The sequence below is a fragment of the Rutidosis leptorrhynchoides genome, chromosome 7 (genome assembly GCF_046630445.1).
Source record: "Rutidosis leptorrhynchoides isolate AG116_Rl617_1_P2 chromosome 7, CSIRO_AGI_Rlap_v1, whole genome shotgun sequence".
NCBI classification, from domain to species: Eukaryota; Viridiplantae; Streptophyta; class Magnoliopsida; order Asterales; family Asteraceae; genus Rutidosis; species Rutidosis leptorrhynchoides.
The window spans coordinates 331,376,569-331,448,657 of NC_092339.1; the positions used below are offsets into that span (position 1 = coordinate 331,376,569).

General features: G+C 34.7%; 1 protein-coding gene across 1 annotated transcript; it reads left to right on the forward strand.

The window, feature by feature from the left end:
• The first annotated feature begins 9,945 nt into the window (after nt 1-9,945).
• On the forward strand, nt 9,946-59,736 carry LOC139860302 (LEAF RUST 10 DISEASE-RESISTANCE LOCUS RECEPTOR-LIKE PROTEIN KINASE-like 2.1). The gene is made up of 3 exons (XM_071849067.1): nt 9,946-10,273; nt 58,081-58,113; nt 58,285-59,736. Exons 1-3 carry the CDS (start codon nt 9,946-9,948, stop codon nt 59,370-59,372), a joined length of 1,449 nt encoding a protein of 482 aa, XP_071705168.1. The 3' UTR covers nt 59,373-59,736.
• Nucleotides 59,737-72,089: the final 12,353 nt, after the last annotated feature.

The window sequence follows — 72,089 nt, forward strand, 5'->3', positions numbered from 1 at the left end:
ATTAGGGGAACAACATATATCCCTAGAAACTTGGCAAAACGAACCAAAACCGAAGAAGAAGAAACAAGCGAGTCGGAATAAGATAATTGTATTCGTGTGGTGTAATATATGTAATATAGTGTGCTTATGCTTTATGATATATGTAAAAATTGCTTGTATTAATAAGTATTTTTTTTATGAATCTAACTCTTGTCTATTTTACAGTATAAAAACACAAAATGGATAGACAACCCAATATTTTAAGAGACCTACCCGGAGACATGATTGATGAAATCTTGTCTAGAGTCGGTCAGAATTCTTCGGCACAACTATTTAAGGCGAGATCAGTTTGTAAGACATTCGAAGAACGTTCCAAGAATGCCTTGGTTTATAAAAGGCTTTCGTTCGAAAGATAGGGGATATCACATTGGGAAATCCATAAGTTACGATGTGTTTACTTTGACGCATATATTGCGGGGAACCCAAATGCTATTTTACGCAATGGGTTAAGAAATTATTTTGACTCAATATATCCGAATATTGGACTTCGTGATTTATAAAAAGCGGCTAACATGCAACATAAAGAAGCATGTTATGCTTACGGATTAGTAATGTTCGCTTCTCACCAAAGTGAGAACAAGAACATCGGGCTACAACTATTAAACAAAACGTTCCCACAAGTGACAGAGCCGGTAATTGGGGTAAGAAATGAGGTTTTTAGATTGTTACGGGACTGTTGGACATTACGTAACCCTCGTCCCTTTGACGACGTTACAACACGCTGTCTTATCAATGGCTATAACGGTTATGTTTCACAAGACCAAGGATGGGAAGTAATCCTAGTAAAACCAGAATGCATGACTTGTTTCTGGACGTATGAATTACGTGTCTTTATTGCCTTTGCTGAACGACTTGTGTACTGGCTAGAATTATCTTCACAATCATCTTGTATCAAATTTATTGTGTGCTATATTTCATGCTATATGTAAAATAAGCGGTATTGTAAGTTTGTAAAATATTGTGTAAAAGTTTGAACGCGAAATATTATTATAATCAGTTTTTCATATAGAATTGTAGTAGTTGAATTGTATATTAGCTACTAAGTATGAACTTAACGGGTAGGTACTACCCGAATTTAAACTTATAAAACGCTAATATGAATAAAAAGCTTTTATAAATGAGTTCATATTATGCTACGAAATACTATTAACTGCTCTTAATATTCTGTATGATTAACTTGTTCATTTGACTATTTTGAAGGAAATGGCACCGACTACTCGACACACCGTGAATATGAATGAAGAGGAATTCCGTACTTTTCTAGCTTCAAACATAGCCGCTATACAGGCTGCGCTACATACCAATAATAACCTTGGATCTAGCAGTACAGGAAATCGTGTAGGATGCACCTACAAAGAATTCACTGCCTGCAAACCTTTGGAATTTGATGGAACCGAAGGACCGATCGGATTGAAACGGTGGACCGAGAAGGTCGAATCGGTGTTTGCCATAAGTATGTGTACTGAAGAGGACAAAGTGAAGTACACTATGCATACCTTCACAGGTTCTGCGTTAACATGGTGGAATACCTATCTAGAGCAAGTGGGACAAGACGATGCGTACGCACTACCGTGGTCAGCATTCAAGCACTTGATGAACGAGAAGTACCGTCCCAGAACCGAGTTCAATAAGCTCAAGACAGAACTTAGAGGGTTACGAACCCAAGGATTTGATATTACCACGTACGAAAGACGATTCACAGAATTGTGCCTATTGTGTCTGGGAGCATTCGAAGATGAGGAAGAGAAGATCGACGCGTTTGTGAAAGGATTACCGGAAAGAATCCAAGAAGATATAAGTTCACACGAGCCCGCCTCCATACATCAGGCATGTAGAATGGCTCACAAACTAGTGAACCAGATTGAAGAAAGAATTAAAGAACAGACTGCTGAAGAGGCCAATGTAAAGTAAGTCAAAAGAAAGTGGGAGGAAAACGGTGATAAGAATCACCAATACAACAACAACAGCAATTACAACAATAATCGTAACAATTATCCCAACAATCGCAATATCAATCGCAACTACAACAAACGGCCCAACAACAACAACAACAACAACAACAACAACAACAACAACAGCAACTACAACAATCATCCCAACAACAATAATAACCACAACAACAACAACAATCAGAAGCAGCTATGCCAAAGGTGTGAAAAGTATCATTAGGGGTTCTGCACCAAATTTTGCAACAAGTGTAAAAGAAATGGTTATAGCGCGGCGAAGTGTGAGGTCTATGGACCAGGGGTTAATAGAACGAAAGGAACAAATGGTGTCGGAACGAGTAATGGCGGAGCAAGTAGTGTCGGAGCAAGTTATGCCAATGTAGTTTGTTATAAATGTGGAAAACCGGGCCACATTATTAGAAATTGCCCGAACCAGGAGAACACGAATGGACAAGGCCGCGGAAGAGTTTTCAATATTAATGCGGTAGAGGCACAGGAAGACCCGGAGCTTGTTACGGGTACCTTTCTTATTGACAATAAATCTGCTTACGTTTTATTTGATTCGGGTGCGGATAGAAGCTATATGAGTAGAGATTTTTGTGCTAAATTAAGTTGTCCATTGATGCCTTTGGATAGTAAATTTTTACTCGAATTAGCAAATGGTAAATTAATTTCAGCAGGTAATATATGTCGGAATCGAGAAATTAAACTGGTTAGCGAAACATTTAAGATTGATTTGATACCAGTAGAGTTAGGGAGTTTTGATGTGATAATCGGTATGGACTGGTTGAAAGAAGTGAAAGCAGAGATCGTTTGTTACAAAAATGCAATTCGCATTATACGAGAAAAAGGAAAACCCTTAATGGTGTACGGAGAAAAGGGCAACACGAAGCTACATCTTATTAGTAATTTGAAGGCACAAAAACTAATAAGAAAAGGTTGCTATGCTGTTCTAGCACACGTCGAGAAAATACAAACTGAAGAAAAGAGCATCAATGATGTTCCCATTGCAAAAGAATTTCCCGATGTATTTCCGAAAGAATTACCGGGATTACCCCCACATCGATCTGTTGAATTTCAAATAGATCTTGTACCAGGAGCTGCACCAATAGCTCGTGCTCCTTACAGACTCGCACCCAGCGAGATGAAAGAACTGCAAAGCCAATTACAAGAACTTTTAGAGCGTGATTTCATTCGACCAAGCACATCACCGTGGGGAGCTCCTGTTTTGTTTGTCAAGAAGAAAGATGGTACATTCAGGTTGTGTATCGACTACCGAGAGTTGAACAAACTTACCATTAAGAACCGCTACCCACTACCGAGAATCGACGACTTATTTGATCAACTACAAGGCTCGTCTGTTTATTCAAAGATTGACTTACGTTCCGGGTATCATCAAATGCGGGTGAAAGAAGATGATATTCCAAAGACTGCTTTCAGAACACGTTACGGTCATTACGAGTTTATGGTCATGCCGTTTGGTTTAACTAATGCACCAGGTGTGTTCATGGACCTTATGAACCGAGTGTGTGGACCATACCTTGACAAGTTTGTCATTGTTTTCATTGATGACATACTTATTTACTCAAAGAATGACCAAGAACACGGTGAACATTTGAGAAAGGTGTTAGAAGTATTGAGGAAGAAAGAATTTTACGCTAAGTTTTCAAAGTGTGCATTTTGGTTGGAAGAAGTTCAATTCCTCGGTCACATAGTGAACAAAGAAGGTATTAAGGTGGATCCAACAAAGATAGAAACTGTTGAAAAGTGGGAAACCCCGAAAACTTCGAAACACATACGCCAGTTTTTAGGACTAGCTGGTTACTACAGAAGGTTCATCCAAGACTTTTCCAGAATAGCAAAACCCTTGACTGCATTAACGCATAAAGGGAAGAAATTTGAATGGAATGATGAACAAGAGAAAGCGTTTCAGTTATTGAAGAAAAAGCTAACTACGGCACCTATATTTTCATTGCCTAAAGGGAATGATGATTTTGTGATTTATTGTGACGCATCAAAGCGAGGTCTCGGTTGTGTATTAATGCAACGAACGAAGGTGATTGCTTATGCGTCTAGACAATTGAAGATTCACGAACAAAATTATACGACGCATGATTTGGAATTAGGCGCGGTTGTTTTTGCATTAAAGACTTGGAGGCACTACTTATATGGGGTCAAAAGTATTATATATACCGACCACAAAAGTCTTCAACACATATTTAATCAGAAACAACTGAATATGAGGCAGCGTAGGTGGATTGAATTATTGAATGATTACGACTTTGAGATTCGTTACCACCCGGGGAAGGCAAATGTGGTAGCCGATGCCTTGAGCAGGAAGGACAGAGAACCCATTCGAGTAAAATCTATGAATATAATGATTCATAATAACCTTACTACTCAAATAAAGGAGGCGCAACAAGGAGTTTTAAAAGAGGGAAATTTAAACGATGAAATACCCAAAGGATCGGAGAAGCATCTTAATATTCGGGAAGACGGAACCCGGTATAGGGCTGAAAGGATTTGGGTACCAAAATTTGGAGATATGAGAGAAATGGTACTTAGAGAAGCTCATAAAACCAGATACTCAATACATCCTGGAACTGGGAAGATGTACAAGGATCTCAAGAAACATTTTTGGTGGCCGGGTATGAAAGTCGATGTTGCTAAATACGTTGGAGAATGTTTGACGTGTTCTAAGGTCAAAGCTGAGTATCAGAAACCATCAGGTCTACTTCAACAACCCGAAATCACGGAATGGAAATGGGAAAACATTACCATGGATTTCATCACTAAATTGCCAAGGACTGCAAGTGGTTTTGATACTATTTGGGTAATAGTTGATCGTCTCACCAAATCAGCACACTTCCTGCCAATAAGAGAAGATGACAAGATGGAGAAGTTAGCACGACTGTATTTGAAGGAAGTCGTCTCCAGACATGGAATACCAATCTCTATTATCTCTGATAGGGATGGCAGATTTATTTCAAGATTCTGGCAGACATTGCAGCAAGCATTAGGAACTCGTCTAGACATGAGTACTGCCTATCATCCACAAACTGATGGGCAGAGAGAAAGGACGATACAAACGCTTGAAGACATGCTACGAGCATGTGTTATTGATTTTGGAAACAGTTGGGATCGACATCTACCGTTAGCAGAATTTTCCTACAACAACAGCTACCATTCAAGCATTGAGATGGCGCCGTTTGAAGCACTTTATGGTAGAAAGTGCAGGTCTCCGATTTGTTGGAGTGAAGTGGGGGATAGACAGATTACGGGTCCGGAGATTATACAAGAAACTACCGAGAAGATCATCCAAATTCAACAACGGTTGAAAACCGCCCAAAGTCGACAAAAGAGCTACGCTGACATTAAAAGAAAAGATATAGAATTTGAAATTGGAGAGATGGTCATGCTTAAAGTTGCACCTTGGAAAGGCGTTGTTCGATTTGGTAAACGAGGGAAATTAAATCCAAGGTATATTGGACCATTCAAGATTATTGATCGTGTCGGACCAGTAGCTTACCGACTTGAGTTACCTCAACAACTCGCAGCTATACATAACACTTTCCACGTCTCGAATTTGAAGAAATGTTTTGCTAAAGAAAATCTCACTATTCCGTTAGATAAAATCCAAATCAACGAAAAACTTCAATTCATCGAAGAACCCGTCGAAATAATGGATCGTGAGGTTAAAAGACTTAAGCAAAACAAGATACCAATTGTTAAGGTTCGATGGAATGCTCGTAGAGGACCCACGTTCACCTGGGAGCGTGAAGATCAGATGAAGAAGAAATACCCGCATCTATTTCCAGAAGATTCGTCAACACCTTCAACAGCTTAAAATTTCAGGACGAAATTTATTTAACGGGTAGGTACTGTAGTGACCCGAACTTTTTCATGTTTATATATATTAATTGAGATTGATATTTATATGATTAAATGTTTCCAACATGTTAAGCAATCAAACTTGTTAAGACTTGATTAATTGAAATATGTTTCATATAGACAATTGACCACCCAAGTTGACCGGTGATTCACGAACGTTAAAACTTGTAAAAACTATATGATGACATATATATGGATATATATATATATATATATATATATATATATATATATATATATATATATATATATATATATATATATATATATATATATATATATATATATATATATATATATATATATAGTTAACATGATACCATGATAAGTAAACATATCATTAAGTATATTAACAATGAACTACATATGTAAAAACAAGACTACTAACTTAATGATTTTTAAACGAGACATATATGTAACGATTATCGTTGTAAAGACATTTAATGTATATATATCTTATTAAGAGATATTCATACATGATAATATCATGATAATATAATAATTTAAAATCTCATTTGATATTATAAACATTGGGTTAACAACATTTAACAAGATCGTTAACCTAAAGGTTTAAAAACAACACTTACATGTAACGACTAACGATGACTTAACGACTCAGTTAAAATGTATATACATGTAGTGTTTTAATATGTATTTATACACTTTTGAAAGACTTCAATACACTTATCAAAATACTTCTACTTTACAAAAATGCTTAAAATTACATCCTCGTTCAGTTTCATCAACAATTCTACTCGTATGCACCCGTATTCGTACTCGTACAATACACAGCTTTTAGATGTATGTACTATTGGTATATACACTCCAATGATCAGCTCTTAGCAGCCCATGTGAGTCACCTAAGACATGTGGGAACCATCATTTGGCAACTAGCATGAAATATCTCATAAAATTATAAAAATATGAGTAATCATTCATGACTTATTTACATGAAAACAAAATTACATATCCTTTATATCTAATCCATACACCAACGACCAAAAACACCTACAAACACTTTCATTCTTCAATTTTCTTCATCTAATTGATCTCTCTCAAGTTCTATCTTCAAGTTCTAAGTGTTCTTCATATATTCTACAAGTTCTGGTTACATAAAATCAAGAATACTTTCAAGTTTGCTAGCTCACTTCCAATCTTGTAAGGTGATCATCCAACCTCAAAAAATCTTTGTTTCTTACAGTAGGTTATCATTCTAATACAAGGTAATAATCATATTCAAACTTTGGTTCAATTTCTATAACTATAACAATCTTATTTCAAGTGATGATCTTACTTGAACTTGTTTTTCGTGTCATGATTCTGCTTCAAGAACTTCGAGCCATCCAAGGATTCATTGAAGCTAGATCCATTTTTCTCTTTTCCAATAGGTTTATCCAAGGAACTTAAGGTAGTAATGATGTTCATAACATCATTCGATTCATACATATAAAGCTATCTTATTCGAAGTTTTAAACTTGTAATCACTAGAACATAGTTTAGTTAATTCTAAACTTGTTCGCAAAAAAAGTTAATCCTTCTAACTTGACTTTTAAAATCAACTAAACACATGTTCTATATCTATATGATATGCTAACTTAATGATTTAAAACCTGGAAACACGAAAAACACCGTAAAACCGGATTTACGCCGTCGTAGTAACACCGCGGGCTGTTTTGGGTTAGTTAATTAAAAACTATGATAAACTTTGATTTAAAAGTTGTTATTCTGAGAAAATGATTTTTATTATGAACATGAAACTATATCCAAAAATTATGGTTAAACTCAAAGTGGAAGTATGTTTTCTAAAATGGTCATCTAGACGTCATTCTTTCGACTGAAATGACTACCTTTACAAAAACGACTTGTAACTTATTTTTCCGACTATAAACCTATAATTTTTCTGTTTAGATTCATAAAATAGAGTTCAATATGAAACCATAGAAATTTGATTCACTCAAAACGGATTTAAAATGAAGAAGTTATGGGTAAAACAAGATTGGATAATTTTTCTCATTTTAGCTACGTGAAAATTGGTAACAAATCTATTCCAACCATAACTTAATCAACTTGTATTGTATATTATGTAATCTTGAGATACCATAGACACGTATACAATGTTTCGACCTATCATGTCGACACATCTATATATATTTCGGAACAACCATAGACACTCTATATGTGAATGTTGGAATTAGCTATACAGGGTTGAGGTTGATTCCAAAATATATATAGTTTGAGTTGTGATCAATACTGAGATACGTATACACTGGGTCGTTGATTGATTCAAGATAATATTTATCAATTTATTTCTGTACATCTAACTGTGGACAACTAGTTGTAGGTTACTAACGAGGACAGCTGACTTAATAAACTTAAAACATCAAAATATATTAAAAGTGTTGTAAATATATTTTGAACATACTTTGATATATATGTATATATTGTTATAGGTTCGTGAATCAACCAGTGGCCAAGTCTTACTTCCCGACGAAGTAAAAATATGTGAAAGTGAGTTATAGTCCCACTTTTAAAATCTAATATTTTTGGGATGAGAATACATGCATGTTTTATAAATGATTTACAAAATAGACACAAGTACGTGAAACTACATTCTATGGTTGAATTATCGAAATAAAATATGCCCCTTTTTATTAAGTTTGGTAATCTAAGAATTAGGGAACAAACACCCTAATTGACGCGAATCCTAAAGATAGATCTATTGGGCCTAACAAACCCCATCCAAAGTACCGGATACTTTAGTACTTCGAAATTTATATCATATCCGAAGGGTGTCCCGGAATGATGGGGATATTCTTATATATATGCATCTTGTTAATGTCGGTTACCAGGTGTTCACCATATGAATGAATTTTATCTCTATGTATGGGATGTGTATTGAAATATGAAATCTTGTGATCTATTATTATGATTTGATATATAGGTTAAACCTATAACTCACCAACATTTTTGTTGACGTTTTAAGCATGTTTATTCTCAGGTGATTATTAAGAGCTTCCGCTGTCGCATACTTAAATAAGGACGAGATTTGGAGTCCATGCTTGTATGATATTGTGTAAAAACTGCATTCAAGAAACTTATTTTGTTGTAACATATTTGTATTGTAAACCATTATGTAATGGTCGTGTGTAAACAGGATATTTTAGATTATCATTATTCGATAATCTACGTAAAGTTTTTTAAACCTTTATTGATGAAATAAAGGTTATGGTTTGTTTTAAAATGAATGCAGTCTTTGAAAAACGTCTCATATAGAGGTCAAAACCTCGCAACGAAATCAATTAATATGGAACGTTTTTAATCAATAAGAACGGGACATTTCATTGAGTGTGAAACTGAAACGTTTACCGGCGAATCTATCCGAAACACCATTTTCAGCCTCATTTCCAGAGTAGTCGACACGATTATATTCTATCCACAATTCTAAACCTTATTCATCCACTTGTTCTGACCGACAATCATCCCGGAGTAATACAAGAAGTCAACGAACTTCGCACTCGAGTAATCAATTTGGAAAATATGGTGCAAAATGTACCAGCTTCAACAACATCACCAGCGCCAATAGTACCATCAGTAATAGCACCATTACCATCAACAATCCATGCCTTAACATCTCATTCTACATTAGTTATCTTCGTTCGACATGGCGATTATGTAACCTCTAATGTTTTAGTGATTATATATTCTTATTCTAACGGTAAATCAAATGAGTTTAATATCATATTAACTCATTAAATTCATGATTACATCTGAAGAAAATATATATGTATATATGTTTTCATAAAGATTGTAATTAATAATTCTTTTGTACAAACTGTTAATGGTGAAAATATTTTAACGGGTAGGTAATACCCGAGGAGTATTCAGATTTCAGAAAGAAGGAGAGAGAGAGCTGAAAAGAGAGCAGAATCTGCTCAATAGAGTACATACTCAAGTGCTCAAAAAAAGATTTGATGGTAAAAGAAAATTATGCCCTAGAGAAGAAGCAGTGGATGAGTTAGTTAGAGAGGTTGCTGCTGCAAAAGGAATGTTTGTTGAGGATTACTTAAAAATGGTGAAAGAAAAGGAGTTAAGTTCCAAGGCTGAGAAGTTTGTACTGAAACGATTGGAAGAAGAAAGGAATCTGGCAGAAAAGTTAAATGTAAGATTTTCATACAGAGGTTTCAAAGATAATACAATAGCTGATTGTATGTTGAAAAGAAATGATGATGGAATGATACGTATTGAGATAACTTTGGATAATCAAAGCAAAAGAATAGTTAATTTGGATCAGTTATTTATTTTAGGTTTCTTTGAATGGAAGAGTATTGCAAGGAGTGTGAAGAGTCTTCAAGAGTGGGATCTCAAACAAGAAGTGCTTAGACAATCTGTGAAAGTGAGTTATAGTCCCACTTTTAAAATCTAATATTTTTGGGATGAGAATACATGCAGGTTTTATAAATGATTTACAAAATAGACACAAATACGTGAAACTACATTCTATGGTTGAATTATCGAAATCGAATATGCCCCTTTTTATTAAGTCTGGTAATCTAAGAATTAGGGAACAGACACCCTAATTGACGCGAATCCTAAAGATAGATCTATTGGGCCTAACAAACCCCATCCAAAGTACCGGATGCTTTATTACTTCGAAATTTATATCATATCTGAAGGGTGTCCCGGAATGATGGGGATATTCTTATATATGCATCTTGTTAATGTCGGTTACCAGGTGTTCACCATATGAATGATTTTTATCTCTATGTATGGGATGTGTATTGAAATATGAAATCTTGTGGTCTATTATTATGATTTGATATATATAGGTTAAACCTATAACTCACCAACATTTTTGTTGACGTTTTAAGCATGTTTATTCTCAGGTGATTATTAAGAGCTTCCGCTGTCGCATACTTAAATAAGGACGAGATTTGGAGTCCATGCTTGTATGATATTGTGTAAAAACTGCATTCAAGAAACTTATTTTGTTGTAACATATTTGTATTGTAAACCATTATGTAATGGTCGTGTGTAAACAGGATATTTTAGATTATCATTATTTGATAATCTACGTAAAGCTTTTTAAACCTTTATTGATGAAATAAAGGTTATGGTTTGTTTTAAAATGAATGCAGTCTTTGAAAAACGTCTCATATAGAGGTCAAAACCTCGCAACGAAATCAATTAATATGGAACGTTTTTAATCAATAAGAACGGGACATTTCATAATGAACAGCGGAAGATTTCTTTCAAGTCCTGAGAATAACATGCTTTAAAATGTCAACATAAAGTTTGTGAGATATAGGTTTAATGCTAGTAGCTTTATAACTATAGACCACAAGATTTCATATTCATAAACATTTTAATAAAAATATTCTAAGTTGTTGAGCACTTGGTAACCATACTTAACATTTAATCAACGTCGCATATTCCCTTTATTATGAAATCTCCCTACACCGTACCAAGTGTAGTCACCGAAACGAAGTACTGTACAACCGTTGAATACTGGTCGTCCAGTTCGGTTGGGGTTGTCAGGCCCGATAGATCTATCAACAGGATTCGCGTTTACACTACCCCATGTAAATAGTAGTTACCAAGCTCCAAGGAAATATGCCAGTGGTACAACTCAACGTAGAATATATTTTTAGTCACTTGTGCCTATAACGTAAATCATAAAATGCATGTATTCTCATCCCGAAATATTTAGAGTTTAAAGGTGGGACTATATACTCACTTTTGCCTTGAAGGTATTTAACTCGACTTGGTCTCCGATAGATATCACGAACCTAACCATATATATAATATATCAACATATTTTCTTTTCAAGTAATCGTTATATATATATATATATATATATATATATATATATATATATATATATATATATATATATATATATATATATATATATATATATATATATATATATGTATATATATATATACTTATAATACTTTTAATATTTTCTTAGTCCGTAGTTAGTAGTCCGATGTTAGTGGTCCACAATTAGTTGCTCAATAAAATAAATAGAGACCCCATCATATTCGTATTGATCAGAATTAATCTCGACCCATGGTACCATGTTGTCAAATGACGTGTTGCGTATATAAAGTACCGTGTTGTCAAATGACGTGTTGCGTACAATCATGAGGTCTTATGATTAATCTTCTCGTGTTGTTTACGGGTGGTCCTGAAATATATAAAATCAAATCATAAGTAATTATATATAAAATATCATATTAATTAGAAAAGATATGATTAATTTACTTTTTCTCCAAATATTTTCGTAGCTAAACTAGCTTCGGATACCCAATCTTGTTTTAGTCGTAGTTTCTTCATTACAACTCCGTTTTTGTTGGTTCAACTTGCCACTTCCTTGGATCGAGTCAAATTTTAAGAATATGAACTGCAAATACCTTGGTTTACATTCGGAATCACAAGTTATAGTTCAAACTTTGGTGAAACTTATGAAAGTGATCATTTTCCATCATAAAAACAACATTTAATGATCATTTTTCTAAAAATACTTACACTTTGAGTTAAACCATGAAATTTTTATGTGTTAACATATTCATAAGAAATATCATTTTTCAAGAACATAAACTTCCAATTCAATGTTCAAGATGGTTTTTAATTATCCAACCCAAAACAGCCCCCGGTTGCACTCCGACGACGTAGATTCAGTTTTTAAGATGTTCTTTGTAAAACCAAGTTATATCTTGTTAAGTTAGCATATCATTATGATATATTACAGATCTTGAAGTGTTTTAAAAGTTAAGTTAGAAGGATCTATTTAGTTTGCGAACAAGTTTGAAATCATTCAAACTATGTTCTTGTTGTTAAAATTTTACAACACAAAATAAGATAGCTATATAAATATGAATCAAATAAGGTTATGAATAAGATTACTACCTCAAGTTACTTGGATAAAGTTACTGCAAAAGATAAGAAAAATCCTAGAACCAAAAGAGTGGTGGAGTGGGATTGAAAGATTGGAAGTAAACTTGTATTCTTGGAAGGATTATTGAAGTGTTCTTGAAAGGTTTTTCTTATGATGATTATAGATTGGTTTTTGATCTAGTTTTTGATTTAAGTGTTGAAGGTTTACTGAATGGTTTGAGTATATAATTAGAGAGTGTTTTAGAGATATAAAATTGCAGTTAGAAATCAAAAACATGGAATGATATATAAATAAATATGAAATGTGCTATATGCATGCAAAAAAAAATCCTAATTTGTAATTTTGTATAATTATTGTATGCTAGAGGTCAAAAAGTATTTCCCTATCATTTAGGGCAGTAATATGGCTGATTTAGATGTTGATTTGATGTATATATACCAATAGTAAATACGTATAGAAGCTGGGTATGATACGGGTACATATACCCTTGATATACGTATAGAAATCTTGAGAAAACGGAACGAGAATTAAAATATAACTATCTTTTGTAAATATACTTATATTGTTTTATGTATAAAAGCCCTTTAAAAGTGATTAAATACATATCTATACGATACTTGTATAAGCATTATAAGTTATAAGTATTTATGTCAAAGAACGTTACGTATAGTTATCGTTTTGAAAACTTAAGTTAGTAGTTTCAAAGTATACTTTTATCTTATTGTTATTAGTACACAATGAGATGTTAAACCATCCTTAGATCATATATATAAATACATATATATATACACAAATGTATAATTATCGTATGTTATATAGTTCGTGATATCATCGGTCAAATTGGACGGTCAAACGTTGTGTAAAACTCTTTTCAAAAACATAAGTCTCAACAATTTAGATTGCTTATCATGTTGGTAAGGTTTAATTTATGTAAATATTAATCTCATAAGTATAAAATGATCGGAAAAATCCGGGTCGTTACAGTACCTACCCGTTAAAGAAATTTCGTCCCGAAATTTGATAGAGGTAGTCGTGGATAACAATAAGAATGTTTTCATGACAAATATGAGTTGATAAATAGGATTTTTTCATCATGGTAAATATGGATAAAACCATTTGATTTTGTGAAGAGTACAAGTGAAGCTATCACCAAAGAGTGAAATGAGTAGGTATAGATTCGTTATATCTTTTGACGTAGATAAGTTTGATTTCCAAGTTCAAGAGATTTGGAGAAAATCTTTGTAATAAGATTTAATTCTTCGGTAATCAAGAAAATTAGGATCCGCTTTAAATGCGATCATCTGTTTTGATTGCTCTGTCGGATATTTTACTATAAATCCACCCCCGTTGTTTCCTTAAAAACTCACACCTTCTATTCTTCCTCCCTCAACTCATACTTTAAAGCATTCATTAATATACTCCATCCAGTACTGATTCCTGATATACTCATAACTTTCATATATGTCATTCTTTTTCTTCATTTACCACCGGAGGATTTTATTTATTTTACTATTACCTTGGGGTTGTAGTAAATTTTAATTTTCCCGTGCCTGTACGTGGCAATACGTATTGATATGCAAGGTTTGTAATTTATGTGTTGTTGTCGAGCTTTATATTTTCTTTTATATTCAAGGGTTCCATACTTTTGTCTCCTCTTCCCGACTTCCACTCAAGCGAATAATGGTCCAGAATTCGTAATGATTTTGAAATGAACATAGTTAATGTTCTAAGAAAAAAATCGTAATGGCACGATCTTGATTTGTCAAATTACCAGATTATCCTGGAAAAGACCGAATTATCAAGAAATATTTTCTTGATATTTTTAGAAATTGAATAGAATGTAAGAGTCGTGTAACACGTCACATGATGATGGTACTGTGAATCACCACATTCCATTAGAAACTCAACATGACTTACTGTAATATAATCATGTTGATCAAGTGTCATTATATTATAATAACTCATGCATCAGTTCCCAACACTACTTCAAAAACATTCATATTTTAAACTCGAAGGTTTTAGACTTTAGAAACTAAAATAGTTTCTTTTATGATGTAACACAGGTAACATGAAGAGATAATAATATCAGACAAGAATATTTATGAAGATATCTTCAGAAATATTGAAGATATTAATAAAGAAAGATTTGATGATATCTTAGAATTTCAGAATCAAATTGTGATGAAGAAATTCATTCACGATGATTTAGAGCGATTAAGAAGTAAGGTATTCGATAAAGATTTTATCAGAATTAGAATCATCGAGATTCTTCATGTACAAGTTTAGTCATTGTGATTTGTTCACAGCCTCCTTCAAAATTTCGCATAATCCGCTTTTTGGTACTAAAATTTTCTATTGAGCGTTTCCAACACTCCATTCTTTATCATCAACTTTTGGCCATTAAGACTATCTACAACATGCTGCTTCGTCAGCATTTTCAAAGTTAACGGATCTAGGGCATTGGTTATCAAACCGAGGTGGTTTCAGGAGAATTGTGTTTTTAGATGATTAAACGCTGATGGTAATATGGTGGAATATAAAAGGTTCCCTAGTAACAATAAAGCGTACGCATATATATCAAGGTTATAATAAGGTTGTTTCGGATGAAAAGTCGGAGTTGACTTGCTGAAGCTGTGACAAAAATTGGCTACTTTGAAAAAAAAATCGTAAGGTTGTTTTTGCTAATAAATGATAAAGAATTCGACGCGGTACGTGTTAAACTATGACTTTGAGTTCAAGAGTTTTTCAGGTGCATAACTATATGCATAAATCTTTTCTTCCGTAGATGAAGTGCGGTTGGTTCAACCTCTCGATTGAGGTATTTTCAAGAATCATGAAAGGTTTGAACGCGGATTGTAATCATGAAGGGTTCAACCTCTCATTAGGTATTTTAACAATGAGTTATATACATAAAAATGAGACTATTAATTTAAGAAACTCGAAAACGATATATATAATGATTATCGTTATAACAATGTCTTACTAGGTACATATTGAAATGTCCCGTTCTTATTGATTAAAAACGTTCCATATTAATTGATTTCGTTGCGAGGTTTTGACCTCTATATGAGACGTTTTTCAAAGACTGCATTCATTTTAAAACAAACCATAACCTTTATTTCATCAATAAAGGTTTAAAAAGCTTTACGTAGATTATCAAATAATGATAATCTAAAATATCCTGTTTACACACGACCATTACATAATGGTTTACAATACAAATATGTTACAACAAAATAAGTTTCTTGAATGCAGTTTTTACACAATATCATACAAGCATGGACTCCAAATCTCGTCCTTATTTAAGTATGCGACAGCGGAAGCTCTTAATAATCACCTGAGAATAAACATGCTTAAAACGTCAACAAAAATGTTGGTGAGTTATAGGTTTAACCTATATATATCAAATCATAATAATAGACCACAAGATTTCATATTTCAATACACATCCCAAACATAGAGATAAAAATCATTCATATGGTGAACAACTGGTAACCGACATTAACAAGATGCATATATAAGAATATCCCCATCATTCCGGGACACCCTTCGGATATGATATAAATTTCGAAGTACTAAAGCATCTGGTACTTTGGATGGAGTTTGTTAGGCCCAATAGATCTATCTTTAGGATTCGCGTCAATTAGGGTGTCTGTTCCCTAATTCTTAGATTACCAGACTTAATAAAAAGGGGCATATTCGATTTCGATAATTCAACCATAGAATGTAGTTTCACGTACTTGTGTCTATTTTGTAAATCATTTATAAAACCTGCATGTATTCTCATCCCAAAAATATTAGATTTTAAAAGTGGGACTATAACTCACTTTCACAGATTTTTTTTACTTCGTCGGGAAGTAAGACTTGGCCACTGGTTGATTCACGAACCTATAACAATATATACATATATATCAAAGTATGTTCAAAATATATTTACTAAATTTTGATGTTTTAAATTTATTAAGTCAGCTGTCCTCGTTAGTAACCTACAACTAGTTGTCCACAGTTAGATGTACAGAAATAAATCGATAAATATTATCTTGAATCAATCCATGACCCAGTGTATACGTATCTCAGTATTGATCACAACTCAAACTATATATATTTTGGAATCAACCTCAACCCTGTATAGCTAACTCCAACATTCACATATAGAGTGTCTATGGTTGTTCCGAAATATATATAGATGTGTTGACATGATAGGTTGAAACATTGTATACGTGTCTATGGTATCTCAAGATTACATAATATACAATACAAGTTGATTAAGTTATGGTTGGAATAGATTTGTTACCAATTTTCACGTAGCTAAAATGAGAAAAATTATCCAATCTTGTTTTACCCATAACTTCTTCATTTTAAATCCGTTTTGAGTGAATCAAATTGCTATGGTTTCATATTGAACTATATTTTATGAATCTAAACAGAAAATGTATAGGTTTATAGTCAGAAAAATAAGTTACAAGTCATTTTTGTAAAGGTAGTCATTTCAGTCGAAAGAACGACGTCTAGATGACCATTTTAGAAAACATACTTCCACTTTGAGTTTAACCATAATTTTTGGATATAGTTTCATGTTCATAATAAAAATCATTTTCAAAGAATAACAACTTTTAAATCAAAGTTTATCATAGTTTTTAATTAACTAACCCAAAACAGCCCGTGGTGTTACTACGACGGCGTAAATCCGGTTTTACGGTGTTTTTCGTGTTTCCAGGTTTTAAATCATTAAGTTAGCATATCATATAGATATAGAACATGTGTTTAGTTGATTTTAAAAGTTAAGTTAGAAGGATTAACTTTTGTTTGCGAACAAGTTTAGAATTAACTAAACTATGTTCTAGTGATTACAAGTTTAAACCTTCGAATAAGATAGCTTTATATATATGAATCGAATTATGTTATGAACATCATTACTACCTTAAGTTTCTTGGATAAACCTACTGGAAAAGAGAAAAATGGATCTAGCTTCAATGGATCCTTGGATGGCTCGAAGTTCTTGAAGCAGAATCATGACACGAAAACAAGTTCAAGTAAGATCATCACTTGAAATAAGATTGTTATAGTTATAGAAATTGAACCAAAGTTTGAATATGATTATTACCTTGTATTAGAATGATAACCTACTGTAAGAAACAAAGATTTCTTGAGGTTGGATGATCACCTTACAAGATTGGAAGTGAGCTAGCAAACTTGAAAGTATTCTTGATTTTATATAACTAGAACTTGTAGAATTTATGAAGAACACTTAGAACTTGAAGATAGAACTTGAGAGAGATCAATTAGATGAATAAAATTGAATAATGAAAGTGTTTGTAGGTGTTTTTGGTCGTTGGTGTATGGATTAGATATAAAGGATATGTAATTTTGTTTTCATGTAAATAAGTCATGAATGATTACTCATATTTTTATAATTTTATGAGATATTTCATGCTAGTTGCCAAATGATGGTTCCCACATGTGTTAGGTGACTCACATGGGCTGCTAAGAGCTGATCATTGGAGTGTATATACCAATAGTACATACATCTAAAAGCTGTGTATTGTACGAGTACAAATACGGGTGCATACGAGTAGAATTGTTGATGAAACTGAACGAGGATGTAATTGTAAGCATTTTTGTTAAGTAGAAGTATTTTTATAAGTGTATTTAAGTCTTTCAAAAGTGTATAAATACATATTAAAACACTACATGTATATACATTTTAACTGAGTCGTTAAGTCATCGTTAGTCGTTATATGTAAGTGTTGTTTTGAAACCTTTAGGTTAACGATCTTGTTAAATGTTGTTAACCCAATGTTTATAATATCAAATGAGATTTTAAATTATTATATTATCATGATATTATCATGTATGAATATCTCTTAATATGATATATATACATTAAATGTCTTTACAACGATAATCGTTACATATATGTCTCGTTTAAAAATCATTAAGTTAGTAGTCTTGTTTTTACATATTTAGTTCATTGTTAATATACTTAATGATATGTTTACTTATCATAGTATCATGTTAACTATATATATATCCATATATATGTCATCATATAGTTTTTACAAGTTTTAACGTTCGTGAATCACCGGTCAACTTGGGTGGTCAATTGTCTATATGAAACATATTTCAATTAATCAAGTCTTAACAAGTTTGATTGCTTAACATGTTGGAAACATTTAATCATGTAAATATCAATCTCAATTAATATATATATACATGGAAAAGTTCGGGTCACTACAGTACCTACCCGTTAAATAAATTTCGTCCCGAAATTTTAAGCTGTTGAAGGTGTTGACGAATCTTCTGGAAATAGATGCGGGTATTTCTTCTTCATCTGATCTTCACGCTCCCATGTGAACTCAGGTCCTCTACGAGCATTCCATCGAACCTTAACAATTGGTATCTTGTTTTGCTTAAGTCTTTTAACCTCACGATCCATTATTTCGACGGGTTCTTCGATGAATTGAAGTTTTTCGTTGATTTGGATTTCATCTAACGGAATAGTGAGATATTCTTTAGCAAAACATTTCTTCAAATTCGAGACGTGGAAAGTGTTATGTACAGTCGCGAGTTGTTGAGGTAACTCAAGTCGGTAAGCTACTGGTCCGACATGATCAATAATCTTGAATGGTCCAATATACCTTGGATTTAATTTCCCTCGTTTACCAAATCGAACAACGCCTTTCCAAGGTGCAACTTTAAGCATGACCATCTCTCCAATTTCAAATTCTATATCTTTTCTTTTAATGTCAGCGTAGCTCTTTTGTCAACTTTGGGCGGCTTTCAACCGTTGTCGAATTAGGATGATCTTCTCGGTAGTTTCTTGTATAATCTCCGGACTCGTAATCTATCTATCCCCCACTTCACTCCAACAAATCAGAGACCTGCACTTTCTACCATAAAGTGCTTCAAACGGCGCCATCTCAATACTTGAATGGTAGCTGTTGTTGTAGGAAAATTCTGCTAACGGTAGATGTCGATCCCAACTGTTTCCGAAATCAATAACACATGCTCGTAGCATGTCTTCAAGCGTTTGTATCGTCCTTTCACTCTGCCCATCAGTTTGTGGATGATAGGCAGTACTCAGGTCTAGACGAGTTCCTAATGCTTGCTGTAATGTCTGCCAGAATCTTGAAATAAATCTGCCATCCCTATCAGAGATAATAGAGATTGGTATTCCATGTCTGGAGACGACTTCCTTCAAATACAGTCGTGCTAACTTCTCCATCTTGTCATCTTCTCTTATTGGCAGGAAGTGTGCTGATTTGATGAGACGATCAACTATTACCCAAATAGTATCAAAACCACTTGCAGTCCTTGGCAATTTAGTGATGAAATCCATGGTAATGTTTTTCCATTTCCATTCCGGGATTTCGGGTTGTTGAAGTAGACCTGATGGTTTCTGATGCTCAGCTTTGACCTTAGAACACGTCAAACATTCTCCTACATATTTAGCAACATCGGCTTTCATACCCGGCCACCAAAAATATTTCTTGAGATCCTTGTACATCTTCCCCGTTCCAGGATGTATTGAGTATCTGGTTTTATGAGCTTCTCTAAGTACCATTTCTCTCATATCTCCAAATTTTGGTACCCAAATCCTTTCAGCCCTATACCGGGTTCCGTCTTCCCGAATATTAAGATGCTTCTTCGATCCTTTGGGTATTTCATCCTTTAAATTTCCCTCTTTTAAAACTCCTTGTTGCACCTCCTTTATTTGAGTAGTAAGGTTATTATGAATCATTATATTCATAGATTTTACTCGAATGGGTTCTCTGTCCTTCCTGCTCAAGGCATCGGCTACCACATTTGCCTTCCCCGGGTGGTAACGAATCTCAAAGTCGTAATCATTCAACAATTCAATCCACCTACGCTGCCTCATATTCAGTTGTTTCTGATTAAATATGTGTTGAAGACTTTTGTGGTCGGTATATATAATACTTTTGACCCCATATAAGTAGTGCCTCCAAGTCTTTAATGCAAAAACAACAGCGCCTAATTCCAAATCATGCGTCGTATAATTTTGTTTGTGAATCTTCAATTGTCTAGACGCATAAGCAATCACCTTCGTTCATTGCATTAATACACAACCGAGACCTTGCTTTGATGCGTCACAATAAATCACAAAATCATCATTCCCTTCAGGCAATGACAATATAGGTACTGTAGTTAGCTTTTTCTTCAATAACTGAAACACTTTCTCTTGTTCATCATTCCATTCAAATTTCTTCCCTTTATGCGTTAATGCAGTCAAGGGTTTTGCTATTCTGGAAAAGTCTTGGATGAACCTTCTGTAGTAACCAGCTAGTCCTAAAAACTGGCGTATGTGTTTCGGAGTTTTCGGGGTTTCCCACTTTTCAACAGTTTCTATCTTTGCCGGATCCACCTTAATACCTTCTTTGTTCACTATGTGACCGAGGAATTGAACTTCTTCAAGCCAAAATGCACACTTTGAAAACTTAGCGTACAATTCTTCCTTCCTCAATACTTCTAACACCTTTCTCAAATGTTCACCGTGTTCTTGGTCATTCTTTGAGTAAATAAATATGTCATCAATGAAAACAATGACAAACTTGTCAAGGTATGGTCCACACACTCGGTTCATAAGGTCCATGAACACAGCTGGTGCATTAGTTAAACCAAACGGCATGACCATAAACTCGTAATGACCATAACGTGTTCTGAAAGCAGTCTTTGGAATATCATCTTCTTTCACCCGCATTTGATGATACCCGGAACGTAAGTCAATCTTTGAATAAACAGACGAGCCTTGTAGTTGATCAAATAAGTCATCGATTCTCGGTAGTGGGTAGCGGTTCTTGATGGTAAGTTTGTTCAACTCTCGGTAGTCGATACACAACCTGAATGTACCATCTTTCTTCTTGACAAACTAAACAGGAGCTCCCCACGGTGATGTGCTTGGTTGAATGAAACCACGCTCTAAAAGTTCTTGTAATTGGCTTTGCAGTTCTTTCATCTCGCTGGGTGCGAGTCTGTAAGGAGCACGAGCTATTGGTGCAGCTCCTGGTATAAGATCTATTTGAAATTCAACGGATCGATGTGGGGGTAATCCCGGTAATTCTTTCGGAAATACATCGGGAAATTCTTTTGCAATGGGAACATCATTGATGCTCTTTTCTTCAGTTTGTACTTTCTCGACGTGTGCTAGAACAGCATAGCAACCTTTTCTTATTAGTTTTTGTGCCTTCAAATTACTAATAAGATGTAGCTTCGTGTTGCCCTTTTCTCCGTACCCCATTAAGGGTTTTCCTTTTTCTCGTATAATGCGAATTGCATTTTTGTAACAAACGATCTCTGCTTTCACTTCTTTCAACCAGTCCATACCGATTATCACATCAAAACTCCCTAACTCTATTGGTATCAAATCAATCTTAAATGTTTCGCTAACCAGTTTAATTTCTCGATTCCGACATATATTATCTGCTGAAATTAATTTACCATTTGCTAATTCGAGTAAAAATTTACTATCCAAAGGCGTCAATGGACAACTTAATTTAGCACAAAAATCTCTACTCATATAGCTTCTATCCGCACCCGAATCAAATAAAACGTAAGCAGATTTATTGTCAATAAGAAACGTACCCGTAACAAGCTCCGGGTCTTCCTGTGCCTCTGCCGCATTAATATTGAAAACTCTTCCGCGGCCTTGTCCATTCGTGTTCTCCTGGTTCGGGCAATTTCTAATAATGTGGCCCGGTTTTCCACATTTATAACAAACTACATTGGCATAACTTGCTCCGACACTATGATAATGCTAAAAACGAACATATATTTCATAGCATTATTCCTCAAGAAAGACAAGCTTTTAGTTGCAATTGTTCTATTTACAAGTGATATTCGTTTAAATAATAAAAGGTGAAGACAAAAGACAGATTCGACGAATTGAAGACGCAAACGACCAAAAAGCTCAAAAGTACAAAAGACAATCAAAGAGGTTCCAATTATTGATAAGAAACGTCTCGAAATTACAAGAGTACAAGATTCAAAACGCAAAGTACAAGATATTAAATTGTACGCGAGGACGTTCGAAAATCCGGAACCGGGACCAGAGTCAACTCTTAACGCTCGACGCAACGGACTAAAAATTACAAGTTAACTATGTATATAAATATAATATAATATATAATTAATTATATTAATTATATATATATTATATTTATATATAAAAAACCGTCGGCAGAGAAACTCCAAGGGTGTGAGCTGTAAATACATTCTCCGCGACTCGCGGAGTTTGAAGAGGCTTTTGCCGCGAGTCGCGGAGCCCCAAATTTCAACTCTGGCTATAAAGCAAACCGAATTCTGATCAAAATTTCATATTCTATTTTTCTCTCTTCTCTATCTATACGATATATATATATATATAATTTATATTTTAATTTTAATTTTAATTATAATTCTAATAATAAGGGTATGTTAGCGAATATTGTAAGGGTGTAAGTCAAAATTCTGTCCGTGTAACGCTACGCTATTTTTAATCATTGTAAGTTATGTTCAACCTTTTTATATTAATGTCTCGTAGCTAAGTTATTATTATGCTTATTTAAAACGAAGTAATCATGATGTTGGGCTAATTACTAAAATTGGGTAATTGGGCTTTGTACCATAATTGGGGTTTGGACAAAAGAACGACACTTGTGGAAATTAGACTATGGGCTATTAATGGGCTTTATATTTGTTTAACTAAATGAAAGTTTGTTAATGTTAATATAAAGATTTACAATTGGGCGTCCCTATAAATTACCATATACACTCAATCGGACACGATGGGCGGGGTATTTATATGTACGAATAATCATTCATTTAACCGGACACGAGAATGGATTAATAGCCACTAGAATAATTAAAACAGGGGTGAAATTACATTCAAGGGTAATTGGTGTAATTGTTAACAAAGTAGTAAAACCTTGGTTTACACGCAGTCGATAACCTGGTGTATTCATTAAACAAAGTAGGAAAACCTTGTTACAATTCGAATCCCCAATTAGTTGGAATATTTAACTTCGGGTATAATAATAATTTGACGAGGACACTCGCACTTTATATTTATGACTGATGGACTGTTATGGACAAAAACCAGACGGACATATTGAATAATCCAGGACAAAGGACAATTAACCCATGGGAATAAAACTAAAATCAACACGTCAAACATCATGATTACGGAAGTTTAAATAAGCATAATTCTTTTATTTCATATTTAATTTCCTTTATTTTATATTTAATTGCACTTCTAATTATCGCACTTTTATTTATTGTTGTTTAATCGCACTTTTAATTATCGTACTTTTTAATTATCGCAATTTTATTTTATCGCATTTTTATTATTCGCATTTTCATTATCGTTATTTACTTTACGCTTTAATTTAAGTCTTGTATTTATTTTATATTTTACATTAGGTTTTAACTGCGACTAAAGTCTTAAAATCGACAAACCGGTCATTAAACGGTAAAAACCCCCCTTTATAATAATAATATTACTTATATATATATTTGTAATTTTAATAAAAGTAAACTAATATAGCGTTGAGCTTTGTTTAAAGATTTCCCTGTGAAACGAACCGGACTTACTAAAAACTACACTACTGTACGATTAGGTACACTGCCTATAAGTGTTGTAGCAAGGTTTAAGTATATCCATTCTATAAATAAATAAATATCTTGTGTAAAATTGTATCGTATTTAATAGTTTTTCCTAGTAAAATTAATAACTATTTTATATACACCTCGTACGACATCAAGTATTTTTGGCGCCGCTGCCGGGGAAAACTATCTTAAAAGCCGGAAGCGTAACGCTAATATATAAAAAAAAAAAAAGATTTTAGCTTACTTTTATTAAAATTCGTTTTTGTAAAAATACGTTTTAAAAATTCGAAAATATAAAAAGAAAAACAAAAATATATGTATTTTTAAGATTTTGTTAAATATTTAAGTTTTATAAGTTTCTTTATTTTTATTTTAGTTTATAAAAATATAAGTTTTATTTTAAAATCTTTTATTTATTTAAAAAACAGAAAACAGAAAAAAAAAAAAAAAAGAAAAACGCGTAAAAATTCAAACCTGTCAGCTGAATTCTGGAACCCCGCGACTCGCGGGGTTTGATGCAATAAATGCCGCGACTCGCGGAGGGTATATGACAGGCGACAGGAAGCCCTAATTCAGCATTAATTACGGGTTATTATTAATTATAATTATTATTTAAACCTAATTATTATTATTATTATTATTATTAGTTTTAGTTTTATTTTTACTTTTTATTTAATTTATGTATTTAGTATTAATTAGTTTTATTAAATTGTAAAATTAATAGTTTTATAAAATAAATAATATAAAAATAATATTTTTATAAAAATTGTACTTTTTACAACTTTTTGTATATTTTTATATTTTGTACCTTTTTAATCGTTGTAGCGTAATATTTGTATTTTTTAGCTCATATTTAATTCTAAACTTAGTTTTTGCTATAGTTATTTTTACTCCTAGATTTTTAGGCTTTGCCGTAGAATTCCTTAAGAGCTTTTTCTTTAGACTAAGATTTAGGTGCTTTAGAATTTTGCGACGCCTTTTTAAGTTTTAGTTTCTTTTTAAGTTATTTCCATTTGGGATTTAGTTTTTCCGTGTAAGCTTTAATATTTTTAGACCTTTTACTATGTATCAATTATCATTCCAATTAGTAATCTCAATTTGCGATTATAATTTTAAGTTAGTTGTAGTAATAAGGTTAGGTTAGTCAAGTATTTTTAAGTTTTTATAAGTTTCTTTTATTTTTCCGTCACCTTTTATTTTTCAACCATTTTTTCTTTTTCAACCTTTTGCGACGAACTCTTTTTCTCTCTTATTTCTCGCCATTCTAGTTTTTAGGACTTAGAATTTTTTCTACTTCTTATCTAAATTTCTTAAAATTACGAAAATTTATTTTAAGTGGTTAAATTAATAGACATCAAAATTTTCTGGTTCGTAGTAATAGTTGGATTTGTACGTGGACCGGGTTATTGGAGACAAACAGTCCTCAATTATATTGAGACCAAACGAATCCTGCCCCTCTGCTGCATCTTTTGGCTATTCAAAACGTGGGCAAAATCAGAAAAGTCTATTAATTGGATAACTTATTATAATTTTTCTTTCCTTTTAAAAACTAATAGGATATTCAGTGAATGCACCGAGCAAGACGTTCATCACCTTTTGTACGTTCACCACCTGTAACTAGATCAAGACATTTAGCAAATATAACCGCCGTTGATTTTTCTTTAGAATCGTCATCCAGTCAACCAAGTACTTCAGTTCAAATTTCCGATAATCCATTTTTTGAACCCAACCTCACAATTGAGAATCCGAAAAATATTCAGGAACGGTTCATAGATCCTGAACCACTAAACTTTCCTCCGGAACCACCAATCATTCAAACAGAGATTGTTGAGGAACGAACTATTAAATCAGAATCATCTAGTGATACCGATTCAACAAATTCAATTATGGAGAATCTGGAACCTTTAAGTATGGAAGACCGAATGAGAGCTAAACGCACTGGCCAAGGTCACGCAATTACTCATCCAGACATTAATGCGCCAGATTATGAAATCAAAGGACAAATTCTACACATGGTGACTAATCAATGCCAATTTAGTGGTGCGCCGAAGGAAGATCCAAATGAACATCTACGTACCTTTAATAGGATCTGCACACTATTTAAAATCCGAGAAGTGGAGGATGAACAGATATATCTCATGTTATTTCCCTGGACTTTAAAGGGAGAAGCCAAAGATTGGTTGGAATCGTTACCTGAAGGGGCGATTGATACATGGGATGTTTTAATTGACAAATTTCTTAAACAATTCTTTCCTGCATCTAAAGCCGTAAGACTTCAAGCAGAAATTGTTACGTTCACACAGAAGCCAAATGAAACTCTATATGAGGCGTGGACAAGATATGGAAAGTTGTTAAGAGGATGTCCGCAACATGGTTTAGACACCTGTCAAATAGTACAAATATTCTACCAAGGATGCGACATCACTACAAGGAAAGACATAGATATAGCAGCTGGTGGTTCTATTATGAAGAAAACCGAAACTGATGCTTACAAAATTATTGATAATACTGCTTCCCACTAACATGAGTGGCACCAAGAAAAAGATATCATTAGATCATCTAAAGCAGCTAGAGCCGATTCTAGCCATGACTTAAATTCCATTTCCGCAAAGATAGATGCTGTGGAGAGACGAATGGAAAAGATGACTAAAGATATTCACTCAATACGAATTAGTTGTGAGCAGTGTGGAGGACCACATTTGACAAAAGATTGTCTCAGTATTGAATTAACAATGGAACAAAGAGAGAATATTTCATACATAAACCAAAGGCCTGGAAATAATTATCAGAATAATTATCAACCGCCAAGACCAATTTACAATCAAAACCAGAATTATAACCGAAATATTCCATACAACAACCAACAAGGTCCTAGCAATCAACAAGTATCCAATAATACTTACAATCAGTAAAGACCGAATTTTCAAAACAAACCACCACAACAAACCGATGATAAAAAGCCGAATTTAGAAGATATGATAACAAAGCTAGTTGAAACTCAAACACAATTTTTCACATCTCAGAAACAAACCAATGAACAAAATGCTCAAGCATTTAGAAATCAACAAGCTTCTATTCAAAATCTGGAACAAGAAGTAAGTAACCTAGCAAGGTTAATAGGTGAAAGAAAACCGGGAAGTCTACCTAGCGATACAAATGCTAACCCCCGAAATGAAACAGCTAAAGCCATTACCACAAGAAGTGGTACAACACTTAAACCACCTGAAATACCTGTAACTTCTGATGAAACTATTCCTACTCCACAAGAACCACAACCTGATCAAGATAAGGAAAAAGAACCGGTAGTTGAAAAGGTTAATGAAGATAACACAGTTAAGGATAAACCTTATGTTAAACCATACCAACCACCACTTCCTTACCCGAGTAAAATGAAGAAAGAGAAACTTGAAGCCGAGCAATCCAAATTCTTGGATATGTTTAAACAGATAAATGTAAATCTTCCTTTCATTGATGTGATTTCAGGAATGCCAAGATATGCTAAATTCTTGAAAGATCTAATCTCAAATAGAAAGAAAATGGAAGAACTCTCGGCTGTTACTATGAATGCTAATTGTTCAGCAGTGCTGTTGAATAAGATACCAGAAAAATTATCTGATCCAGGAAGTTTCACAATTCCATGTTTTCTGGGTAGTCTTAGTTCAATAGAAGCATTGGCAGACTTAGGTGCTAGTATAAATCTAATGCCGTATTCACTATACGCTAAACTAGACCTTGGAGAATTGAAACCAACCAGAATAAGCATACAACTAGCCGATAGATCAATAAAATATCCTAGAGGGATAATGGAGAACATGCTAGTTAAAGTTGGTACTTTAGTATTTCCAGTAGATTTTGTTGTTTTGGACATGGAAGAAGATTCTCAAGTTCCTCTCATATTAGGAAGACCATTCTTAAACACGGCTAAAGCAATGATAGACGTGTTCGGTAAGAAACTGACCCTAAGTATAGAGGATGAGAGTGTTACCTTTTCAGTTGATAGAGCAATGCAACAGCCACAATCTGCAGATGATACATGTTATTATATTCAAACTATAGATGCACATGCAGAATTATTAGAAGAATTTCCAGAATTACAAGGAACAGGAGAATGTTCTTTAGGAGAAGGTAATGAACCAATTGATGAAGCTGAAATGTTAGCTACACTTATAGCTAATGGATATGAACCAACAACAGAAGAAATTCAAATGCTAAAAGAAGAAGACAGATATCGATATAAATCATCGATAGAAGAACCTCCGAAATTAGAGTTAAAGCCACTTCCAAACCATTTGGAATACGCTTATTTACATGGTGAATCTGAATTACCTGTAATAATATCGTCTTCTCTTACTGAAAATAAGAAATCACAACTCATTTCTGTGTTGAAAGCTCATAAACCAGCCATTGCATGGAAGATTCATGATATTAAAGGAATAAGTCCTTCGTATTGCACACATAAAATCCTTATGGAAGAAGGTCATAAAACGTATGTGCAACGCCAACGAAGACTAAATCCTAATATGCAAGATGTAGTTAAGAAAGAGATTATTAAACTGCTAGATGCAGGTTTGATATATCCAATTTCTGATAGCCCATGGGTAAGCCCAGTTCAATGCGTGCCTAAGAAGGGTGGCATGACTGTCATTACAAATGAGAAAAATGAGCTTATTCCTACTAGGACTGTAACAGGATGACGTGTATGTATTGATTATAGAAAATTAAATGACGCCACCAGAAAAGATCACTTTCCCTTACCTTTCATAGATCAAATGTTGGAAAGATTAGCCGGAAATAGTTACTATTATTTTCTAGATGGATTTTCCGGATATTTTCAAATTCCAATAGCACCCGAAGATCAAGAGAAAACCACATTTACGTGCCCTTATGGTACTTTTGCTTACAAACGCATGCCATTTGGACTTTGTAACGCCCCTGCAACCTTTCAAAGGTGTATGATGGCGATTTTTCACGACATGATAGAAGAATGCATGGAAGTATTCATGGATGACTTTTCAGTCTTCGGTGATACATTTAAATCATGTCTAGTTAATCTGGAACGAATGCTAATTAGATGCGAAAAATCAAATCTAGTACTTAATTGGGAGAAATGCCATTTCATGGTTAAAGAAGGCATCGTTCTTGGACATAAAATTTCAAAAGAAGGAATTGAAGTGGATAGAGCTAAAGTAGATGTAATTGCTAAACTTCCACATCCCACCAATGTTAGAGGAGTTAGGAGTTTTCTAGGGCATGCCGGTTTTTACCGACGTTTCATAAAAGATTTTTCTAAAATTGCCACTCCTATGAATAAACTCCTAGAAAAGGATGCGCCATTCATCTTTTCAGATGAGTGTATCAAATCTTTTAATATTCTTAAAGAAAAACTCACTAATGCGCCGATCATGATAACACCAAATTGGAATCTACCATTTGAACTAATGTGCGATGCAAGTGATTTTGCAATGGGAGCCGTTTTAGGACAAAGGATTGAAAAACGATTTCAACCTATATATTATGCTAGTAAGACGTTACAAGGAGCACAAACGAACTATACAACTACTGAAAAAGAACTCCTTGCTATTGTCTTTGCTTTTGACAAATTTCGATCATATCTCGTTCTAGCAAAAACGGTGGTCTATACAGACCATTCTGCTCTTAGATACCTATTTTCAAAACAAGATGCTAAACCAAGATTAATCCGTTGGATCTTACTCTTACAAGAGTTTGATATTGAAATCCGAGATAAAAGAGGAGCAGAAAATCTCGCCGCCGATCATCTTTCTCGTCTTGAAAATCCCGAATTAGAAGTTCTGAATGAATCGGCCATACAAGACAACTTTCCTGATGAATATCTATTGAAGATAGATTATAAAGAAATCTCATGGTTTGCAGACTATGCAAACTACTTAGTTTGTGGATTCCTTGAAAAAGGATTATCGTACCAAAGACGAAAGAAATTCTTCAGTGATATAAAACACTATTTCTGGGAAGATCCACATCTGTTTAAAAGTTGTCCCGATGGAATAATACGCCGATGTGTATTTGGAGATGAAGCTAGTAAAATATTAAACCATTGTCACACAGGACCAACAGGAGGGCATTATGGGCCTCAACTAACAGCAAGAAAAGTTTATGAAGCTGAATTCTATTGGCCTACAATTTACAAAGACGCACACCTTCTTTGCAAATCCTGTGATGCATGTCAAAGGGCCGGAAAAATAAGTCAACGTGATGAAATGCCACAAAATGTCATCCAAGTATGTGAAGTATTTGACATTTGGGGTATTGACTTTATGGGTCCATTTCCAAAATCTCATAATAATCTATATATACTCGTAGCAATTGATTATGTATCTAAATGGGCGGAAACACAAGCTCTCCCAACTAACGATGCACGAGTTGTAGTCAACTTTTTAAAACGTCTTTTTGCAAGGTTTGGAACACCGAAAGCTTTAATAAGTGATCGGGGTACTCATTTCTGTAATAATCAACTTGAGAAAGTTCTTAAAAGATATGGAGTAACTCATAAAATCTCCACCGCATATCATCCACAAACAAGTGGACAAGTTGAAAACACCAACCGAGCTTTAAAACGTATTCTAGAGAAAACCGTAGGATCAAATCCGAAGGAATGGTCCATTAAATTGGAGGATGCACTCTGGGCTTTTAGAACAGCCTACAAAACTCCAATTGGAACCACACCTTTTAGACTTGTTTATGGAAAAGCATGTCATCTTCCAGTAGAAATTGAACACAAAGCATTTTGGGCTTTGAAGACATGTAATCTTGATTTACATGAAGCCGGACGTCTACGATTAAGTCAACTAAATGAATTAGAAGAATTAAGACATGAAGCATACGAAAATTCGTTAATCTATAAAGAAAGAACGAAGAAATGGCATGATAAAAGAATCAGAAGTTCAAAAGAATTTAAAGAAGGAGACAGAGTTCTTCTTTTCAATTCACGATTCAAGCTATTTCCTGGAAAATTGAAATCAAGATGGTCTGGACCATTCATAGTCAAAAGAGTTTTCCCATACGGAACGATAGAATTAATAAATTCAAATGGGATTGAATTTAAAGTTAATGGTCACAGAGTTAAACATTACATACATGGTCCGATGGAAGTCGACAACGAAGTTAATCACAATTTCGACAACACAGCTAAGTAAGTGTGGGGAGAATCAAGTCTTTAAAGGATAATATGTATTTCTGTTAGAGTTAGATTGTCTGTTTTCGTGTAGTTCTCGAAAATGGAACACGTATGGTCTTTCCCTAGCAGACCCTAAAGAACTAGTCTTCTCCCCCCATTCTGAATTTTTATTTTTTTTTAGGTTTTTACGAAATGAAGACTGCCTGTGAACTAAACCATGGTCTAATGCTACACGCTTTGATCACTAAACGTAATAACGACATACTACCGAGTGAAATAGTATCAGTAATCAGAGAAAGAATGGACGGAGTTAGAAAAGAATCCAGATGCGAAGATAATAAGTTACAATTTGGTAAAGGAAAATCAAAATCCGCAGCGAAAAGAAGAGCACGACACCTAGAACGATGTCATAAATGCGTAAAATGGTCACATGGAGGTAAATGTTCAAATAATCAAACCTATTCAAATACCGAATTTGTTACTTTATGCAGAGACGGACCGTTCATATGTTTAGAAGAAAAGACACTGAATGCTCGAGGTTACGCCTATGTAGCCATGGAAAACCAATTAAACCGACTATCTTATGAATGGAATAGATCATATAACTAAGAAATCTATTTCACAGGTATGTCTGTACAGTTTTTATTTTTATTTTTATTTTTAACCTTTTGATAATAAACGCTAATTTGTTCGCTAAAAAGTATTAAATTGGTATTGAATAAAATTAGGTTTGGCGACCGAAATTATTGATATCATTCAAAAATTTATTACATCACTGCGAAATTTAACGTTTATTCTTAAGGTATAAATATCTTTAATCAATCAAACCAAAATATTTCAAAAATTCGTCATGGGTTAAATTAGGTTTTGGAACCGAAATTACTTTACCGAAAAGAGGGGCGCATATTTTTGATAATATTTGATTGATTAAAGTGGGATAAAAAGACAAAAAGATTTTTAATTTTATTTTTACCATATTTTTAAAAAATTAATATTTAAATCTTAAATTAATATTGTAAACTTTGTAAAAACAATATATTAAAAATTGTAAATATTTGAAAAATTAATATAAGTTTGGTGTGAATTTATAATATGAATTTTTAAATTAAGATTGGTGTGAATTTTTTTATTTTTAAAATATGAATTTTTAATTTTATGCATTTCAAATTTTAAGTTTGGTGTGAATTTTTTTTAATTTTGAATTTTATATTTATGTTGTGTGAATTTAAAAACAAAAATTTACTTTATCTCATTAAGTTAAGAATATGATTTTTAAAATTCGTCGTAAGTTGAAGACTAGGTCTTTGAACCGAAATTGCTTTACCCGAGGGAGGGACGAGAACTTTTATTATCATTATTTTTAATCTTATTGATTTAAAGTATGCCAAAAAAATTAAAAAACCCAAAAATCTTAGCTTTTAAAACAATCGCTACAAAAAAGACAAATTTTAAAATTTTGTCGAAGGACGGACTAGGACATCGATCCGAAATGACCTCGTCCTAAATAACAAGGGAAACAAAATTTTAAAATTAATTACTTAATTGTTTTAATAAGTTATTGATTATAAAAAAAAATATATATATATATATATATATAACAAACTCCGCGACTCGCGGAGTTTGGAGGGTAAATCCCCGCGACTCGCGGAGGGACCGAAAATCAGAAAAAAATATAAAGAGCTGAACGATCAGTTCACTCCCCCACACAAAAACACCCGAAAACTGCTGCGAAAAACCCCGAAAAACCACCCAAAAACACCCCAAAAATACCAATTTTTAACCGTTAATCACCAAATTTTTTGCTAAAATCATGTTGAGAAGGATGCTATCTAAGAATTACTCAAGAAAAACGGTAAATTTCTACACCTAAACACCATTTAATCCGAAATTTGGTGTTCTTGAGCTATTTTTTCCCCAATTTGATTTTGATGCTTTTTAGTGTAATTAGACTTAAATTGTTTATGTATTATGCTTGTATAACCTAGATTGATGCTGTTTAACATGATTAGAAGCCTTAAACTTCAAATTTTGAATAATCTAGGGTTTGTGTTCTTGAGCAATTTGGGGCTTTTTGATATAAACAGGTTATGGCCGATTTTTGTCATGAATTGTTGCTAAATTGAGTAGTGTAACATGTCTAGGTAGTTAAATGATCCAAACTTTGAGCCTAAACATGATTTTGAGAATTAAAGTGGACTTTTTCAAGTCTAAAATTCATGAACTTGATTTTTGAAAGATAATGCCATTTGAGACTTGTTTGATTGCTAGTAATGATTATTTTGACATGTTATTTGAGTTGAATGCTTATGAACTTGGCGAACATTTTCGTATATGCTTATATGAAAAAGTGTAGATTTGATAAAAATGTGAAAATGAGCTTAAGTTTGATATAAATTGATAATGTCATTGTAATTATTTTGATTGATGATTTTGCTGACACTAATGCATATTTGGATGCACAAAAATTGTGTTTGATGTGTTTTGCAGAATGAAAGGGGTGAATCTTCATCCCAAGCCCGCAATGCTCCTGCTGAGAATTTGGAACAACAGGAGGTGGATAACTACTACAAGCAGGATGTACCTCATCCAATCATGACCTTTTCCGATATGCATTTGGAAGAGTTGCACCCGAACCTGAGATTTGACAGACTTTGGATAGATTATCCAAAATATCAACGGGGTTTGCATACTCTTCACTCTAAGGTTGTTGAGGTACCGAGGGTCATAGAATGGGGACCCTTAGAAGCTGTAGAATTGGCCGGGCCAATTAGGGAATTACTTGTACAGAGGTATGGTAATTCTTCTTTTAATGACTGGATATGTTTATTCACCATACGCAGACCTGTATATAAAGTATGGTGTGAAGAGTTGTTATGTAGTATAGAGTTGAATGATCGGGTAGCTAGTTTAACCGATCGTTCTTTTATTAGATTTTTGTTAGGCGGTTCGATGCGCCACATGTCTTTACTGGACATGGCTCAGGCTTTACGTATATATACGCCTGAGGAGTTAGCATCTGCCGATTGTAGAGGATTGATACTAAACGGTAGAAAGATAGATGAGAATTTTGATACACACAGTGTGTGGAGTCAAATGACAAGCCATCACCGTTTCAAAGGGGGAAATTACTCTTATTTGGATATAGATAGAGCCGAATTAAGAGTGATACATAGGTTTTTAGCTAATTCGATTACACAAAGGGGTAAAAACAAGGAAAAAGTAAATGAACAGGATTTGTTTTACCATATGTGTATTCGAGACCCACAGAGCGCTGTAAGTATACCATATTGTGTGGGTTATTATTTATCAGCTATGGTTCGGGGGATGCGACCACATAGCATAATAGGAGGTGGTATTTTTATTACTTTGATTGGTGAATATCTCGGTGTGGATATAAGTCGGGGGGATTATTACTAGAAGAGCCGGAACCCCGCGATACTATAGGTTTAAATGTATACCATGGTGCGAAAGTTTTGAAGAGGCGAAATAACACCGCAGTACGATACCATGGTAGACATCCACAGGTGGAGAGAAACCAGCAGCAAGGTAATGTAGGAGGGGGGAATGAGATGCAAGAAATGCATAGGTTTATAGCTTCTCAGGAATACGAAAATGCTAGACAGAGAGCATTTGAAGATTGGCAAGTTCATCAGAACCAGATCATAGCTCATTGCCAACATATAGGTAGAAACTATATTCCTACACCGAAACCCATCTTCCCTCCTTGGTCGATAGAGATGCAGCCACCATATCCTACGTATGACCCTGCCGAAGCATTCTATAGTACTTATGGTTATGCCTGGAACCCCTATTGGTACCAATATCATCCTTAGTTTACTTATTATTTTTTTTATTTTGTAATTTGTAATTATTGATACATTTAATACTTTTGTTAATATTGTAATCATTTTTATAATTATCTAACTTTTATTCTTAGATTTTAATAATTTTTGAATGTGGGGTAATATACCAAACTTCAAAAATATGTATATATGTTTGCAGTTTATCTTATGTACACAACAGGGTAAAACAACGCATTTTCAAAGACTGGCATTAAGTTCAGCAAAAGCAACTAATTTTGACGACAAGATGCAAAATATATGTGAAATAACAACAAGACGGAATGAACAAATGATGTGCACCATTTATCATTCAGCAAACAAACGCCAATATATTTGGAAACTTTGGTAAAATTTAATCATTTTCACACAAATCACCCTCAATAATTTAAATTGTTACTGATTTCTTGCAAATGAGGGCATTGCAAGATCTTAAGTGTGGGAAGGGGTTAAATTCTTTCGGATTTTAAAAATTTTTACTTTATACATTTGGTTACCATTAAAAATACTAGTAAAGCAGTAGTTGTATTAGAATCTAGTGCTCTCTGATAAAAAAGAACAGCCCTAGTCTTATATACTGACTACCCAATTCTAGTAAAATTTTTCAATTAAATGAATTCAAATCATGTTTATACATATTTATGAACGATAAAACTAGGCTTTAACACCGAAATTATTGTTATCTCAGAAAGAACATAAATTAAGAAACAAACTAAAATGTCAAAATTCATTTAAAATGGAATAGAGGACGATAAAAAGAAAAATAAAAAGCCAAGTGTGGGAAAATTTACCAAGTTATTTTAAACATATGTCACATATATCTGTAACAAATAACTGAAAATACTTTTGCTTTGGACTAAATTAAACTGTTTTACCCGATGAAAGAAAAGAAGAGATGGATCTACATGATGAATCAATTCCATCATTAAAAGAAAGTAAAGTCTTCCGAAAAAGAAACGCGCTTCTTGATTTAGGTCATGAAGTTGTCGTCCAGACCAGCTGTAGGTTGACGAAAAATCTAGAAAAGTCATCACTAAAATCAGCAGGAAATCCACGGACCTCAGCATTAAACAGGGTCGCCAAGTGGTCAGATTTATCCTAACCATGAGAAGGATTTATCTCGTACAATGGGGGGGCACCGTGCAAATTAGCTTGATAAGACTAATGAATCAGATCCCCAGAAAGGATAATCTCCTTAAAGATTAAAAATCAGCTTTTAAGACTGATATTACTCAATCCTAGAGATTGGCCTTAAAGATTGAGAATTACAAACTCATGGAATTCAATGATATCTAAACTCGAGCTTAAACGAGAAAATATTTTGATCAAAATTACAAACCGATTTGTTTTCTGAAAACCCTATTTTCAATGAGTTCATTACCATTGAACGTAAAATCCTAGGAATTCACCTGGAATTCATTAGGTCACCTGAACTAAATCGGGTGTCAACCGTAAGAACGGTGGTTGCATAGCATGGTCAAAGACAGGACCTTATGCCAGACCGAAAAATTATAAGGGTGAGCTTTACTATTGCTCCTACCAAGGATAGTAATTGCGTCCGACACGTTATAGACCATAATCAAAAGCATGTCACGAGACATTGCCTTAACAATTGCTTGTTCAACGCTTTCCTTTACAACCGGACGGTAGTTTACCGAAAGGTAATATACGGGATAAGTAAACTGGACGTGTTGCTTTCCAAATACAAGGTTAGCAAGTGGGTGACACAAAACCGCAAGTTTTGAGCTAAAATTTTCAAATCTGAAACCCACCAAACCCACAAAAATATTTTGCAAACACCGGTAAAGGGTTATTCCGGAAAACTTATCTAGGGTAAAAACTAGATTTAATTTTCAAAAGATCAAATGTTTTCATAAAGATCCAATTTCCTTAATGGATCTAAATTTTTATAGTCATGTGGGACTGTAAACCATATCGTTACTACCATTGTTTATACTGCCGTATAGAAATCACTGATGTACAAAGTGTGAAGAATAAAGAAGTGATTCTAGTATTTCAAGACAATATTGCTTGAGGACAAGCAACGCTCAAGTGTGGGAATATTTGATAATGCTAAAAACGAACATATATTTCATAGCATTATTCCTCAAGAAAGACAAGCTTTTAGTTGCAATTGTTCTATTTACAAGTGATATTCGTTTAAATAATAAAAGGTGAAGACAAAAGACAGATTCGACGAATTGAAGACGCAAACGACCAAAAAGATCAAAAGTACAAAAGACAATCAAAGAGGTTCCAATTATTGATAAGAAACGTCTCGAAATTACAAGAGTACAAGATTCAAAACGCAAAGTACAAGATATTAAATTGTACGCGAGGACGTTCGAAAATCCGGAACCGGGACCAGAGTCAACTCTTAACGCTCGACGCAACGGACTAAAAATTACAAGTTAACTATGTATATAAATATAATATAATATATAATTAATTATATTAATTATATATATATTATATTTATATTTAAAAAACCGTCGGCAGAGAAACTCCAAGGGTGTGAGCTGTAAATACATTCTTCGCGACTCGCGGAGTTTGAAGAGGCTTTTGCCGCGAGTCGCGGAGCCCCAAATTTCAACTCTGGCTATAAAGCAAACCGAATTCTGATCAAAATTTCATATTCTATTTTTCTCTCTTCTCTATCTATACGATATATATATATATATAATTTATATTTTAATTTTAATTTTAATTATAATTCTAATAATAAGGGTATGTTAGCGAATATTGTAAGGGTGTAAGTTGAAATTCTGTCCATGTAACGCTACGCTATTTTTAATCATTGTAAGTTATGTTCAACCTTTTTATATTAATGTCTCGTAGCTAAGTTATTATTATGCTTATTTAAAACGAAGTAATCATGATGTTGGGCTAATTACTAAAATTGGGTAATTGGGCTTTGTACCATAATTGGGGTTTGGACAAAAGAACGACACTTGTGGAAATTAGACTATGGGCTATTAATGGGCTTTATATTTGTTTAACTAAATGAAAGTTTGTTAATGTTAATATAAAGATTTACAATTGGGCGTCCCTATAAATTACCATATACACTCAATCGGACACGATGGGCGGGGTATTTATATGTACGAATAATCGTTCATTTAACCGGACACGAGAATGGATTAATAGCCACTAGAATAATTAAAACAGGGGTGAAATTACATTCAAGGGTAATTGATGTAATTGTTAACAAAGTAGTAAAACCTTGGTTTACACGCAGTCGATAACATGGTGTATTCATTAAACAAAGTATGAAAACCTTGTTACAATTCGAATCCCCAATTAGTTGGAATATTTAACTTCGGGTATAATAATAATTTGACGAGGGCACTCGCACTTTATATTTATGACTGATGGACTGTTATGGACAAAAACCAGACGGACATATTGAATAATCCAGGACAAAGGACAATTAAACCATGGGAATAAAACTAAAATCAACACGTCAAACATCATGATTACGGAAGTTTAAATAAGCATAATTCTTTTATTTCATATTTAATTTCCTTTATTTTATATTTAATTGCACTTCTAATTATCGCACTTTTATTTATTGTTGTTTAATCGCACTTTTAATTATCGTACTTTTTAATTATCGCAATTTTATTTTATCGCATTTTTATTATTCGCATTTTCATTATCGTTATTTACTTTACGCTTTAATTTAAGTCTTGTATTTATTTTATATTTTACATTAGGTTTTAACTGCGACTAAAGTCTTAAAATCGACAAACCGGTCATTAAACGGTAAAAACCCCCCTTTATAATAATAATATTACTTATATATATATTTGTATTTTTAATAAAAGTAAACTAATATAGCGTTGAGCTTTGTTTAAAGATTTCCCTGTGGAACGAACCGGACTTACTAAAAACTACACTACTGTACGATTAGGTACACTGCCTATAAGTGTTGTAGCAAGGTTTAAGTATATCCATTCTATAAATAAATAAATATCTTGTGTAAAATTGTATCGTATTTAATAGTTTTTCCTAGTAAAATTAATAACTATTTTATATACACCTCGTACGACATCACACTACTTGCTCCGCCATTACTCGTTCCGACACCATTTGTTCCTTTCGTTCTATTAACCCCTGGTCCGTAGACCTCACACTTCGCCGTGCTATGACCATTTCTTTTACACTTGTTGCAAAATTTGGTGCAGAACCCCGAGTGATACTTTTCACACCTTTGGCATAGCTGCTTCTGATTGTTGTTATTGTTGCGGTTATTATTGTTGTTGGGATGATTGTTGTAGTTGCTGTTGTTGTTGTTGTTGTTGTTGTTGTTGGGCCGTTTGTTGTAGTTGCGATTGATGTTGCGATTGTTGGGATAATTGTTGCGATTATTGTTGTAATTGCTGTTGTTGTTGTATTGGTGATTCTTATCACCGTTTTCCTCCCACTTTCTTTTGACTTGCTTCACATTGGCCTCTTCAGTAGTCTGTTCTTTAATTCTTTCTTCAATCTGGTTCACTAGTTTGTGAGCCATTCTACATGCATGTTGTATGGAGGCAGGCTCGTGTGAACTTATATCTTCTTGGATTCTTTCCAGTAATCCTTTCACAAATTCGTCGATCTTCTCTTCCTCATCTTCGAATGCTCCCGGACACAATAGGCACAATTCTGTGAATCGTCTTTCGTACGTGGTAATATCAAATCCTTGGGTTCGTAACCCTCTAAGTTCTGTCTTGAGCTTATTGACCTCGGTTCTGGGACGGTACTTCTCGTTCATCAAGTGCTTGAATGCTGACCACGGTAGTGCGTACGCATCATCTTGTCCCATTTGCTCTAGATAGGTATTCCACCATGTTAACGCAGAACCTGTGAAGGTATGCGTAGCGTACTTCACTTTGTCCTCTTCAGTACACTTACTTATGGCAAACACTGATTCGACCTTCTCGGTCCACCGTTTCAATCCGATCGGTCCTTCGGTTCCATCAAATTCCAAAGGTTTGCAGGCAGTAAATTCTTTGTAGGTGCATCCTATACGATTTCCTGTACTGCTAGATCCAAGGTTATTGTTGGTATGTAGCGCAGCCTGTACTGCGGCTATGTTTGAAGCTAGAAAAGTACGGAATTCCTCTTCATTCATATTCACGGTGTGTCGAGTAGTCGGTGCCATTTCCTTCAAAATAGTCAAATGGAACAAGTTAATCATACAGAATATTAAGAGTAGTTAATAGTATTTCGTAGCATAATATGAACTCATTTATAAAAGCTTTTTCTTCATATTAGCGTTTTATAAGTTTAAATTCGAGTAGTACCTACCCGTTAAGTTCATACTTAGTAGCTAATATACAATTCAACTACTACAATTCTATATGAAAAACTGATTATAATAATATTTCGCGTTCAAACTTTTACACAATATTTTACAAACTTACAATACCGCTTATTTTACATATAGCATGAAATATAGCACACAATAAATTTGATACAAGATGGTTGTGAAGATAATTCTAGCTAGTACACAAGTCGTTCAGCAAAGGCAATAAAGACACATAATTCATACGTCCAGAAACAAATCATGCATTCTGGTTTTACTAGGATTACTTCCCATCCTTGGTCTTGTGGAACATAACCGTTATGGCCGTTGATAAGACAGACTGTTGTAACGTCGTCAAAGGGACGAGGGTTACGTAATGTCCAACAGTCCCGTAACAATCTAAAAACCTCATTTCTTACCCCAATTACCGACTCCGTCACTTGTGGGAACGTTTTGTTTAATAGTTGTAGCCCGATGTTCTTGTTCTCACTTTGGTGAGAAGCGAACATTACTAATCCGTAAGCATAACATGCTTCTTTATGTTGCATGTTAGCCGCTTTTTCTAAATCACGAAGTCCAATATTCGGATATATTGAGTCAAAATAATTTCTTAACCCATTGCGTAAAATAGCATTTGGGTTATATATGCGTCAAAGTAAACACATCGTAACTTATGGATTTCCCAATGTGATATCCCCCATCTTTCGAACGAAAGCCTTTTATAAACCAAGGCATTCTTGGAACGTTCTTTGAATGTCTTACAAACTGATCTCGCCTTAAATAGTTGTGCCGAAGAATTCTGACCGACTCTAGACAAGATTTCATCAATCATGTCTCCGGGTAGGTCTCTTAAAATATTGGGTTGTCTATCCATTTTGTGTTTTTATACTGTAAAATAGACAAGAGTTAGATTCATAAAAAAAATACTTATTAATACAAGCAATTTTTACATATATCATAAAGCATAAGCACACTATATTACATATATTACACCACACGAATAGAACTATCTTATTCCGACTCGCTTGTTTCTTTTTCTACGGTTTTGGTTCGTTTTGCCAAGTTTCTAGGGATATATGATGTTCCCCTAATACGAGCCGTCGTTTTCCACATTGGTTTAGAAAAACCTGGTGGTTTAGAGGTTCCCGGGTCATTGTTACAACTTAAGGACTTCGGGGGTTGACGATACATATAAAGTTCATCGGGGTTGGGATTAGATTTCTCTATTTTATGCCCTTTCCCTTATTATTTTCTTTTGCCTTTTTAAATTCAGTTGGGGTAATTTCTATAACATCATCGGAATTCTCGTCGGAATCAGATTCATCGGAGAATTGGTAATCCTCCCAATATTTTGCTTCCTTGGCGGAAACACCATTGACCATAATTAACCTTGGTCGGTTGGTTGAGGATTTTCTTTTACTTAACCATTTTATTATTTCCCCCACCGGTTCTATTTCTTCATACGGTTCCGATTCTTCTTCCGGTTCCGATTCTTCTTCCGGTTCCGACTCTTCTTCCGGTTCCTCTTCGGGAACTTGTGAATCAGTCCACGAATCATTCCAATTTACATTTGACTCTTCATTATTATTAGGTGAGTCAATGGGACTTGTTCTAGAGATAGACATCTATCACATAATATCAAACGCGTTAAGAGATTAATATATCACATAATATTCACATGTTAAAAATATATAGTTTCCAACAAAATTTGTTAAGCAATCATTTTTCAAGTAAACACGGTCGAAGTCCAGACTCACTAATGCATCCTAACAAACTCGATAAGACACACTAATGCAAAATTCTGGTTCTCTAAGACCAACGCTCGGATACCAACTGAAATGTCCCGTTCTTATTGATTAAAAACGTTCCATATTAATTGATTTCGTTGCGAGGTTTTGACCTCTATATGAGACGTTTTTCAAAGACTGCATTCATTTTAAAACAAACCATAACCTTTATTTCATCAATAAAGGTTTAAAAAGCTTTACGTAGATTATCAAATAATGATAATCTAAAATATCATGTTTACACACGACCATTACATAATGGTTTACAATACAAATATGTTACAACAAAATAAGTTTCTTGAATGCAGTTTTTACACAATATCATACAAGCATGGACTCCAAATCTCGTCCTTATTTAAGTATGCGACAGCGGAAGCTCTTAATAATCACCTGAGAATAAACATGCTTAAAACGTCAACAAAAATGTTGGTGAGTTATAGGTTTAACCTATATATATCAAATCATAATAATAGACCACAAGATTTCATATTTCAATACACATCCCATACATAGAGATAAAAATCATTCATATGGTGAACAACTGGTAACCGACATTAACAAGATGCATATATAAGAGTATCCCCATCATTCCGGGACACCCTTCGGATATGATATAAATTTCGAAATACTAAAGCATCCGGTACTTTGGATGGAGTTTGTTAGGCCCAATAGATCTATCTTTAGGATTCGCGTCAATTAGGGTGTCTGTTCCCTAATTCTTAGATTACCAGACTTAATAAAAAGGGTCATATTCGATTTCGATAATTCAACCATAGAATGTAGTTTCACGTACTTGTGTCTATTTTGTAAATCATTTATAAAACCTGCATGTATTCTCATCCCAAAAATATTAGATTTTAAAAGTGGGACTATAACTCACTTTCACAGATTTTTTTTTACTTCGTCGGGAAGTAAGACTTGGCCACTGGTTGATTCACGAACCTATAACAATATATACATATATATATCAAAGTATGTTCAAAATATATTTACAACACTTTTAATATATTTTGATGTTTTAAGTTTATTAAGTCAGCTGTCCTCGTTAGTAACCTACAACTAGTTGTCCACAGTTAGATGTACAGAAATAAATCGATAAATATTATATTGAATCAATCCACGACCCAGTGTATACGTATCTCAGTATTGATCACAACTCAAACTATATATATTTTGGAATCAACCTCAACGCTGTATAGCTAACTCCAACATTCACATATAGAGTGTCTATGGTTGTTTTGAAATATATATAGATGTGTCGACATGATAGGTCGAAACATTGTATACGTGTCTATGGTATCTCAAGATTACATAATATACAATACAAGTTGATTAAGTTATGGTTGGAATAGATTTGTTACCAATTTTCACGCCCAGAGTCGACAAAAGAGCTACGCGGACAGTAAAAGAAAAGATATAGAGTTTGAAATTGGAGAAATGGTCATGCTTAAGGTTTCACCTTGGAAAGGCGTTGTTCGATTTGGTAAACGGGGAAAACTAAATCCAAGGTACATTGGACCATTCATGATTATAGATCGTGTCGGACCAGTTGCTTACCAACTGGAGCTACCTCAACAACTAACGGCTGTACATAACACTTTCCACGTCTCAAATTTGAAGAAATGTTTTGCTAAAGAAGATCTCACTATTCCATTGGACGAAATCCAAATCAATGAAAAACTTCAATTCATTGAAGATCCCGTCGAAATAATGGATCGTGAGGTTAAGAGACTTAAACAAAACAAGATACCGATTGTTAAGGTTCGATGGAATGCTCGTAGAGGACCCGAGTTCACCTGGGAGCGTGAAGATCAGATGAAGAAGAAATACCCGCATTTATTTCCAGAAGATACGTCAACACCTCCAACTGCTTAAAATTTCGGGACGAAATTTATTTAACGGGTAGGTACTGTAGTGACCCGAACTTTTCCATGTTTATATATATATTAAATGAAATTGTTATTTACATGATTAAGTGTTTCCAACATGTTAAGCAATCAAACTTGTTAAGACTTGATTAATTGAAATAGGTTTCATATAGACAATTGACCACCCAAGTTGACCGGTGATTCACGAACGTTAAAACTTGTAAAAACTATACGATGACATATATATGGTTATATATATAGTTAACATGATTTTATTATAAGTATGTATCTCATTAGGTATTTTAACAATGAGTAATATACATAAAAATGAGACTATTAATTTAAGAAACTCGAAAACGATATATATAACGATTATCGTTATAACAATGTCTTACTAGGTACATATGAATCATATTAAGATATTGATACACTTGGTTAATTATGTTAAATGATAAGTAAATATATTATTAAGTGTATTAACAATGAAATACATATGTAAAAATAAGACTAATAACTTAATGATTTCGAAACGAGACATATATGTAACGATTATCGTTGTAACGACATTTAACTGTATATATATATATCATACTAAGATATATTATATATCATAATATCATGATAATATAACAATTTAACATCTCATTTGTTATAATAAACAATGGGTTAACAACATTCAACAAGATCGTTAACCTAAAGGTTTCAAAACAACATTTACATGTAACGACTAACGATGACTTAACGACTCAGTTAAAATGTATATACATGTAGTGTTTTAATATGTATTCATACACTTTTGAAAGACTTCAAGGCACTTATAAAAATACTTCTACTTAACAAAAATGCTTACAGTTACATCCTCGTTCAGTTTCATCAACAATTCTACTCGTATGCACCCGTATTCGTACTCGTACAATACACAGCTTTTAGATGTATGTACTATTGGTATATTCACTCCAATGATCAACTCTTAGCAGCCCATGTGAGTCACCTAACACATGTGGGAACCATCATTTGGCAACTAGCATGAAATATCTCATAAAATTACAAAAATATGAGTAATCATTCATGACTTATTTACATGAAAACAAAATTACATATCCTTTATATCTAATCCATACACCAACGACCAAAAACGCCTACAAACACTTTCATTCTTCAATTTTCTTCATCTAATTGATCTCTCTCAAGTTCTATCTTCAAGTTCTAAGTGTTCTTCATAAATTCCAAAAGTTCAAGTTTCATAAAATCAAGAATACTTCCAAGATTGCAAGTTTACTTCCAAGTTTTCTAAATCCATTCCAAGTAATCATCCAAGATCAAGAAACCTTTGTTACTTACAGCAGGTTATCTTTCTAATACAAAGTAATAATCATATTCAAACTTTAATTCAATTTCTATAACTATAACAATCTTATTTCGAGTGGAAATCTTACTTGAAATTGTTTTCGTGTCATGATTCTGCTTCAAGAACTTTCAAGCCATCCAAGGATCCTTTGAAGCTAGATCCATTTTTCTCATTTCCAGTAGGTTTATCCAAGGAACTTGAGGTAGTAATGATGTTCATAACATCATTCGATTCATACATATAAAGCTATCTTATTCGAAGGTTTAAACTTGTAATCACTAGAACATAGTTTAGTTAATTCTAAACTTGTTCGCAAATAAAAGTTAATCCTTGTAACTTGACTTTTAAAATCAACTAAACACATGTTCTATATATATATGATATGCTAACTTAATGATTTAAAACCTGGAAACACGAAAAACACCGTTAAACCGCATTTATGCCGTCGTAGTAACACCGCGGGCTGTTTTGGGTTAGTTAATTAAAAACTATGATCAACTTTGATTTAAAAGTTGTTATTCTGGGAAAATGATTTTTATTATGAACATGAAACTATATCCAAAAATTATGGTTAAACTCAAAGTGGAAGTATGTTTTCTAAAATGGTCATCTAGACGTCGTTCTTTCGACTGAAATGACTACCTTTACAAAAATGACTTGTAACTTATTTTTCTGACTACAAACCTATACTTTTTCTATTTAGATTCATAAAATAGAGTTCAATATGAAACCATAGCAATTTGATTCACTCAAAACGGATTTAAAATGAAGAAGTTATGGGTAAAACAAGATTGGATAATTTTTCTCATTTTAGCTACGTGAAAATTGGTAACAAATCTATTCCAACCATAACTTAATCAACTTGTATTGTATATTATGTAATCTTGAGATACCATAGACACGTATACAATGTTTCGACCTATCATGTCGACACATCTATATATATTTCGGAACAACAATAGACACTCTATATGTGAATGTTGGAGTTAGCTATACAGGGTTGAGGTTGATTCCAAAATATATATAGTTTGAGTTGTGATCAATACTGAGATACGTATACACTGGGTCGTGGATTGATTCAATATAATATTTATCGATTTATTTCTGTACATCTAACTGTGGACAACTAGTTGTAGGTTGTTAACGAGGACAGCTGACTTAATAAACTTAAAACATCAAAATATATTAAAAGTGTTGTAAATATATTTTGAACATACTTTGATATATATGTATATATTGTTATAGGTTCGTGAATCAACCAGTGGCCAAGTCTTACTTCCCGATGAAGTAAAAATCTGTGAAAGTGAGTTATAGTCCCACTTTTAAAATCTAATATTTTTGGGATGAGAATACTTGCAGGTTTTATAAATGATTTACAAAATAGACACAAGTACATGAAACTACATTCTATGGTTGAATTATCGAAATTGAATATGCCCATTTTTATTAAGTCTGGTAATCTAAGAATTAGGGAACAGACACCCTAATTGATGCGAATCCTAAAGATAGATCTATTGGGCTTAACAAACCCCATCCAAAGTACCGGATGCTTTAGTACTTCGAAATTTATATCATATCCGAAGGGTGTCCCGGAATGATGGGGGATATTCTTATATATGCATCTTGTTAACGTCGGTTACCAGGTGTTCACCATATGAATGATTTTTATCTCTATGTATGGGATGTGTATTGAAATATGAAATCTTGTGGTCTATTGTTACGATTTGATATATATAGGTTAAACCTATAACTCACCAACATTTTTGTTGACGTTTAAAGCATATTTATTCTCAGGTGAATACTAAGAGCTTCCGCTGTTGCATACTAAAATAAGGACAAGATTTGGAGTTCATGTTTGTATGATATTGTGTAAAAACTGCATTCAAGAAACTGATTTCGATGTAACATATTTGTATTGTAAACCATTATGTAATAGTCGTGTGTAAACATGATATTTTAGATTATCATTATTTGATAATCTACGTAAAGCTTTTTAAACCTTTATTTATGAAATAAAGGTTATGGTTTGTTTTAAAAATGAATGCAGTCTTTGAAAAATGTCTCATATAGAGGTCAAAACCTCGCAACGAAATCAATTAATATGGAACGTTTTTAATCAATAAGAACGGGACATTTCAGTTGGTATCCGAGCGTTGGTCTTAGAGAACCAGAAAATTTGCATTAGTGTGTCTTATCGAGTTTAGGATGCATTAGTGAGTCTGGATTTCGACCGTGTTTTTTTTTAAAAATGATTGCTTAACATTTTTGTTGGAAACTATATATTATTAACATGTATATATTATGTGATATATTAATCACTTAACATGTTTGATATTGTGTGATAGATGTCTACCTCTAGCATAAATCCTATTGACTCACCTAATAATAACGAAGAGTCGAATATATATTGGACTGATTCAAAAGTTCCCGAAGAGGAACCGGAAGAAGAATCAGAACCGGAAGAAGAATCAGAACCGGAAGAGGAGGAACCGGAGGAGGAAATAGAACCGGTGGTGGAAATAATAAAACGGTTAAGTAAAAGAAAATCCTCAACCAACCGACCAAGGTTAATTATGGTCAATGGTGTTTCCGCCAAGGAAGCAAAATATTGGGAAGATTACCAATTCTCTGATGAATCGGATTCCGACGAGAATTCCAATGATGTTATAGAAATTACCCCAACTGAATTTAAAAAAAGCAAAAGAAAATAATAAGGTAAAGGGCATAAAAATAGAGAAATCTAATTCCAACCCCGATGAACTTTATATGTATCGTCAACCCCCGAAGTCCTTAAGTTGTAACAATGACCTGGGAACCTCTAAACCACCAGGTTTTTGTAAACTGTTGTGGAAAACGACAGCTAGTATTAGGGGAACATCATATATCCCTAGAAACTTGGCAAAACTAACCAAAACCGAAGAAGAAGAAACGAGCGAGTCAGAATAAGATAGTTGTATTCGTGTGGTGTAATATATGTAATATAGTGTGCTTATGCTTTATGATATATGTAAAAATTGCTTTTATTAATAAGTATTTTTTTTATGAATCTAACTCTTGTCTATTTTACAGTTTAAAAACACAAAATGGATAGACAACCCAATATTTTAAGAGACCTACCCAGAGACATGATTGATGAAATCTTGTCTAGAGTCGGTCAGAATTCCTCGGCACAACTATTTAAGGCGAGATCAGTTTGTAAGACATTCGAAGAACGTTCCAAGAATGTCTTGGTTTATAAGAGACTTTCGTTTGAAAGATGGGGGATATCACATCGGGAAACCCATAAGTTACGATGTGTTTACTTTGACGCATATATTGCGGGGAACCCAAATGCTATTTTACGCAACGGGTTAAGAAATTATTTTGACTCAATGTATCTGAATATAGGACTTCATGATTTAGAAAAAGCGGCTAACATGCAACATAAAGAAGCATGCTATGCTTACGGGTTAGTAATGTTTGCTTCTCACCAAAGTGAGAAAAAGAACATCGGGCTACAACTATTAAACAAAACGTTCCCACAAGTGACGGAGTCGGTAATTGGGGTAAGAAATGAGGTTTTTAGGTTATTACGAGACTGTTGGTCATTACGTAACCCTCGTCCCTTTGACGACGTTACACCACGCTGTCTTATCAACGGCCATAACGGTTATGTTCCACAAGACCAAGGATGGGAAGTAGTCCTAATAAAACCAGAATGCATGACTTGTTTCTGGACGTATGAATTACGTGTCTTTATTACCTTTGCTGAACGACTTGTGTACTAGCTAGAATTATCTTCACAACTATCTTGTATCAAAGTTATTCTGTGATATATTTCATGCTTTATGTAAAATAAGCGGTATTGTAAGTTTGTAAAATATTGTATAAAAGTTTGAACGCGAAATATTATTATAATCAGTTTTTCATATAGAATTGTAGTAGTTGAATTGTATATTAGCTACTAAGTATGAACTTAACGGGTAGGTACTACCCGAATTTAAACTTATAAAACGCTAATATGAAGAAAAAGCTTTTATAAATGAGTTCATATTATGCTACGAAATACTATTAACTACTCTTAATATTCTGTATGATTAACTTGTTCCATTTGACTATTTTGAAGGAAATGGCACCGACTACTCGACACACCGTGAATATGAATGAAGAGGAATTCCGTACTTTTCTAGCATCAAACATAGCCGCAGTACAGGCTGTGCTACATACCAACAATAACCTTGGATCTAGCAGTACAGGAAATCATGTAGGATGCACCTACAAAGAATTCACTGCCTGCAAACCTTTAGAATTTGATGTAACCGAAGGACCGATCGGATTGAAACGGTGGACCGAGAAGGTCGAATCGGTGTTTGCCATAAGTAAGTGTACTGAAGAGGACAAAGTGAAGTACGCTACGCATACCTTCACAGGTTCTGCGTTAACATGGTGGAATACCTATCTAGAGCAAGTGGGACAAGATGATGCTTATGCACTACCGTGGTCAGCATTCAAGCACTTGATGAACGAGAAGTACCGTCCCAGAACCGAGGTCAATAAGCTCAAGACAGAACTTAGAGGGTTACGAACCCAAGGATTTGATATTACCACGTACGAAAGATGATTCACAGAATTGTGCCTATTGTGTCCTGGAGCGTTCGAAGATGATGAAGAGAAGATTGACGCGTTTGTGAAAGGATTACCGGAAAGAATCCAAGAAGATATAAGTTCACACGAGCCCGCCTCCGTACAACATGCATGTAGAATGGCTCACAAACTAGTGAACCAGATTAAAGAAAGAATTAAAGAACAGACTGCTGAAGAGGCCAATGTGAAGCAAGTCAAAAGAAAGTGGGAGGAAAACGGTGATAAGAATCATCAATACAACAACAACAGCAATTACAACAATAATCGCAACAACTATCCCAACAATCGCAACTACAACAAACGGCCCAACAACAACAACAACAAAAACAACAACAACAACAACAACAACAACAACAACAACAACAACAACAGCAACTACAACAATCATCCCAACAACAATAATAACCGCAACAACAACAACAATCAGAAGCAGCTATGCCAAAGGTGTGAAAAGTATCACTCGGGGTTCTGCACCAAATTTTGCAACAAGTGTAAAAGAAATGGTCATAGCGCGGCGAAGTGTGAGGTGTACGGACTAGGGGTTAACAGAACGAAAGGAACAAATGGTGTCGGAACGAGTAATGGCGGAGCAAGTAGTGTCGGAGCAAGTTATGCCAATGTAGTTTGTTATAAATGTGGAAAACCAGGCCACATTATTAGAAATTGCCCGAACCAGGAGAACACGAATGGACAAGGCCGCGGAAGAGTTTTCAATATTAATGCGGCAGAGGCACAGGAAGACCCGGAGCTTGTTACGGGTATGTTTCTTATTGACAATAAATCTGCTTACGTTTTATTTGATTCGGGTGCGGATAGAAGCTATATGAGTAGAGATTTTTGTGCTAAATTAAGTTGTCCATTGACGCCGTTGGATAGTAAATTTTTACTCGAATTAGCAAACGGTAAATTAATTTCAGCAGATAATATATTCCGGAATCGAGAAATTAAACTGGGTAGCAAAATATTTAAGATTGATTTGATACCAGTAGAGTTAGGGAGTTTTGATGTAATAGTTGGCATGGACTGGGTGAAGAAGGTGAAAGCAGAGATCGTATGTTATAAAAATGCAATTTGCATTGTACGAGAAGAAGGAGAACCCTTAATGGTGTACGGAGAAAAAGGCAACATGAAGCTACATCTTATTAGTAATTTGAAGGCACAAAAACTAATAAGAAAAGGTTGCTATACTGTTCTAGCACACGTCGAGAAAGTACAAACTGAAGAAAAGAGCATCAATGATGTTCCCGTCGTAAAAGAATTTCCCGATGTATTTCCGAAAGAATTACCGGGATTACCCCCACATCGATCCGTTAAATTTCAAATAGATCTTGTACCAGGAGCTGCACCAATAGCTCGTGCTCCTTACAGACTCGCACCCAGCGAGATGAAAGAACTATAAAGCCAATTACAAGAACTTTTAGAGCGTGGTTTCATTCGACCAAGCACATCACTGTGGGGAGCTCCTGTTTTGTTTGTCAAGAAGAAGGATGGTACATATAGGTTGTGTATTGACTACAGAGAGTTGAACAAACTTACCATCAAAAACCGTTATCCACTGCCGAGAATTGACGACTTATTTGATCAACTACAAGGCTCGTCGGTTTATTCGAAGATCGATTTACGTTCTGGATATCATCAAATGCGAGTAAAGGAGGATGATATTTCAAAAACTGCTTTTAGGACGCGTTATGGTCATTACGAGTTTATGGTTATGCCGTTTGGATTGACTAACGCACCAGCTGTGTTCATGGACCTTATGAACCGAGTGTGTGGGCCATATCTTGACAAGTTTGTCATTGTTTTCATCGATGACATACTTATTTACTCAAAGAATGATCAAGAGCACGAAGAACATTTGAGAAAGGTGTTAGAAGTATTGAGGAAGGAAGAATTGTACGCTAAGTTTTAAAAGTGTGCATTTTGGTTGGAAGAAGTTCAATTCCTCGGTCACATAGTGAACAAAGAATGTATTAAGGTGGACCCGCAAAGATAGAAACTGTTGAAAAGTGGGAAACCTCGAAAACTCCGAAACACATACGCCAGTTTTTAGGACTAGCTGGTTACTACAGAAGGTTCATCCAAGATTTCTCCAAAATAGCAAAACCCTTGACTGCATTAACGCATAAAGGTAAGAAATTTGAATGGAAGGATGAACAAGAGAAAGCGTTCCAGTTATTGAAGAAAAAGCTAACTACGGCACCTATATTGTCATTGCCTGAAGGGAATGATGATTTTGTGATTTATTGTAACGCATCAAAGCAAGGTCTCGGTTGTGTATTAATGCAACGAACGAAGGTGATTGCTTATGCGTCTAGACAATTGAAGATTCATGAACAAAATTATACGACGCATGATTTGGAATTAGGCGCGGTTGTTTTTGCATTAAAGACTTGGAGGCACTACTTATATGGGGTCAAAAGTATTATATATACCAACCACAAAAGTCTTCAACACATATTTAATCAAAAACAACTGAATATGAGGCAGCGTAGGTGGATTGAATTGTTGAATGATTACGACTTTGAGATTCGTTACCACCCGGGGAAGGCAAATGTGGTAGCCGACGCCTTGAGCAGGAAGGACAGAGAACCCATTCGAGTAAAATCTATAAATATAATGATTCACAATAACCTTACTACTCAAATAAAGGAGGCGCAACAAGGAGTTTTAAAAGAGGGAAATTTAAAGGATGAAATACCCAAAGGATCGGAGAAGCATCTTAATATTCGGGAAGACGGAACCCGGTATAGGGCTGAAAGGATTTGGGTACCAAAATTTGGAGATATGAGAGAAATGGTACTTAGAGAAGCTCATAAAACCAGATAATCAATACATCCTGGAACGGGGAAGATGTACAAGGATCTCAAGAAACATTTTTGGTGGCCGGGTATGAAAGCCGATGTTGCTAAATACGTAGGAGAATGTTTGACGTGTTCTAAGGTCAAAGCTGAGCATCAGAAACCATCAGGTCTACTTCAACAACCCGTAATCCCGGAATGGAAATGGGAAAATATTACCATGGATTTCATCACTAAATTGCCAAGGACTGCAAGTGGTTTTGATACTATTTGGGTAATAGTTGTTCGTCTCACCAAATTAGCACACTTCCTGCCAATAAGAGAAGATGACAAGATGGAGAAGTTAGCACGACTGTATTTGAAGGAAGTCGTCTCCAGACATGGAATACCAATCTCTATTATCTCTGATAGCGATGGCAGATTTATTTCAAGATTCTGGCAGACATTACAGCAAGCATTATGAACTCGTCTAGATATGAGTACTGCCTATCATCCACAAACTGATGGACAGAGCAAAAGGACGATACAAACGCTTGAAGACATGCTACGAGCATGTGTTATTGATTTCGGAAACAGTTGGGATCGACATCTACCGTTAGCAGAATTTTCCTACAACAACAGCTACCATTCAAGCATTGAGATGGCGCCGTTTGAAGTACTTTATGGTAGAAAGTGCAGGTCTTCGATTTGTTGGAGTGAAGTGGGGGATAGACAGATTACGGGTCCAGAGATAATACAAGAAACTACCAAGAAAATCATCCAAATTAAACAAAGATTGAAAACAGCCCAGAGTCGACAAAAGAGCTACGCGGACAGTAAAAGAAAAGATATAGAGTTTGAAATTGGAGAAATGGTCATGCTTAAGGTTTCACCTTGGAAAGGCGTTGTTCGATTTGGTAAACGGGGAAAACTAAATCCAAGGTACATTGGACCATTCAAGATTATAGATCGTGTCGGACCAGTAGCTTACCAACTGGAGCTACCTCAACAACTAACGGCTGTACATAACACTTTCCACGTCTCAAATTTGAAGAAATGTTTTTCTAAAGAAGATCTCACTATTCCGTTGGATGAAATCCAAATCAATGAAAAACTTCAATTCATTGAAGAACCCGTCGAAATAATGGATCGTGAGGTTAAGAGACTTAAACAAAACAAGATACCGATTGTTAGGGTTCGATGGAATGCTCGTAGAGGACCCGAGTTCACCTGGGAGCGTGAAGATCAGATGAAGAAGAAATACCCGCATTTATTTCCAGAAGATACGTCAACACCTCCAACTGCTTAAAATTTCGGGACGAAATTTATTTAACGGGTAGGTACTGTAGTGACCCGAACTTTTCCATGTTTATATATATATTAAATGAAATTGTTATTTACATGATTAAGTGTTTCCAACATGTTAATCAATCAAACTTGTTAAGACTTGATTAATTGAAATAGGTTTCATATAGACAATTGACCACCCAAGTTGACCGGTGATTCACGAACGTTAAAACTTGTAAAAACTATACGATGACATATATATGGTTATATATATAGTTAACATGATTATATTATAAGTATGTATCTCATTAGGTATTTTAACAATGAGTTATATACATAAAAATGAGACTATTAATTTAAGAAACTCGAAAACGATATATATAACGATTATCGTTATAACAATGTCTTACTAGGTACATATGAATCATATTAAGATATTGATACACTTGGTTAATTATGTTAAATGATAAGTAAATATATTATTAAGTGTATTAACAATGAAATACATATGTAAAAAAAAGACTACTAACTTAATGATTTCGAAACGAGACATATATGTAACGATTATCGTTGTAACGACATTTAACTGTATATATATATATCATACTAAGATATATTATATATCATAATATCATGATAATATAACAATTTAACATCTCATTTGTTATAATAAACAATGGGTTAACAACATTCAATAAGATCGTTAACCTAAAGGTTTCAAAACAACATTTACATGTAACGACTAACGATGACTTAACGACTCAGTTAAAATGTATATACATGTAGTGTTTTAATATGTATTCATACACTTTTGAAAGACTTCAAGGCACTTATAAAAATAATTCTACTTAACAAAAATGCTTACAGTTACATCCTCGTTCAGTTTCATCAACAATTCTACTCGTATGCACCCGTATTCGTACTCGTACAATACACAGCTTTTAGATGTATGTACTATTGGTATATTCACTCCAATGATCAGCTATTAGCAGCCCATGTGAGTCACCTAACACATGTGGGAACCATCATTTTTCAACTAGCATGAAATATCTCATAAAATTACAAAAATATGAGTAATCATTCATGACTTATTTACATGAAAACAAAATTACATATCCTTTATATCTAATCCATACACCAACGACCAAAAACACCTACAAACACTTTCATTATTCAATTTTCTTCATCTAATTGATCTCTCTCAAGTTCTATCTTCAAGTTCTAAGTGTTCTTCATAAATTCCAAAAGTTCTAGTTTCATAAAATCAAGAATACTTCCAAGATTGCAAGTTTACTTCCAAGTTTTCTAAATCCATTCCAAGTAATCATCCAAGATCAAGAAACCTTTGTTACTTACAGTAGGTTATCTTTCTAATACAAGGTAATAATCATATTCAAACTTTAATTCAATTTCTATAACTATAACAATCTTATTACGAGTGGAAATCTTACTTGAAATTGTTTTCGTGTCATGATTCTGCTTCAAGAACTTTCAAGCCATCCAAGGATCCTTTGAAGCTAGATCCATTTTTCTCATTTCCAGTAGGTTTATCCAAGGAACTTGAGGTAGTAATGATGTTAATAACATCATTCGATTCATACATATAAAGCTATCTTATTCGAAGGTTTAAACTTGTAATCACTAGAACATAGTTTAGTTAATTCTAAACTTGTTCGCAAATAAAAGTTAATCCTTCTAACTTGACTTTTAAAATCAACTAAACACATGTTCTATATCTATATGATATACTAACTTAATGATTTAAAACCTGGAAACACGAAAAACACCGTAAAACCGGATTTACGCCGTCGTAGTAACACCGCGGGCTGTTTTGGGTTAGTTAATTAAAAACTATGATAAACTTTGATTTAAAAGTTGTTATTCTGGGAAAATTATTTTTATTATGAACATGAAACTATATCCAAAAATTATGGTTAAACTCAAAGTGGAAGTATGTTTTCTAAAATGGTCATCTAGACGTCGTTCTTTCGACTGAAATGACTACCTTTACAAAAATGACTTGTAACTTATTTTTCCGACAACAAACCTATACTTTTTCTGTTTAGATTCATAAAATAGAGTTCAATATGAAACCATAGCAATTTGATTCACTCAAAACGGATTTAAAATGAAGAAGTTATGGGTAAAACAAGATTGGATAATTTTTCTCATTTTAGCTACGTGAAAATTGGTAACAAATCTATTCCAACCATAACTTAATCAACTTGTATTGTATATTATGTAATATTGAGATACCATAGACACGTATACAATGTTTCGACCTATCATGTCGACACATCTATATATATTTCGGAACAACCATAGACACTCTATATGTGAATGTTGGAGTTAGCTATACAGGGTTGAGGTTGATTCCAAAATATATATAGTTTGAGTTGTGAACAATACTGAGATACGTATACACTGGGTCGTGGATTGATTCAAGATAATATTTATCGATTTATTTCTGTACATCTAACTGTGGATAACTAGTTGTAGGTTGTTAACGAGGACAGCTGACTTAATAAACTTAAAACATCAAAATATATTAAAAGTGTTGTAAATATATTTTGAACATACTTTGATATATATGTATATATTGTTATAGGTTCGTGAATCAACCAGTGGCCAAGTCTTACTTCCCGACGAAGTAAAAATCTGTGAAAGTAAGTTATAGTCCCACTTTTAAAATCTAATATTTTTGGGATGAGAATACATGCAGGTTTTATAAATGATTTACAAAATAGACACAAGTACGTGAAACTACATTCTATGGTTGAATTATCGAAATCGAATATGCCCCTTTTTATTAAGTCTGGTAATCTAAGAATTAGGGAACAGACACCCTAATTGACGCGAATCCTAAAGATAGATCTATTGGGCCTAACAAACCCCATCCAAAGTACCGGATGCTTTAGTACTTCGAAATTTATATCATATCCGAACGGTGTCCCGGAATGATGGGGATATTCTTATATATGCATCTTGTTAATGTCGGTTACCAGGTGTTCACCATATGAATGATTTTTATCTCTATGTATGGGATGTGTATTGAAATATGAAATCTTGTGGTCTATTGTTACGATTTGATATATATAGGTTAAACCTATAACTCACCAACATTTTTGTTGACGTTTAAAGCATGTTTATTCTCAGGTGAATACTAAGAGCTTCCGCTGTTGCATACTAAAATAAGGACAAGATTTGGAGTCCATGTTTGTATGATATTGTGTAAAAACTGCATTCAAGAAACTGATTTCGATGTAACATATTTGTATTGTAAACCATTATGTAATGGTCGTGTGTAAACAGGATATTTTAGATTACCATTATTTGATAATCTACGTAAAGCTTTTTAAACCTTTATTTATGAAATAAAGGTTATGGTTTGTTTTAAAAATGAATGCAGTCTTTGAAAAATGTCTCATATAGAGGTCAAAACCTCGCAACGAAATCAATTAATATGGAACGTTTTTAATCAATAAGAACGGGACATTTCAGCGCCTCTTCCCTTGAACCGATTCCTTCGACTTTTTGTTTTGATATCCTTCACATCCAGCACTTAAACTGTGCGTTTTTTATCTGGTTATAGTAGAATCGAAACGGAGGAAGTAATAAACAGTGAGATTGTCATATGGGGCCATTCGACTAAGTTATCAGTCAACTTCTTATTGACATAAACCTGTTCCTATCAATGAAGTTCACTTACAATTTACTACTTTTTTAACAGGATCTAAAGAAGCTACAAGGAAGCTTATAATAGGTAAGGTAGCAGACAAAATCTCACTTCTGCCAAATGCATTGTTTAATACATAAGACAATGGTGAAAACTTTTAGACAGTAAATATGTACCTCTCATCTACTTGTGATGTAGCTAGTAGCTAGCTAACCATCGTTTAAACATATTGTGTATGCTTCTCATGCGGTATCGCAGGATTCGTTCTCACATTGGTTGTGACAATTTGTAGAAGAAGAAGGTTACGTGAAACTCGAAAAGCCTCAAATCTTCAAGTAGAAACCTTCATAAGGGACTATGGAGCTCTGGCACTAAAAAGATTTAAATATTCAGATATCAAGAAAATGACGAACATGTTTGTTGCGAAACTCGGTCAAGGAGGTTATGGAAGCGTCTACAAAGGACAATTTCCAGACGGGCAGTTAGTTGCGGTTAAATTAATCAAAGAAGCTCAAGGAGATGGAGAAGATTTCATTAACGAAGTCGCTAGCATTGGTAGAACATCTCATGTCAACATAGTCACACTCTTAGGTTTTTGCATTGAGGGTAAGAAACGGGCCCTACTCTACGAGTTCATGCCAAACGGATCATTGGATAAGTTTCTACGTGGTGATGGCCTTCATTTGGACTGGAACACATTGTTCGAAATTGCAAAAGGGATTGCACGTGGTCTAGAGTACTTGCACCGAGGTTGTAACACAAGAATCGTGCATTTTGACATAAAGCCTCATAACATTCTCTTGAACAAGGATTTCGTCCCGAAAATATCTGATTTTGGACTGGCTAAGTTGTGCAAGACGAAAGAGAGTATTGTGTCTGTAACGGGTGCAAGAGGTACCGCTGGATACATGGCCCCTGAAGTATTTTTCAAAAGCCTCGGTGGGGCGTCTCATAAATCTGACGTGTATAGTTACGGCATGATGGTTCTTGAAATGACGGGTGCACGTAAAAAGAATAACGCTATTGGGATAAGCACGAGTGAAGCGTATTTTCCGGATTGGGTATATAAGCAAGTAGAAAGTGTGGTAAATTTAGAAGATTATGGCGTGATAACGAAAGAGGACAATGAATTAGCTAGGAAAATGATGATTGTGAGCTTGTGGTGCATTCAGTCCGATCCATCAGACCGACCGTCAATAGGTAAAGTTGTGGAGATGTTGGACGGAAGCTTTGTTTCGTTGCAAGTTCCTCCTAAATGTTTTTGGTCGTCTCCATCAGGGCCCGCTCAAAACTATTCCCCATGTAGTTCGTCCAACGAAAGGCTATTAAGCGTAATTGAAGTCTAAAATTGCTTGTTCATGTAACTATCTAATCACTTTCGAAGTTGAAACTGTTGATATGTATTGCAAAATGAAACTAAGAATTCCAAAGGTAACAATAAACATAATTATTTATAAGTACATAAGATCAAGCAGAGACTGTAATCGAGTTAGCCAAGGCTTGTATTACACACAGTTCTCTTATACCAGATTTCGAGTCTATTTCTTAGGGTACAGTAGTCAAAACAGTGTATTGTCGTAGTTGGACTATAACTTGCCTAAAGTTGCAGCGTATTATTCATGTGTTAAAGATCACGTACCGTTGAAGACTTGAAGGTGTAATTAAACAAGGAGGTGATGTATTTATATACAACAGTAGCGTAATTGAAGCCTTGATCACCGTTAAATTTATTTGAAAATCATTTAGATGATCAGTTACAAATTAAATATTGATTACAAAAATGTAACTGAAATGAGTTGAAACTGAAAAGAAACGACTCACTGGGTCTGTTAACGCAAAAAGTGGCCTCAAACAGGTATGAGATATTTGGAACTGCATTTGTGTCCAGATGGCATAGGCACCCATGCATTGGGTCAGAAGCCTTTAACTGTTGTCAAAATACTACATACTAATCTCACAAGTCCTTAGGGGCGTCTTCGGTATATGTGCAGTCTTCGGTACATGTGCAGAGTGTGCAACCGAACAGGGCCCAAAATTTAAAAAATAATAGTATAGTTTTAAATACAGTAGCTCAATATTATTGAAATGACAATTACTTGTGAATAAAATAAATTGCTATAATTGGTTTGATAACTTTTTTTTTATTGATACTTTTAATAGTATTATCTTTTTAAATGTATTAAGAAATTGATGTCTATAAGTGAGTCTATTTTTATGTCTTGAACAGGACCCTCAACCAGGCCCGGCTATTGGCAAGTGCAACATGTGCCAAGGCACAGAGTCCACTATTTTTTTTTATTTAACAGAAGAAAAAATATATTAAAAGCCAAATAAGCAATCCAATACAACAATGTGCAACTCAACAGGCCCACCAGATAACAAATACAAGACCAAAAAAGGCAAAACATAGCCTAAACAAACTAGGCTATCTTTAAGACACCATTCTCCCATTTAAGCTTCCAAACTCTAGCAGCAACTTGAACACCCCTTGAATTCTTAACCTTCAACTCACACAGCTTCATACGAACATTCATCTGAATAATATCAATCAGCTCAGCATCACTTCTAAACAATTGTTTGAAAATTCTGCAGTTTCTCTCCTGCCATCTATAATAGACAGTCACCCCAACACCAATCTATGAATAATACTACATATATTTCTTTTGTAATGACTGAACTTGAGCATATTAATAATGTCACCAAAATTATCATTTAGGCATCTCAGCATCAACAAAACCTTCTGTAATGACCCCAAATCCGTTTAACCAAAAACGGAGTACATATATATATTTTTTTAATATAAGTTAGGTCCCAATAACATCCAAGTACACAAACCATTTCAAAATAGTTTTCCGTATGCAATTTATCATAATAACACGTTTAACGTTTTATCTCGTCTCTTGGTTTACAAATGACACCATACATCCTTACGAGAATGTATTTCACATACAAAGTTTGACTCGACACAACCAAACAATACGACCTCGAAACATTTACTCAACACCACGGTTAAGACACAATAGCCCAAACCGATACCAAGAGGATAATCCCGAGGATCTACCAAATCCCCAAGCCACGTCCAATATCCAATAGCTACCCCATCGAGCCCAAACGCTTCTACGCACCTAGTTTAGCAACTAGCTAGCTTCACAAACACAATACCTGTAAAAAGGTAAACAATGAGAGTGGTAAGCTAAAGCTTAGTGAGTAGAATAAATATATACATGCATATACAATTTACCTACTCGCATCTACGACATCATATAATGCATAAAATCGCATATCATCTCATAACAAAAGCTAGTATCGTCAAATCGTACAACTAGCAACATCATTAGCATAATAATCATAATAATAATGAAATGCTAAACAACAACAAGTATAAACCATAGTTAACCAATAATCGCAAGGGAATGACCTCGCGAATAAGTCATCGGTGTTCATAACAACCGTTAGCGCCCAAAAACGGCTATGGTATGCTAACCTCCGAGGTGTTCCAAAACGGCTATGGCATCACCCCCCAAGTGTTCCAAAACGGCTATGGCATCACTTGATCACGTGTGAGTAAGAACCGGCTATTCGGTTAGCGCCTAAAATGGCTATGGTATGCTAACCCTGAGGTATCCCAAAACGGCTATGGTATTCCCCCAAAAGTGTTCCAAAACGGCTATGGCATCACTTAATAACGACCATTACTCACAACCATGTGCACAAAACGGCTATGTGCACAATTAAAACGGGCAAATAATTTATATACATACATACATAAATATTCCAATCACCTCGAAATGCATGCACAAGTCATGTTTGTAAATCGCCTCCAAACGCAACCGAGCAAACCTTTTACCTATAATATGCATATAGGTATACACATAATCAACATACATTCCCTTCAAGAAAATTTGACGCAAACGCCCTTAACCAAGGGTTTATACCTACCTCCACAATCCGCCCATTTAGACACCTAAAGTGGACTTCACCAATTACCACTACGGGTGGTAATTCCGACCCATTCAAACAAGCATAACTTAATTCAAATTATACTTGACACCAATTAGACCAACCTAGGCCTTAACACTAAATTATTATTTAGGTAGTAATCATTTCGAACGTCATTTATACCAAAACCACAACACATGCAATATTGACCCATATTGCATTTGACCACGTTTGACTTATTGTTAAAATACCATTTTAACCCAAAATCACTTCCAACGATTAATTACATCCAAAAACATCCTTTAACACTTAACAAAAGTGTTTAAACAACTATTTGGCCAAAACTAGTGTCATTACCAAATTCGACCCAATCAAAGTCAACCCATTTTGACATAAGTCTCACAACGTCCAAAATCACTAACAGCTAGTGAATTGATTTCCAAAACATCATTTAACACATGAATCAAGCATTTACATACTTGATTCGTCAAGTCTTGACTCAAAATTTAGTTCGACAACAAATTGAGGTTAACACCCATTTTTGACTAATTAACATGTTCTTATGAACATCTATACACTAACTCATTTATAATAGAGTGATTTACACCCAAAACCATGACCAAAATCGTCATCAAACCCTAACCCATCAATAACGGGTCAAAACCCATCTACTAACCACAACAAACCCATTTCACAACCATTAAAGGGTTTCTAACAAAATCAAGCTCAAACTCTAATTGGAATATCAAATCAAATAATGAAAATCGGAGTTAGAACTTACCACCACTACCAACACATAGCTAGGAATGAGATGAACAACTTTAACACTCGCGACTTGACCCGATTCACACTTCTTCTTCCTCAGAACAAGTTCTCTCTCTCTTTCTCTCTTAAACTCTCCCTCTCTCTCTAAACTTGAAGTGTGTAGGTGAAAGAGTGTTTTATGAGATAAGGATAAGCCTTGGTCAGTTTTTATCATCTCAAACCATCCATGTAGTGAAAAGACTAAAACACCTTCAAAAATACCCATTAAAAACGGGCTAAAATCGTCACTTCAGCGACAAATGTCGCATTTCGCGACACTAGGTCGTGTTTCGCGACACCAGGACGCGACACTCACCACCCAAACGTGATAAAAGGACAGAAGTGGGGTTTTTTTTTACACGTCGCGTTTCAGACCAACCTGTCGCGTATTGCGATGCAGCCAAACGCGATACATCACTCCATAATGCGACAGTTTAACAGTAAGCTTCCCAAACTAAATTCTCAAATCGTTTAGCTACACACGCAAACAAGTATATACATTCTAAAGATCAAAATACGTACCTTTGGACATGTACGAGGAAAACGAGATGTTACAACTCTCCCCCACTTATAAGGGATCACGTCCCCGTGATCCTCATCGCTTACTAAGAGGTAAGTACTACATTTCCTTAACCCTTACATACAATAGGAATCACGCCCTACGATCCTACAAAACACAACCAGGCTCGATGTCCATAATATCTTCCGTTAATCCGAAGATTTCACCACACGCTAATAATCACTAGCGTGCATTACCGCAACCAGCGGTATCTCATAAACTCAACGTCAAAATACGGAAAACACCATTATCCCTTCAAGTTCTCTCGACTAATACTCGCAACAAGCTACATCCACAACTATATCACCCAACGCGATCTACTAGACCCACTACGCCGTGAACCAAGTCTTGCATTAATCCACATCGAGAAGGATTTATACCCCATTAAACTCCGTATTTCATTGGTTCATAAACACATCACTCAACCGGTCAATCACGAATATTCCCAGAAAAAAAGAACCAACTTCCCTCATCTCCACCACCGGGTCATTCCTTAAATGAAGAAATTTCGATAACACCAAGTAATCACATTAGGAACACAACTTTCCCATCAATCGATCTGTACACCATCATAAGTCTCTGAATTAATCTAGGACAGCAATAATACACCACGCTCTAGACAATACATCGGCACTCGACACAGAGTTTCTCCTCTAGATCCTCCAACAGATCCTTACAATTACGGCTTCCTAGTACTAGCATAGAAACTATTCGTTCACTAGAATCCCTTCAACGATGAATTTTCGTCACAACAATCTACAATTCATCATGCGACCCACAAAATATTCACCAGCGCCAGGTGAACCTTCCTACCTAGGCCGTCCGTTAAGGATGGCCTCGATATTTCAATGCAACCTTCGGGTCACATCACAAGGGTACACACCCTCGCAACCAAATAACATTCGCGTGTCTCTACGTGAGATGATCAATACCGACACTTCCGCCTCACAATCATCCGTAAAGTGGAATAATCCACTTGACAATTTCCACGATCACGTTTCCCGACAGGGAAAATACATCAACCACCACAAAATCGAACTTGTACCCACTCAATAATACTATCCGAGTTTTACGACAACCCAGATTTTCTCTGCGAGAACACCCACAACAACAGCTTCATTCTCTCACCTCCGTGATCTCCAACTTCGCACTTGGTCTCATACCGCACTTTGGTGCTACACGACCAGCTTGTATAAGAAGTCTTACACTTCATTAGATCTAACACCACCGGAGCTTCCTCATACTATATTAAAAACTCCCCCACTTAGGGTTCAGCTCCATATTTTCACTGCCAAGATGATAACACCCCGCGGAATTGTCATTTCGCGACACACATGATCAACCTCATCATTTGTCATAAACATCAATTCACCACGAATTCCCTTCTGGCTCTCGAAGCCAACATACTCATTTACTTGAAATGGCGTACATGCGATGACACTTCACCTTCATACTACAATCTCAAGTAACAACCCCTCATCCTTCGCAAAGCGACTCCACCAAAATCCCACATACGCCTCTATGAGTAGGCTTATTTCACTCCGCTTAATCTGTCATGCATCTCAGTCGAGATCACCCAACCTTCCACGCAACGAACCCTTATCGACAATTGCTTACTCTTATGGACAAGAGTGACCAATTTGACACAATAATTGCATCGACCGCAACATCAACACTTCATCATAACCTTCAGACTAACCATCCATTAACTCCATCACCGGCTCACTGGTCATCCTTTACCCGTCTATCACTTAAGAGCAGCAAGACTCGCTCACCCGTCACTTCATAAGAAGTATTTACCGCCATGCTCTTAAACTTCAACTTTCGCAACTGTCAAATTACTATCACTCTTCGACAACTATTATAATCTCCGTTGCTTCCAAGGGTATCTCCCGGCACCCTAAGCACAAAGTGATCACCAAATCTTTGGAGTTTAACATCACACTAGAAGGTATAAGAAGGCACCTGACGCCGTGTCATGCAAACTCCATTCACATTCTGCCGAATCTTAAAAACTCGGTCTTTGGGTTCCATACACCCGATGTCACCTACCTCTCCATAATAATGATCTGAAGTCATAACTTCTCGAAAGACCTTACGATTTATTTTTTTATTGAAAGTTTCTACCGATTACACGCTACCAACAATTTCCTCAAGGCCAAACGATATATCCTAATGAAAACTTCCGTCTAACGCTAAGGGGTGCCTGGAATACCAAGTCTTACACCCTTCCAAATATAGACACAACCACTACAACAAGGGATATTCCGTTAGGAATGTAACCCTATAATCCATAACACGCTAACATACCAACGCAATCATCGTCATACGGGTCCTACTCCCATGAGTTTAATGACCCAAAGACTCCCCGATTTGCTAATTTCAAGGCGACACACAACTAGAATCCTTACACTATCCTCTAACCCCACACTCTACCGAGTGTAACCCAAACTACAATCATTAGACTTGCTACATCCCATTACGAGATTCAAGTCCCCGTCGTACACACACTCACTAATCGGTCATCCTAGTCACGATGAGTGACTACAACCAATGACAAACTCAATAGTGCACCCACTTGGGGTGACTAAGTATGCGTCGAACTCATGAGTTAGCTCACTCACTGAACTAACCGAATCCACCGTAACACTTCCGGACTCGCAATGAACCTGATGTGACTACAAGCATATCACCCGAGATCACTGTATCCTAGGAACCAATAAAAGATTCCTAATTCATCCCGAATCTACCCCAACCATGCCACGTTTCCACCGTTCGGTACTCGTCATGTCATGCTTGGTGTCAAGATACACTTTCATAATAATGGTGATCAGTCACTATTACAAATGCGTACCTTACCATTTTCACATGGCCACGCAATGTACTTTACCCGGACTGACGTAACATTCACACAAGATAACACATGATAACTCCTAGTGCCCGAATGACCAAAGTCCTTACCGCGAGCTTGATCACTCAAAACCGCTAAACATTCGAATCTCTCCAATAGATTCGTCCTTAGGACACCGCACAGATAGATACCTGTATATATGTACCTATATACAATATAATAATAGATGTACACAAGTACACCGCCACAACAAGTCAACCTACAACCTAGGTGACTATCACTAATATAATGTTCAAGTTTGCCTACTTACATTAGGCACTATCTATCTAAGGCACTAATTTACACACGAAATAAAGCCCCACATAATCATACTTTGGACAAACAGAAGTCCTAGTTAGTCACCTACTAATGTAGTGACCCAAACTTTTTCATGTTTTTATATATTAAATGAAATTGATATTTACATGATTAAATGTTTTCAACATGTTAAGCAATCAAACTTGTTAAGACTTGATTAATTGAAATAGGTTTCATATAGACAATTGACCACCCAAGTTGACCGGAGATTCACGAACGTTAAAACTTGTAAAAACTGTATGATGACATATATATGGATATATATATATATATATATATATATATATATATATATATATATATATATATATATATATATATATATATATATATATATATATATATATATATATATATAGTTAACATGATATTATGATAAGTAAACATATCATTAAGTATATTAACAATGAACTACATATGTAAAAACAAGACTACTAACTTAATAATTTTGAAACGAGACATATATGTAACGATTATCGTTGTAACGACATTTAATGTATATATATCATATTAAGATATATTAATATATCATGATATCATGATAATTTAATAATTTAACATCTCATTTGATTTAATAAACAATGGGTTAACAACATTTAACAAGATCGTTAACCTAAAGGTTTCAAAACAACACTTACATGTAACGACTAACGATGACTTAACGACTCAGTTAAAATGTATATACATGTAGTGTTTTAATATGTATTCATACACTTTTGAAAGACTTCAAGTGAAATGTCCCGTTCTTATTGATTAAAAACGTTCCATATTAATTGATTTCTTTGCGAGGTTTTGACCTCTATATGAGACGTTTTTCAAAGACTGCATTCATTTTAAAACAAACCATAACCTTTATTTCATCAATAAAGGTTTAAAAAGCTTTACGTAGATTATCAAATAATGATAATCTAAAATATCCTGTTTACACACGACCATTACATAATGGTTTACAATACAAATATGTTACAACAAAATAAGTTTCTTGAATGCAGTTTTTACACAATATCATACAAGCATGGACTCCAAATCTCGTCCTTATTTAAGTATGCGACAGCAGAAGCTCTTAATAATCACCTGACAAAAGTGTATAAATACATATTAAAACACTACATGTATATACATTTTAACTGAGTCGTTAAGTCATCGTTAGTCGTTACATGTAAGTGTTGTTTTGAAACCTTTAGGTTAACGATCTTGTTAAATGTTGTTAACCCAATGTTTATAATATCAAATGAGATTTTAAATTATTATATTATCATGATATTATCATGTATGAATATCTCTTAATATGATATATATACATTAAATGTCTTTACAACGATAATCGTTACATATATGTCTCGTTTAAAAATCATTAAGTTAGTAGTCTTGTTTTTACATATGTAGTTCATTGTTAATATACTTAATGATATGTTTACTTATCATAGTATCATGTTAACTATATATATATCCATATATATGTCATCATATAGTTTTTACAAGTTTTAACGTTCGTGAATCACCGGTCAACTTGGGTGGTCAATTGTCTATATGAAACATATTTCAATTAATCAAGTCTTAACAAGTTTGATTGCTTAACATGTTGGAAACATTTAATCATGTAAATATCAATCTCAATTAATATATATAAACATGGAAAAGTTCGGGTCACTACAGTACCTACCCGTTAAATAAATTTCGTCCCGAAATTTTAAGCTGTTGAAGGTGTTGACGAATCTTCTGGAAATAGATGCGAGTATTTCTTCTTCTTCTGATCTTCACTCTCCCAGGTGAACTCGGGTCCTCTACGAGCATTCCATTGAACCTTAACAATTGGTATCTTGTTTTGCTTAAGTCTTTTAACCTCACGATCCATTATTTCGACGGGTTCTTCGATGAATTGAAGTTTTTTGTTGATTTGGATTTCATCTAACGGAATAGTGATATCTTCTTTAGCAAAACATTTTTTCAAATTCGAGACGTGGAAAGTGTTATGTACAGCCGCGAGTTGTTGAGGTAACTCAAGTCGGTAAGCTACTGATCCGACACAATCAATAATCTTGAATGGTCCAATATACCTTGGATTTAATTTCCCTCGTTTACCAAATTGAACAATGCCTTTCCAAGGTGCAACTTTAAGCATGACCATCTCTCCAATTTCAAATTCTATATCTTTTCTTTTAATGTCAGCGTAGCTCTTTTGTCGACTTTGGGCGGTTTTCAACCGTTGTTGAATTTGGATGATCTTCTCGGTAGTTTCTTGTATAATCTCCGGACCCGTAATCTGTCTATCCCCCACTTCACTCCAACAAATCGGAGACCTGCACTTTCTACCATAAAGTGCTTCAAACGGCGCCATCTCAATGCTTGAATGGTAGTTGTTGTTGTAAGAAAATTCTGCTAACGGTAGATGTCGATCCCAACTGTTTCTGAAATCAATAACACATGCTCGTAGCATGTCTTCAAGCATTTGTATCGTCCTTTCGCTCTGCGCATCAGTTTGTGGATGATAGGCAGTACTCATGTCTAGACGAGTTCCTAATGCTTGCTGTAATGTCTGCCAGAATCTTGAAATAAATCTGCCATCCCTATCAGAGATAATAGAGATTGGTATTCCATGTCTGGAGACGACTTCCTTCAAATACAGTCGTGCTAACTTCTCCATCTTGTCATCTTCTCTTATTGGCAGGAAGTGTGCTGATTTGGTGAGACGATCAACTATTACCCAAATAGTATCAAAACCACTTGCAGTCCTTGGCAATTTAGTGATGAAATCCATGGTAATGTTTTCCCATTTCCATTCCGGGATTTCGGATTGTTGAAGTAGACCTGATGGTTTCTGATGCTCAGCTTTGACCTTAGAACACGTCAAACATTCTCCTATGTATTTAGCAACATCGGCTTTCATACCCGGCCACCAAAAATGTTTCTTGAGATCCTTATACATCTTCTCCGTTCTAGGATGTATTGAGTATCTGGTTTTATGAGCTTCTCTAAGTACCATTTCTCTCATATCTCCAAATTTTGGTACCCAAATCCTTTCAGCCCTATACCGGGTTCCGTCTTCCCGAATATTAAGATGCTTCTCCGATCCTTTGGGTATTTCATCCTTTAAATTTCCCTCTTTTAAAACTCCTTGTTGCGCCTCCTTTATTTGAGTAGTAAGGTTATTATGAATCATTATATTCATAGATTTTACTCGAATGGGTTCTCTGTCCTTCCTGCTCAAGGCATCGGCTACCACATTTGCCTTCCCCGGGTGGTAACGAATCTCAAAGTCGTAATCATTCAATAATTCAATCCACCTACGCTGCCTCATATTCAGTTGTTTCTGATTAAATATGTGTTGAAGACTTTTGTGGTCGGTATATATAATACTTTTGACCCCATATAAGTAGTGCCTCCAAGTCTTTAATGCAAAAACAACCGCGCCTAATTCCAAATCATTCGTCGTATAATTTTGTTCGTGAATCTTCAATTGTCTAGACGCATAAGAAATCACCTTCTTTCGTTGCATTAATACACAACCGAGACCTTTATTTGATGCGTCACAATAAATCACAAAATCATCATTCCCTTCAGGCAATGACAATATAGGTGCCGTAGTTAGCTTTTTCTTCAATAACTGAAACGCTTTCTCTTGTTCATCATTCCATTCAAATTTCTTCCCTTTATGCGTTAATGCAGTCAAGGGTTTTGCTATTCTGGAAAAGTCTTGGATGAACCTTCTGTAGTAACCAGCTAGTCCTAAAAACTGGCGTATGTGTTTCGGAGTTTTCGGGGTTTCCCACTTTTCAACAGTTTCTATCTTTGCCGGATCCACCTTAATACCTTCTTTGTTCACTTTGCGACCGAGGAATTGAACTTCTTCCAACCAAAATGCACACTTTGAAAACTTAGCGTACAATTCTTCCTTCCTCAATACTTCTAGCACCTTTCTCAAATGTTCACCGTGTTCTTGGTCATTCTTTGAGTAAATAAGTATGTCATCAATGAAAACAATGACAAACTTGTCAAGGTATGGTCCACACACTCGGTTCATAAGGTCCATGAACACAGCTGGTGCATTAATTAAACCAAACGGCATGACCATAAACTCATAATGACCGTAACGTGTTCTGAAAGCAGTCTTTGGAATATCATCTTCTTTCACCCGCATTTGATGATACCCGGAACGTAAGTCAATCTTTGAATAAACAGACGAGCCTTGTAGTTGATCAAATAAGTCGTCGATTCTCGGTAGTGGGTAGCGGTTCTTGATGGTAAGTTTGTTCAACTCTAGGTAGTCGATACACAACCTGAATGTACCATCTTTCTTCTTGACAAACAAAACAGGAGCTCCCCACGGTGATGTGCTTGGTTGAATGAAACCACGCTCTAAAAGTTCTTGTAATTGGCTTTGCAGTTCTTTCATCTCGCTGGGTGCGAGTCTGTAAGGAGCACGTGCTATTGGTGCAGCTCCTGGTACAAGATCTATTTGAAATTCAACGGATCGATGTTTGGGGTAATCCCGGTAATTCTTTCGGAAATACATCGGGAAATTCTTTTGCAATGGGAACATCATTGATGCTCTTTTCTTCAGTTTGTACTTTCTCGACGTGTGCTAGAACAACATAGCAACCTTTTCTTATTAGTTTTTGTGCCTTCAAATTACTAATAAGATGTAGCTTCGTGTTACCCTTTTCTTCGTACACCATTAAGGGGTTTCCTTTTTCTCGTATAATGCGAATTGTATTTTTGTAACAAACGATCTCTGCTTTCACTTCTTTCAACCAGTCCATACCGATTATCACATCAAAACTCCCTAACTCTACTGGTATCAAATCAATCTTAAATGTTTCGCTAACCAGTTTAATTTCTCGATTCTGACATATATTATCTGCTGAAATTAATTTACCATTTGCTAATTTGAGTAAAAATTTAATATCCAAAGGCATCAATGGACAACTTAATTTAGCACAAAAATCTCTACTCATATAGCTTCTATCCGCACCCGAATCAAATAAAACGTAAGCAGATTTATTGTCAATAAGAAACGTACCCGTAACAAGCTCCGGGTCTTCCTGTGCCTCTGCCGCATTAATATTGAAAACTCTTCCGTGGCCTTGTCCATTCGTGTTCTCCTGGTTCGGGCAATTTCTAATAATGTGGCCCGGTTTTCCACATTTATAACAAACTACATTGGCATAACTTGCTCCGACACAACTTGCTCCGCCATTACTCGTTACGACACCATTTGTTCCTTTCGTTCTATTAACTCCTGGTCCGTAGACCTCACACTTAGCCGCGCTATGACCATTTATTTTACACTTGTTGCAAAATTTGGTGCAGAACCCCGAGTGATACTTTTCACACCTTTGGCATAGCTGCTTCTGATTGTTGTTGTTGTTGTTGCGGTTATTATTGTTGTTGGGATGATTGTTGTAGTTGCTGTTGTTGTTGTTGTTGTTGTTGTTCGGCCGTTTGTTGTAGTTGCGATTGATGTTGCGATTGTTGGGATAATTGTTGCGATTATTGTTTTAATTGCTGTTGTTGTTGTATTGGTGATTCTTATCACTGTTTTCCTCCCACTTT

Excerpts from the sequence above, each read along its gene's own strand:
- LOC139860302 (XM_071849067.1), top strand. The coding sequence starts at position 9,946 with ATGGTGAAAGAAAAGGAGTTAAGTTCCAAGGCTGAGAAGTTTGTACTG. Across the intron at positions 10,274-58,080 it reads TAGACAATCTGTGAAAGTGA|GATCTAAAGAAGCTACAAGG; the intron begins GTTATAGTCCCA and ends CTTTTTTAACAG. Across the intron at positions 58,114-58,284 it reads TACAAGGAAGCTTATAATAG|GATTCGTTCTCACATTGGTT; the intron begins GTAAGGTAGCAG and ends GCGGTATCGCAG.